Raw genomic sequence first — 59,325 nt, 5'->3', positions numbered from 1 at the left:
TTCGAAAAATGTTTCTCATTTTCATGTGTTTAATAGCTGGAAATGTTTTCTGAAAAATATTTTTCGGTGTTTGATAGTTGTAATTGGTTTTATGGAAACCATTTTCCAGTGTTTGATAGTTGTAATTCATTTTCATAGTTCCTTTGTATTTTATGTAAATTGTTTTACCATATGATTTTTCGTAAAAAAAATCCGAATTTTTCACTTTAGAGTATAAGAACTCAAAAAATATTATTTTAAACATTTAATATTAAATTAACATTTTAATATAATATTAATTATTAAAATATGTATAATATAATTTTAATAATATTATATTCTTAATATTCTATTAATATATACTCATATATTATAATAATATATATGATATGATATTTTTAATTTAGTAATATATAATAAATTATTAATATTTATCTATTATTTTTATAAATATAATATTATTAAATTATTAATAATAAGTAATATTAATTTATATATTTAATATTAATGTAATAATTTAGTATTATGTTAATAAAATACTAATAATTAAAATTAAAGGTGTTCAAATGGTTAATTCAACCATCTAGCGAATTGAATTACCATTAACCCGAATAAACCAAACTTTTTTCTTTAATCATTAATTGAATCGATTTTTCTAAATATTAACCGAACCCGACTTTATTCATTCTATGTAAATCATTTTCTATAAAATTAATTATAGTCTATCAAACAATTAGTGAAAATAATTTACACAATATCATCAAAACACCTTAAAATAGTTTCCGAAAACTATTTCCCAAAAATATAATTCATTTTACGTGTATAGTAGTTTTAGGTAATTCATTTTACATAAAATAATTTTCATGTAAATTCACTTTACGTAAAATAATTTTCAGGTAATCTATTTTATGTAAATTATTTTTCAGAAAATCAATTATAATCTATCAAACAGACCTAACATAAATGCACAAGATTAATTTCCTCCTCAGTCCAATAATTGACGGCCATAATATGAAAGATTTTAGGAGAGGGACGTGGTAAAAAATTCAGATGTTTCACATCACATGCTTACATGGATAAGATTGGATTAACGGTATCAATAATATTGATATCGATAAATTATTTGATAGATCTAGTTCATAGATCTAATTCACTATGTCATTTATGGTATCGGTGAATGAAATCCACAAATTTTAAAGTAACTTTAAAATAATTATTCATTTTTTATTTACATGTAGGAAATAATTAAATATTCAGAATAAAAAATGAGATAAAAAATATTATTGGTTGGGATCATAAGTGATGTGATGAGCCGAGTCCATATAATAATTTTTCTATTGAAATTCAAACTTGCTTCAAGGAGTTTCTACAATGCAATGAAGACGAAAAAAGATCGATAGCTAAAGATACAAGGAGGCAAAGCGGGAAGCCAAGAAAACAGTGGCTAAAGCAAAAGATAAGGCATACGAGGAAATGTACAAGAGATTAGACACAAAGGAAGGACAAAACGACATCTTCAGACTTGCAAAATTCTGGGAGAATAGAAAAAATGATCTAGGTAGCATTAGGTTTATAAAGGGCAACAATGGCGTTCTTTTAGTGAAAGATCATGATATTAAGATGGTTTGGGTAGTTATTTCTTTGGTTTATTTAATAACGGTGCCTCTCCCTGTAGAGATAGTATCGTTGATGGGTCAGTCGGCCATCATACTACGACCAATGACTATCCTACAAGTAGGATTGGGATTGAGGAAGTCAAAATGGCCCTTAGAAAGATGGGGAGAGACAAAGTTGTCGGTCGAGATCAAATTTCTATCACTGTGTGGTTGACCCTAGGAGAAAAGGGAGTTAAGTGGTTGACCAATATCTTTAATATTATTTTAGAGACTGCCAAGATGCCAGAGGAGTGGAGAGAGTCTACGGTGATACCAATCTATAAGAACAAAGGAGATCCCCAATGTTGTGGTAACTACAGAGGTATTAAACTACTCAGTCATACCATGAAGCTATGGGAATGGGTGATAGAGGCTAGGTTGAGACAAGTTACTAGGGTTTCAGAAAACTAATTTGGCTTTATGCCAGGCAAGTCTACCACGGAGGTGATTAATCTACTTCGACGGCTTATGGAGAAATATAGGGAAAAATAGAGATCTTCACATGGCGTTCATTGACCTTGAGAAGGCGTATGATAGCGTACCCCGCGATACGTTCTGGAAGACCTTGGAAACAAGACAGATCCCAACTGCTTATATATGGGCGATTCATGATATGTACTGTAGATCTACTACTTACGTCAGGACTACAGTTGGCGACACCGAGGCATTCCCGGTGAAAATCGGACTCCACCAGGGGTCGGCTCTTAGCCGTTACATCTTCGCCTTGATTATGGACGACATATATTGTGCGACACCAAACGGTATTCCATGGTGTATGCTTTTCGCTGACGACATTGTCCTAGTTGCTGAAACAAAAAATGAGCTGAATAGTAGACTGGCTATCTGGAAGACTGCTTTGGAAGAAAAAAGTCTAAGGATCAATATTGAAAAGACAGAGTATTTATGTTCAAACTTCAGTGGGAATCAAAACGATGAAGATGTAGAAGTATGCATCGAAGGACACGTTCTCCCCTCAAATGATTGTTTCAAGTACCTAGGGTCTATGATACATAAAAACGGGGGTGTAGATGATGAAGTTACACACCGTATAAAGGCGGGATGACTAAAGTGGAGGACTGCTACTGGAGTTTTGTGTGACAAGCAGGTGCCTCTAAAACTAAATGGAAAATTTTATTAAATGGCAATTAGACCAGCACTGCTGTATGGATCAGAATGTTGGGCAATCAAGAAAGATCACGTAAGAAGGATGGATGCCGCAGAAATGAGAATGCTTCGATGGACATGTGGTAGGACTCTGTGAGACATGACACCAAACTCTGCAATTAGGATGTCCTTGGGGGTGGTGCATGTATCCGAAAAGTTGAGGGAGGGAAAACTACGGTGGTTTGGGCATGTTCTTAGGCGACAACCATCGGATGCGATTAGGAGGATAGAGTCGATTACAGTCGACGGTGCCAGAAGGAGAGGTCGACCAAGGAGGAAGTGGGTAGACTGCTTGAGATCTGATTTGAAGGATTTAGCCCTTACCGAGGACATGACTGTTGAGTTAATAGATTGACGGAATTGGCCAAGAGGGGGGGTGAATTGGCAATTAAAATTTTTGTGGAAGCTTTTGCAGAAAATTGAAAGTAATTGCACAGCGATTTACAGTGGTTCGACTTTCTCAAACAAAGTCTACGTCCACTACCTTAGCTATCCACACTAAGGATTTTCCAACAAATTCACTAATTTGTTCTTTCTTTTGAGGCCAAAGAGATAACCTTACAATTCCCTCAAGAGTATACCCCAACTCTTGAGAACACTCTTTTTCCCAAAGAGAAGATTACAAATTTGTAAACTTACAAGAAAACCTCACAAGGTAAGATGTTTGTACAATTCTAGAACAAAGAAAAGAACACTCAAAGATGAATACAATTGAGCACAAAAAGTGTTCTTGAAAGCAAAATGAATATTGAATGAAAATAGGCTTGAAATGCTCAAACTTGAGGTTTGATGCTTTCTCTTTGATTCTCTCTTGATTCTAGTTGCTTGATGTTTCTTGTTATTGATCAATGGCTTCTAAGCTTGCTTAAATACACCTTGGATCACTTCTGAACGTTGGGGATGATTAGAGAAGATATTATAGCCGTTTTAGTGTGAAAACATTTAATAAAACAGCTTGGAGCGTGGGGGGGAATCGGTTCCCCCTTGAAGGGAATCGGTTCCTAAGTGTAAAATTCAAATATTTCGACCGTTGTACAAGGGGGGAATCGGTACCCCCTTGGGGGGGATCGGTTCCCTCCGAGCATACTGGAATTCTCGGAGCAAAACTGTTTAGGGGGAATCGGTTCCTCCTATGGGGGAATCGGTTCCCTCCGAGCATTCTGGAAATCTCGGGGCCAAAACCATTTAGGGGGAATCAGTTCCTCCTATGGGGGGAATCGGTTCCCTCTGAGCAATCTGGAATTTTTGGCTTTGAATTGGTTTGAAATACTTTGTAAAATTATTTTGAAATTGTTTTATGATTAAAACTTAATTTTACACTTAAGTAAGGATTAAAAATGATTTTTGAAATATTTGGAGTAATGTTTTGATATTCGAATATTTATATCGAATATACTTAGAAAATCATTTGGAAAATCTTAAAATCCATTTAACTTAATTTGTTATATCGAAATATTAAAATGTTTCAACAACCTCTGACATGAAAGTATGGAGACTTAAGACCCGGGTAGCCGAGTAGTGTGGGTCACAGAAATAGGGTGTAACATCTCTGTCTTCTTTGTAATGTCTTTGTAGTAATTTACACAACTTCTACTTTTTATACGTTTCTGTCATTAGAATTTATGAAGGCTTAGAACTAGGGTAACGGAGTAGTGTAACCTTAGTTTAGGTTTTAACCCATTTGACTTTATTCCTTCTCGTAACTTGCTATCGTTGACTGCTGTGTATCCTACTCTTCATGTTTCTTTTTAAATTTAGCCTGGACTTACGTTTCTGTCTATATGCAGAGATTTTTACGCATGGATTTATTTGCAGGGATTACTTCCCATTATAGACGCGCATATGTAGACTGCATATGAAGACTGTTCAACTATGTATTTATTTATACATGCATTGTATGTTATATTTATTTTTTTAATTTTCTGACTGCCAAAGGTCTTCCACGGAAGCTGCTCTCAACCTGGCGTTGGGGGCAGCCTACTACCCTACCTCTCCCTTACCCCATTGCATATGGGAATATGGTTTTGTTGTTGTTGTTGTTTTTAGATAATCATGGGCTGTCCGGCTTCAGTTCCAAAATTTTCCAGAGCCTAGGCCCAACCCATTATGTTCAAATAATTTACTTTTTTAATTCAAAAATATTATTTAATATTAACATATCTTATAATCAAAATTAAATAATAGATACCAATTAATTATTTAAATTTTAGGTTAAACAACCTGCTTAGTACCTAAACTATTACTTTTTTTACATTTTGATACCTAAACAATATTTTATTTTAAAATCATATTTAACGTTTAGTTTATGTTTCATTTTAGTATCTCACCGTTAAAAATTTAACGAAACTGATGGCATTTTGAAATGGGTAAATTACATCATTCATCACTCCACTATCTTCTCACTCCTATTTTGATTACTAAAGTTTAAATTTTTTTAATTTCACCACTCAACTTTTAAATTACTAATTTTTAATCACTCTAATTTATTTTGTTAGTATTTTTTGTGATATGGATTTTTTATTATTATTTTATTAATATATAATTAAAAAATTAAATTTAAAATTATACTCAAACTCAAAAATTATACCATAAACCTCTCACCTCGCACTCACGACCTCTCTCTTACCGACTCTCCAATTCACCCCTTCCTTTTTTTTATTTTAATCATATATTAATAAAACAATAATTAAAATATGTCACATCATAGAAAATATTAATAAAATAAGTTAGAGTGGTTCAAATAGGAATTTTAAATTTTAATTGATTAAATTAAAATAAATTAAAATTCAATGACCAAAATAGGAGTGTGAATATAATTGAATGATAAATGATATAATTTACAACTGAAAATGTCACAATTCCGTTAAGTTTTTAACCAAAATAAAACTTAAATTAAACGTTTGATATGATTTAAAAAAAAATAAAATATAGGTATCAAAACGGAATAAAAGTAATAATTTAGATACTAAATGAGTAGTTTATCGTAAATTTTATACAGATCAAACTGAAAAGATCCATAAACTATAATTATTTACTCTAATTGGATCGTTTGGCTAATGAAAGGGTCCAATACCAACCACAAACATAAGTTTCATCGCAAAAGACCACGAGGGAATTATCAAATGAACCATTTTTGAAATGTTACAATTCAACGAAAAGGAAAACAACCTATCATTTAATTGAACTCCGGGATTTTAAAGGCAGCAAGTGGCGACAAATGCTTTTGGTAAAACTTGTAGGCTTAATTCAGGATTTGGTTATTGAATTTTATTCGTTTTTTAGTTTGATACTTGAATACTTTCTAGGTCCATTTTAATACTTAAATTACTATTTGAATACAGTAGCTTTCGAAAGTGGTACTTCTTATTGTCCAGGACACCCGGATATATGTTCATTAACGGCGCTTTTCAAACGCACGACGACTGCCTGCCTGCCTCACAGTGTTGAAGCCGGTAAAATGCCCAAATCTTAGTTGCCGACAGCATCTTTGACGTTTCCAGAAAATTGGGTCAGTTTTTAATTAAGTGCAGTTGCTCTCACAGCTTGGTTTCTTTGAACGGTCGTCGGCTGAGTGTAATCCTATAGCCATCCCCGTAAGCGAGAACGACCCACCGCCAATTAACATTAAACAAAAATCTACAAATTGCGGGCCTCCGAAGCTGGCGTGTTTGGGTTTCTAACTGCAAAATAAAGCATAGAATCTTATTGATCGGTCGTCTAAGCCGGTGGCTACGCATGACATTTTTATATATATTCAAACGAAAAACTGGTTTAGTTTTACCCGAAGTGAAATTTCAACACATATTTTTTTTCAATGAAGGTAGATTCTGCAGGTAGCTAGGATAATATATTCTATGCCGCCGAGCAGTTGCTTTCAGGTTAGACCAATTATGCTTTTTGAAACCTAATTTTTAGAAAATGAGTATCGGTCCATGATCCGTTCAATGATTAAGAGGCGTTAATGGAGCACGAAAATATTATACAAGTTGCTCAAGCTACTTCAACAGTGTTCTCTGCTTATTTCTTGGGTGGGGGAGCAATATCGTGTTATAGAAAATAGAGTCGGGGGGATTATGGTTACAAGGTTTGACCTTTGAGACCATTGAGAATTTAAGTGGGAAAAAAAAAACGTGCGCTCTAGGATAAACAAGACTATTTTCCCATTCTTTTTCTTGTCTTGTATAAAAACCATACTAAAATATCGCAATGGAGGGACCAAGTGAACAAGTAGGCAGCCAGCCGCAGTTGACTTGGTTTTCTGCATAGTAAAATGTAATCGGTGTCGGACTCTATGTTTTGAAGTTAGTCAATCGAGCTTTGGTTCTATGATAAAAAATATTGTTTTTTTCTCTAAAATTTCTTATTTAAATTTTAATATGTATAAATGTTATTTGTGTCTAAATTTGATTATCAATCTAACTACACTTTTTACTTAAATTGTGAATTTTTAATTTTACAGTTCTTTGCGGTCTTGAAATGTTGATCTTACTTTCTATAGTGTTGATAAGAATACGTTGATATCTTGTTTCGATTCATTTTTTTAGTATGAGTGGAAAACTCCAATAAGTGAGAATAATCGTTGACTAGTTTTTTTTTTTTTTGTGTGAGAAAGAACTGATCATAAAGAAGATAAGGGATATTATGGGTAGATTGTAAGAGGCTCGACCTCTTTCTTAGTATTAGCTTAGTGTTTATCATGACCCTTAGTTGGTGGTGTCATTATAAGATTATTGTAAGCTATTCGTAGTTCAACAAATTAGATATATCTAATAGTCGGATTTAGATTTACTTTGATATGACATGTAGACTAACATCATTCCCCCCACCCTCTCGTCATACACTTGCTCATCTAATTATTAGGCAAAACTGCCCAAATATTGCGTATGAGAATCTTTAATTCCCAAGATAATGTCATCAGCTTATTATTTCCTACAATAGGGTGATTGCTATAGGAAACATGCAAAGCTCGGCGTCTTCAGCGTTGATGGAGCTCTCGGCGTCTTCAACTTGGATATCTCGGCGTCTTCAGCAGATGTGCATTTGGAGCTCTCAGCGTCTTTGTGTCTTCAACGTGGGGACCAGCTTTGTTATGTTTGGTAGCAAGAAGTTTGCAGCAAAATAAGGAATTCATGGGAAGAATAATGCACGTGGGGACCAGCTTTGTTATGTTTGGTAGCATGATGTTTGCAGGAAAATAAGGAAATCATGGGAAGAATAATGCACGTGGGGACGTGAATGAGATGTAAAACAAACCAAACTTTGATAAAGTGAATCAATAATTGATTATAAGGGCATAAAATAATACTTATATGATTTAAAACAAATCAAAAGCAAAAAAATATGATTGAAAACAAAGCAAAAGTAAAATAAAGGGTGTTGAATTGCATGCATAAATTACGTTTACAAAAGGAAATTAATAATGCATGAGTACGGATCAAAAGCAATTATCAATCAATGGAGACATTGTGAAGCAACAATGCATCGAATATGATATATAAAATGGAGGATAACTGAGTTCAGGGAGAAGTTAGAAAAGAAGAGAAGAGAAGCTTGCATGTTTGAGAGTTATTTTGGGAAAAAAGGAGAAAAAAGTTCAAATAAAGGAAGAAATAAATCGAATATTTGGTAAGTTTTATGTAATTTTTATAATTGTTACATGATTATAATTTTAAATAGAAATTAATTAGATTGATTTTTTTTATTTTAAAGAATGAACTGTATTTTAGATTTTGTTATTGAGTAATATAAAATATGAGACTAGTTATTATGATGTAATAGATTTAACAGATTTTAAAGAATATTTTACGTGTAGAGAAAATGAGCAACAAATTTTTCACGATTGTCCATTATAATGGACATATGATGGAAAATGAGGCCGGAGTTATTTTTCAGTCTGAAACACCTATAAATATGATGTTAAAAGAGACATCACATTTGTGGAGATGAAGGAGAGGATATAAAGAAAAATTCGTGCTAAAGTTGATGGTTTGAAGTACAGATTTATTGTATGTCCCAATCCGGTCAGGTATGCTGCAGTACCACTTGAAGACGATGATGATATTATAAGTATGGTTGAATTACATGACTCAACAAATATTCCAATTATTGAGTTATTTGTTGAGTTGTGTAATATATCTAATGTGCCTGGGTCATCAAGAAATGCGGTTGGAACTTCATCTCAAATGGGTTTTGAGAGTCATTTTAGCAGTTATGTGGCGATGTTGGAAAGTGAAAATGAAGTAGGTGGAACATCTGGAGCCGCAGAGTATGACGCTGAAAACCGCTGGGAAGAAATACTTGAAGATTCCAGGGAAGATGAGGAAAATGAGTAACCTCCTTTGACTGAGGATGACGCCATGTTCGATGGTGATGAAGTTGATATCAATATTGCTGAATATTCGTCGTATCAACCTACCCCTCATATGCAGGAGATTAATTATGAAGCAGTGAGGGCACCTGAATTCCCGGAGATGCCACATTTAACTTCAGGCTACATGAGTGAATCGTCCGATAACTCTGGTGAATTATCAGTTGGGAACCAATACAGAGGAAAAAAAGAAGCTACAATAGCGATTAAAGAGCATTGCATAAGAGGCCATGTAGATTTCAAGGTTGTAGAGTCCAACCAGAAAACTTTGTACGCGAAGTGTGTTAAATATGGGCCTGAGTGTAAGTGGCTGATCAGACTGTCGAAAATACAGAGGCAAGATGCTTGGGTCATCACAAGGTACAATGGTCCACACACATGTTTGCAAAACTCTATCGAACAAGACCACCGACTACTGGATTCCGATGTAATTTGTCAATATGTGAAGGTTTTGGTTGAACAAAATCCAAGGATCTCTTGTTCGGTGTTGGCTGCATCTATTCGAGACCAGTTCGGATACAATGTAAAATACAAACCCGTTTGGCATGCGAAGGAGAAGGCAAGGAGGTTAATATATATGGTGATTGGGATACATCATACAATGAGTTACCTGATTTGTTACGAGCTATGAAACAATTCATTCCAGGAACTATCGTGAGAATCTCAGACCATGCATGCATACAACCGAGAAGGTCAACTTGCTCAAGGGAAGAAAATATTCCATAGACTCTTTTGGGCATTCAAGTCATGCATAGAAGGTTTTCCATTTTGCAAACGTATAGTCCAAGTAGATGGTACGTGGTTATACGATCAATACAAACATATATTATTGATACCAGTTGCACAGGATGGTCAACGAAATATATTCCCAATTCCATTCGCCATCGTTGAAGGAGACACAACAGAGGCTTGGGACTTTTTTCTGACTAATCTACGTAAGTATGTCGTCCGAGAAGAAGGAGTTTCCTTGATATCCGATCGAGGATCAGGCATTTTTGGCAGCAATTGAACGATCGGGAAGTCGTTGGACACCTCCACACGCATATCCCGCATATTGTATCCGTCATATTGGTAAAAATTGTATTGAGAAGTTTCGTAACGGCCGAATTCGTAGGGAGATAGTCAATATGGGTAAGTTTTATTTTAAGCATTTGTACCAATTTATGTGTTTGTTTATAAGTTTACTTGAACACAATATCTATTTTGAAACAGGATATGAACTACGACAACCAAATTTTGACAAGAGATTAGAGGATTTGAAGGCCATTGATGAGCGCGTTTGGAACTGGGTATCGAAAATCGAGCGAGAGAAGTGGTCACAAGCATACGATGGTGGTCGGAGATACGGACACATGACTATAAACCTTGTTGAGGCCATTAATTCAGTACTAAAAGGTACACGCCATCTCCCAATAACGAGTGTGGTGAAAGAGACATACTTTAGGTTGGCTAAAGTTTGGTCTGATAAAGGCAAAGAGATCGAGTGTCTGATAAATCGCGGTAAAATCTGGGCTCCGACGGTGGTAGAAGCAATGGAAGAAAATGAGCGTACGACAACCTCAATGTATGTTCATGACTTTGATCGAATTGGACATACTTTTGTTGTCATCGCATGCATACGTCGCAACGAAGTAGCATATAGAGAATCATTTACTGTTAATTTACGACAAAGATGGTGTGATTGTGGCTGCTTTCAGGTGTGGAGATATCCGTGTGCTCATGCAGTCGCTGCATGTATGCATACTGGAATCAATTCATACACTTATGTTGATGAGTGTTTTCACCTACAGAGGATATTAAATATATACAACCATGAGTTCAGACCGATCCCAAATGAATCTTATTGGGATAATCGAGATAATGATGAATGGTTGCCAAATCCACTACTTCGTAGAAGTCTGAAGGGTCGACCAGAATCTACTCGTATTCATACCAGCATGGATATCCATATTAGAGAGAAAGGCCAACCGAAGAGATGTGGATTATGTAGAGCTGAAGGTCATTCAAAAAGAAATTGTCCAAACCTTCCACAGTACAGACCTCAGCAACAATCTTCTTATTTTATAAATTTGTATATTATATTCGATTCAATTACTCGAGTATATATTTAATAATAATTATTTAAATTTAATCATTTAAATTTAATGATTTAATAATAATTATTTAACTTTACTGATTTCATAATAATTATTTAACTTTAATGATTTAAATTAAATACTTTAATAATTATTATTTAACTTTAATGATTTAAATTAAATACTTTAATAATAATTACTTAACTTTAATGATTTAACTTTAATGATTTAATAATAATTACTTCACTTTAATAATTTAACTTTAATGATTTATTAATAATTATTTAACTTTAATGATTTAATAATAATTAATTCACTTTAATAATTAAACTTTAATGATTTATTAATAATTATTTAACTTTAATGATTAAAGTTTAATAATTTAATAATAGTAATGATATTCGATTCAATTACTTAAATTTGATACAAATAATTTAAATAAGGATTACAACTCTTGACGGTGTCAGGGTGTTGTTGAGTAATAATGTCGAGGTGCACGTCGGTTTCATTGTGGTCGTTGCACTTGTTCAGGAGTTTGTTCATCATAACCAACAAGTTCATTCATAGAGGGCATAGGTTCATGTGTTGTAAATATATGCCCACCAACACTATGCTCTCCCATCTGAGGAGTATAGGGCGTAACACCAGAATCACCAACCACTTGACTAAATAAATATTGTGTGATCAAAAGATTCTTGTGGGATATTATCTATTGCCTCTTGTTCTGCTACACGGTGAGAAGAACTCCCACTACCACTCCCACTCCAATGCCTTCTTGGTTTCTCGTGTTTACCAAATTTTTTTGTATACTCTATAAATTGTCGTCTTTCTCTGATCGTTGTCAAGAACGACTTTCCATGTTCCCAAAAATAATTAAGGTAATCCGAACTCTTGAAGTCAAAGTCATCTGCTTGTATGGGAGTGAGCGTTGGCAAGTATGAACCCCTGTTGTTCCAATGATTTATATGGTTGGCATGCCTCACCGACCAATCCTCACCGACCAATCCTCACCGACCCTACCCTGCCCATCTAATCGATGGAGAGCATAATGATTCTCTAGAATGACTGAAATAGGTTGGTGGAAGCCGAATTGCCTCAATACTCTATCGGCAAATTGGAACTCCACAAACATGAAATGGATCAATGGTGTAACAGCACACCAATATTGACAACCCTCCCAGACATGTTGCGGTACGCACGACATAATTTCTTGATCATTGTACGACCTCCAAATAAACTATAAAATAAAATTATATAGTTATTATTTAATTAAATAATTATAAAAATCAACAAAATAAATAAATAAAAATATTATAATATAAACATAATAAAAAAATAAATTCGCTTATTAATTTTATATATACCTCAACTTTGCATTTGATGTCAATCTTAAACCTAAACTCTTTCACGTTGTTGTGCACCAACCCCGTTCTTTCTATTTTATGCCTCCATCTATATACCAATCAAAATAAAATTTTGTAATTATTTTTCATTTACAAAATATTCTTTATTTAATTTAAGATAAAATATTTTAAATCAATAAAATTACCTTCCGGCAAGAGGAAAGTCAACTGCAGTTAGGCTAATCGGTGTTAACCATGGAATTCTGTACCACACCCACGATTGTAATAACATCATGCATCCACCGATTTCAGTCGTATACGCATCATTAACGAGTAATGATGCCTTACACATCTCGCGATACAAGAATGCCAATATTGCTGATCCCCAGTTATACTAACGGGTCATAAAGAAGTTCTCCAAAAACGGAAGATATTGTATATGGACAAGATTACTGGATTTATCTGGCATCAAGATTCCGCCGATCATACGTAATATATATGCTCGAGTTGCATATATAATGTCTTGGTCACTACATTGTGGATCGAGCTTAAACTTATTTGCTAACCAGGATAATCTCAGCCGTGACCCTTTTGCTATAACTTTGTCTCGTACCTTCCCAAGGTAACGCTCACATATTGCAAACACGTCAAGATCGGTATTTCCCACCACCGCCATTCCATTTGTAGGAACCCCTAGTTGTAAAGCCACATCCTCCAAAGTGATCGTACATTCACCACATGGAAGATGAAAAGTATGAGTTTCTAGTCTCCACCTTTTAATTAATGCACTTATCAAACCGGGGATCAACCGAAATTCTCTTACAAAAGATAAAAACCCACTATTTTTAAATTATCAACAATACGTTGATCTGGCATCTCACAGTTGATAAGTCGAGGATGAAGGACTCATTGTTCGTCATCCTGCAATTTGTTAATCAATGTAATTAGAATTAATACACCGTTCTCAAATAAAAAAATAAGTCGATCATATTACCAGTTTTTCCAAATGACTCGAAATGTGTCGACCATCTAGCCTCAAAAGAACATTTTCTTCTATCATATTTCAACAAATCTAGACAAAAAAAAAATTAAATATTACACTCAATTATTACATTGTTTTATTGAAATAATCAATTGCATGTTATCTACTTTAATAAAAAAAAAATAAACATCAAATATAAAATGATCCCTAATTACTATTTGGTTCTCAACATTTTCAAACTTTGTAATTTAATCCCTAAATTTATAAATTCTTGCAAATTTGTTAAAATATTCTTTAAAATCTGTTAAATCTATTACATCATAATAACTAGTCTCATATTTTATATTACTCAATAACAAAATCTAAAATATAGTTCATTCTTTAAAATAAAAAAAAATCAATCTAATTAATTTCTATTTAAAATTATAATCATGTAACAATTATAAAAATTACATAAAACTTACCAAATATTCGATTTATTTCTTCCTTTATTTGAACTTTTTTCTCCTTTTTTTCCCAAAATAACTCTCGAACATGCAAGCTTCTCTTCTCTTCTTTTCTAACTTCTCCCTGAACTCAGTTATCCTCCATTTTATATATCATATTCGATGCATTGTTGCTTCACAATGTCTCCATTGATTGATAATTGCTTTTGATCCATACTCATGCATTATTAATTTCCTTTTGTAAACGTAATTTATGCATGCAATTCAACACCCTTTATTTTACTTTTGCTTTGTTTTCAATCATATTTTTTTGCTTTTGATTTGTTTTAAATCAGATAAGTATTATTTTATGCCCTAATAATCAATTATTGATTCACTTTATCAAAGTTTGGTTTGTTTTACATCTCATTCCCGTCCCACGTGCATTATTCTTCCTATGATTTCCTTATTTTCCTGCAAACATCATGCTACCAAACATAACAAAGTTGGTCCCCACGTGCATTATTCTTCCCATGAATTCCTTATTTTGCTGCAGACTTTCTACTACCAAACATAACAAAGCTGGTCCACACGTTGAAGACACAAAGACGCCGAGAGCTCCAAATGCACATCTGCTGAAGACGTCGAGATATCCAAGTTGAAGACGCCGAGAGCTCCATCAAAGCTGAAGACGCCGAGCTTTGCATGTTTCCTATAGCAATCATCCTATTGTGGGAAATAATAAGCTGATGACACTATCTTAAGAATTAAAGATTCCCATACGCAATATTTGGGCAGTTTTGCCCTAATTATTAAGCCCACCCTCCTAATTTAATTTTTTTTCCTTGTAAACACTCAATTTGAAAATAAAACAAAACTTTTGCAAAGAAAATAAAAAACAAAAAACTTGCATATTTTATGATAAAATAACAGATATCATTTAGATTCATCGGATCTGTCATAGGAACATCTAACATCCGATCCACTCAATATCTATTACAATGGAAGCCTACCATTAAAATTCAAATAAAATAAAGACATAAATTGTTGTATCAACTAAACACTGCTGCAACTCGTTTAAAAAATGGGGCAGGCTGACCCCACATATTCTCCTTTGTCTGACTCTATCTCTGACGTAAAAGTACAATTTTCCTCTATAAATACCCTTTGTCATCCACCGTCCCAGATTCTCAACTCCTCCCCAACCTCCTTTTCTGAAGAAGAAGAAGAGGAAGGCGGTTTTGCCCATCCCCCAACTTCCTATAAGATTGCAAGTTTTACACTTAATGGCCCATTCTATATTTGTCGCTACTGTCTGTGTTCTTATTCTTTCGCATTCGTTCATATCAGGTAGTTAATCGGTTCGGTTGTTAGTTAAATGTAAGGATTTGGAATTGCAAGGTTTTTTTTTTCTAAAACTTATTTTCAATACATTGTAACAGGAGTGAAAGCAACGACCTTCACCATAGTAAACAAATGCGATTATGTGGTATGGCCTGGGATCCTCTCAAACGCCGGTGTTCAAGAACTTCCCGAAACAGGTTTCATCCTCCAAAGCGGAGAAATCAAGACCATTTCCGCACCCGCATCATGGGGAGGTCGCTTTTGGGGTAGGACCCATTGCTTCCAGGATTCTACCGGGAAATTTTCTTGTCTCACCGGTGATTGCGGCTCCGGGAAAGTGGAATGTTCAGGGAACGGTGCAGCCCCGCCTGCAACGTTGGCTGAATTCACTTTGGACGGTGCTGGTGGTCTCGATTTTTTCGATGTGAGTTTGGTCGACGGTTACAACATCCCCATGTTGGTGGTCCCCCAGGGTGGCACAGGTCAAAATTGCACCAACACCGGCTGCGTCGGTGACATTAATGGCTCCTGCCCTTCGGAGCTGAAAGTAATGAGCACCGACGGCAGAGATGGCCTTGCTTGCAAGAGTGCCTGCGAGGCCTTCGGCGACCCTCAGTACTGTTGCAGCGGCGCGTATGGTACACCCGATACTTGCAAACCGTCTTCGTACTCGGAGGTGTTCAAGACAGCTTGCCCACGCGCATACAGCTATGCCTACGATGATAAAACCAGCACTTTCACATGTGCGAATGCAGATTATACAATCACTTTCTGCCCTTCACCCAACACAAGGTAAATTTACCTTTACTAACCTTATCAACTATCGGCTTGTGCTCATTAAACGTCAGGGGGTAATTTTGTCATAAAAAACGGTGAATCGAGAAAGCAAATCTAATCTGCAATCTTATGTCGGCTGCGGCACGGTCTGACATTTACGGCTAACCGTTGAAATTATAGTCATTGTTCAATCAATCATACATCAAAAGCCCGCAAATTGAGGCCAATGGTTTCCTGCCAAACCGAGAGCAGTAAATAAATGCATACGAATCCCAATAAAATTATAAAAGGCATTGTTTTTTTACAGGCACCTTATCTGTTGTTTTATTAACGGTTACTTGTTGGTACGTAAATTTGCAGCCAGAAATCATCACAAGGGCAGCAGAACACGGAAACCGCAACGCCTACTCTTATCAACGGCACAGTGGTGTACGAAGGCGCATTGGACGAAAGTGCGGCTGCATCAACACCGACAACGTACACCCATGTGTTGGGGAGCGTGGGGATGACAATGGCAATTTGGTGGTCCTGGCAACTCTTCTAACTTGTCATAAATAGGGCCGTATACTTACGGAAGTAATTTAGAATACAGGCAGAATAGAGGAACGGTGGGGATGGAGGCTGCTTCCTGCTTCTTAGATTTAGGAATTCTTTATATTATTTAAAAGGTTTTATTAGGTTTATATATAAGAATGGACGCAACAATGTAGTCCAGGAAATAAGAAGTTAAGAAATTATATTAAAATTTTGAGGGGCACCACCTGTCGGTCCATCCCTAGTTATATATACTTTTTAATAGTTTGTTTCCAGGAACTTATGATTAATGATTATGTTATCTTCCCTGCTATTCTTAACAGTGTTTTAAATAAATCATTTTTATTGCACATTTCTGTATTGATATTTTATGTCCTAAATCCCGGCTCGTCTTGACACTAAAAGAATTAATAGATATATAATGGATAATGTAAATTAAAGGAGAGGGATATTATATCAATTGCTATTAAAGGCGTGCATAATGACGTTCTTTAATTAAGTTATGGATTATGTAATTTGATTTATTTATGACGGTATACATATTAGTGAATTTTGCAATTTATGCACGAGACAAGTTGCTATAATTAGGTTGCCACTTTCTTGGTGCAAAGGATGGCGAGGTGGGTAGAGACGAGGGGTGTTGGTTCGACTTCAAAGAACGAGTTGAAACTTGCACAATTTGATAAGATTATAAAAAAAATTATAAATTTCCCCCTAAAAAAATAAAATGATAATTTGAATATCCTACGTTTATGGTTTTTTTTAATCAATTTGACACTTGGATAACTGTAAAAGTAGATTATTAAAAACTTTCCAAATAATTTTTTTTATAAAAAATTCTAACCGTGGGGACCATTGATATTTTTTAATCAATTAGATGCTAGGTCAACAATTAATAATAACTTTGAACAAAAATTAGAGGTGAGATTAAAATTTTCAAATAAAAACATATAAATTCAATCTTATAAAAAATAAATTATATTACACCTTTTTTATACTCTGAAGATTTCAATCATAGAACAACAATTGTGGAAAACCCTTTTCATACACATTAAGTAGCAAACCCGGTTTTAATTTAGACCAAAATAGAGGTAAATCTGACGAACCAAAAAAACCAAAATTCAGAGCCGCCAACGCCATTCCAAGATCAAAGGGCAGTCAACAGAACGTGAATCACTTCTCTGACTTTCAACCGTAAAGTTCAAGTAAGGAGTCTAAATTTTATAATTATTATTCTCGACTGTCATTTGAGCTCTTTATTATAATGTGCAAGTTTCAAGGGGGTAAATGTGGCTTAAATGTTCAACTGGATTGAATTCGAGAGCACTCATTTAGTTAATTAATAAATACTAGATATGTCCAGGTTCATCAGAATATGTCTTTTAAACCTTTGACTGTAGGTGGCCAAAGGGAAACAACCGTTTTTTGCCTGAAGATTTGAGAAAACAACGAATCTATCCTTCTTTGTTTGAGTCTGGTCAAACTCAAGGTTCTGATGTGCACTAAATGGATAAGGCTGCTTTACACCAATAATACCACCGTTTCTTATAATATACACTTTTTGTTTGAGATAAAAGCAAGGGAGCTGTATCATTTGAGACTAGTGCTGTAGATGAGTGGAGTAAGGTTGAGTATGGTTGAATTTGATTCCATTTAAAATTTTGAAGTTGAGTTCGACTCGATTTAGAAACTCGTGAGTTTAAAATTGTTAAGTAGACTCAAAATCATATATTGAAGTTTGTCTCGAGCTCGAAAATAGTTAAACTTGAAAAATTTTCAAACTTAGTTCGATAGAAGCTCGAACTTGAACATAGACTTTAAGTACATAGAAACTTTATGTTGCATTTAAAAAAATATAAATATAAATATTATTAATAATTTTTTTTAAAATATAAATATAAATATACCTTGTTTTTTTAAAGTTGCTCGCAAGCTTTCGAATAGGATATCAAACAACTTGATTCAACTTATTAAGAATTCAAATTGAGTTTGAGCACAAATTGTGTCTATTTAATTCGAGTATTAATCGAATCAAACTCGAATAACTCATGATATGCCATGTCTCATTTACAAGGGTTTTTTTGGCCTAATAGGGTAGCCCCAAAAAAATTGCAAAATAGGCCATAGACACTTTTATTTTGGGATCTACGACATTTTCTATAGTGTTTGAAACTTATCACGTCGAGGTGACGAGTTCTATTAAAAAATATTTTTTATTCAAACTTTTTACTCCTATGTGATAAATTTTAATGTAAAAATTATATTTTATTAGAATTTTTCACCTCAATGTGACGAGTTTCATGAATACTGTAAAAAATACCGTAGATCCCAAAATAAAAATGTGAATGCCCTAATAAGCTAACTAAAAAATCCGAATGCCCTAATGGGCCTAAAAAATCCATTTAGAATCCTATTTTAGACAACTTCTTTTATTGTAAACCTCAAGGTCAAGTTATTTGGACTGGGTTACCCTTTGATTTTAAACCCCAAGTTACATGGGCCAAACTCAACCAGTTCTCTATTTTATGATCAAGGAAAGTGGTGGGAAAAGGATTATACAAGAATAATCCAAACGAGTACTTGATTGATAAACATGTTCAAAGGCAGTCTCTCACATGTTGAAACCTGAGAGACGTATTTCTTCGCACACCAAGTTAACTAGCCTATTCATTTCTGCTTTCCCCCTTTGGATTACTCACAAGTATGAGTCGCGCAGACCACCGGCCACAGAGCTTTCCGCTGGTTTTATAACGGGGATGGACCGAGGGGATAGACGAGGGTAGTCACCGCTTAAAAATTATTATATATTTTAATTTTTTATATATATTTTCAATTGAAAATCTGTTTTCGTCCCCTGAAATTTTATTAGTTTAAGTTTGCCTCCAGAATTTTATTAGTTCAAGTTCGACTCCCTAACATAAAATCCTACTGATGTGAGCATTCAAGCACCTAATCCTGAAGTCATGCCACAAGGACCAATAACTCGTTCTAAGGCTAAGCAATTTAGGGAAGTTATTTATGACAAATGCATTCTTGCTTTAAAATCAATTGAAGAACAAGCAGACTTAGATAAACTATATAATGTGTTACATGTGAATATGTGGTGCATTCTATAGTCTCCATCTTTATACTTATTTAATGTGTATGTTATAATACATATCACTTACCTATATTTCTATGTCATTTGCTTACTAAGTATACATTATGATTTCATATTGTTTCTAGCTTAACTTATTGTTTTTGTGTTATTCACAGGTGCAAAGATAGCTTAACGAAGCTTTGTCAGCTCATGAATTAAGGAAGATAGCTCAACATGCCTTAAAGGAGCTTAACACCGAGCTAAGACAGCTAAACTAGCTGAAATGGTAACTGAAGTACTTGAATAGGAGATGATCCTAGTTGGAGAGGAACTGAGGATCAAGTAGCTGACTAGTGGACTGAAGCTAGCTGGAAGGTAACTGCAGTGTGAGCTGAGCTGAGTAGCTGGGGTGACACTAAGTACGTACCTAGCTCGGGTCTACCTAAGCACCTACCTTAGCAATAAAGTCATGCCATGTGCTAGGCGCACCACCATTCATGTCATGTGCAAGGGACACCACCAAGGCCGAACCATCCTAAGCATTCACAAGGGACGTGTGCTTTCATTTAGGCGCCAAGTATCCAAGAGGCATCACCATTCGACCAAAGGCCTCGAGACACTCTCCAAGCATCTACAAGCCGAACCAACACCACCATTCGGTCTTAAATCGTCATGCCACACCAACCGAAGCACCACAAGCCTTTACCGAACCATCACCTACATTATTCGGCCACGTAAAGATACATACATTGAATGAATGATTATGTATTTACTAAAGGGCATATAGGCTTGTCCAATCCACTTGTATCTATTTGGCCCTACCCTTTGGTTTCCTATAAATTGCTAATGTCTTGGCATTTGTAAGGATCTCACTGTGCATATTAATTCTACTTTTGTGAGTTTATTCTCTCTTCAAGTTCTTTGAGACCTTTATCGACTTATCAAGCCTAGTGCTTGTGCCGTCAACCACTTCACTTTGCATTGATACTTGAGGTTCCTAATTCTATCCTTTGCTACACCCTATCAAGAACTTATAAGGTTTGGTGTTAGACTTTCTATAGCCTAGGTTCTTCATTGTTCTTGATAATACTATCATCATCATACCCCTTTCTTTCTTCAACCATCACCAGACCCAAACAATAGTCCACTCTGATTTCATTTCTTTCTATCTTTCATTCTTATTGTAGCCCACTTTCTTACCCTTACAACAACTACCTTTATACTTTCTTTTGGAACCTATCTTACTGTAGGTTGTCTTTCTTCCTTCTTAAGTCCAACAATCAAGGTTGCTACCTCCTACATCACCATCTAGGCGTGCAAGTTGTTGAAAATTAAACCAACTTTCGGTGGAAAGTTGGATTTAATTAATCCACCGAATGGCAAATGTCAAAAAGGGTGGATTTGTGTTGAAAATTAACAATGGTAGAAATGCACTTTTAGTCATTGTAATTTAGGGTATTTACAAATTAGTCCTTAAGCTTCAACTATAAATACCCTAGCTCATTTAGCTTCAAAACCATCCCAAAGCATTCTAGCTTTCTTCCAATAATAGAGAGAATTTAGAGAGTTTCTTGAGAGTTGTTTTCTCCTTTTTATCAAGAGAGAATTATTATTGTTTTCTCCTTGGTAGATCGAGAGAGGTTGCAATTCCTATTTTCTCATAGTGAAATTCTTCTACCGTTGCCCGTGGTTTTTACCCTATTTTAGGGGTTTTCCACGTAAATTTTATGTCTTATTTATCTTCATTTTTATTTTCTCAAATTATCAGTTGCATTTTTGCTCTATCCGATAGCCGTCTTCCGCAACAATTGGTATCCGAGCTAGATTAGAGTGTGTAATATCTGCTTATTGTCTTTGTGGTTACCACCAAAAGGTGGATCCTCTAACATAAGAAAGTAAGAAGTTATTACCCATTCTTTGAAGGTTCCAGAGAACTATTCATGATAGTGAAATAGTGGGAGCTATCCGTAAAAGAAGTTATGACAACGAAATTTGATATTGAAAAGTTCAATGGGAGAAATTTCTCATTGTGGAAATTAAAGATGAAGGCCATCATGAGGAAAGACGGGTGTCTAGCGGCTATTAGTGAAAGACCGATGGATTTTGCAGATGATAGCAAATGGATCGAAATAGACGGAAATGCTATGGCAAACTTTCATCTAGCATTAGCAGATGAAGTATTGTCAAGCATCGAGGAGAAAAAGACAGCTAAGGAGATATGGGATCATCTTACCAAATTGTACGAGGCCACATCATTGCACAATAAAATTTTCCTTAAGAGGAAATTGTATACTCTCCGGATGTCAGAATCTACTTCAGTGATGGAGCACTTAAATACACTGAACACTTTATTTTCTCAGCTTACATCCTTAAGCTATAAAATAGGAGAACAAGAACATGCTAAACTTCTACTTCAAAGTCTACCGGATTCGTATGATTAACTCATCATCAACTTGACAAATAGTAATGTCACCAATCTAGTCTTCGATGACGTTGCAGCTGCTGTTCTACAAGAAGAAAATCGGCGCAAGAACAAGGAAGACAGACAAGTAAATCTGCAACAAGCAGAAGCGTTGACAACGATGACAACGATGAGAGGGAGATCAACAAAACGTGGCCAAAGCAGCAGTCACAAACATGGTAGATCGAAGTCGAGAAGCAAGAGCCGATGTGTTGATATAAGAGATTTGATTCCTTCATTATGTGCTCCAGCCTGAAGGTTTTGAAGAAGAAGAAAAGAAGAACTTGGTTTGCAGGTTAAACAAATCTCTGTACGGTCTAAAGCAGGAGCCGATGTGTTGATATAAGAGATTTGATTCCTTCATTATGTGCCTTGGATACAACATACTTAATGCAGACCATTGTGCTTATTTCAAGAGGTCTGGTGATAACGATTTTGTTATATTGCTGTTGTATGTGGATGACATGTTGGTTGCAGGACCCAACAAACATCATATTGAAGAATTAAAGGCACAACTGGCTAGGGAATTTGAAATGAAGGACTTGGGATAAGTAAACAAAATTCTAGGGATACAAATTCACCGAGACAGAAGTAATAGGAAGATTTGGCTTTCACAAAAGAATTACTTGAAGAAGATCTTGTCACGATTCAACATGCAAGATTGTAAGCCAATTTCTACCCCTCTTCCTATTAACTTCAAATTATCCTCCAGTATGAGTCCTAGCAGTGAAGAAGAGAGGATGGAGATGTCTCGAGTACCATATGCATCAACAGTGGGAAATTTAATGTTCGCTATGATATGCACAAGACCAGACATTGCACAAGCAGTGGGAGTGGTTAGTCGGTAAATGGCGAATCCAGGCAAAGAGCATTGGAATACAGTAAAGAGGATCCTGAGATACATCAAAGGGACCTCAAATGTTGCATTATATTACGGAGAATCAAACTTACTAATGAATGGGTATGTAGATTCTGACTATACAGGGGATTTGGATAAAAGCAAATCTACTACAGGATATGTGTTCAAAATTGCTGGTGGAGCTGTAAGCGGGGTTTCAAAATTGCAGTCAGTTGTGGCTACATCCACAACAGAGGCAGAATATGTAGTAGCTACACAGGCCAGTAAAGAAGCAATTTGGTTGAAGATGCTATTGGAGGAGCTTGGGTACAATCAAGAGCATGTTTCTCTGTTTTGTGACAGTCAAAGCGCCTTGCATCTAGCAAGGAATCCAGCATTTCATTCAAGGGCAAAACACATAAGAGTTCAATACCACTTCATTCGTGAAAAGGTGGAAGAAGGAACAATAGATATGCAGAAGATCCATACCAAAGACAACATAGCAGATTTCATGACGAAGGCGATCAACGCTGATAAATTTAACTGGTGTCGATCCTCCTGTGGCATGTCAGAAACGTAAGCAACATGATGATACAAGGTAGAAAGAATGGTGTGAAGATATGATTGTTTCAATCAAATCTTCAAGTGGGAGATTGTTGAAAATTAAACCAACTTTCGGTGGAAAGTTAGTTTTAATTAATCCACCGAATGGCAAATGTCAAAAAGGGTGGATTTGTGTTGAAAATTAACAATGGTAGAAATGCACTTTTAGTCATTGTAATTTAGGGTATTTACAAATTAGTCCTTAAGCTTCAACTATAAATACTCTAGCTCATTTAGCTTCAAAACCATCCCAAAGCATTCTAGCTTTCTTCCAATACTAGAGAGAATTTAGAGAGTTTCTTGAGAGTTGTTTTCTCCTTTTTATCAAGAGAGAATTATCATTGTTTTCTCCTTAGTAGATCGAGAGAGGTTGTAATTCCTATTTTCTCATAGTGAAATTCTTCTACCGTTGCCCGTGGTTTTTACCCTATTTTATTTAGGTGTTTTCCACGTAAATTTTGTGTCTTCTTTATCTTCATTTTTATTTTCTCAAATTATCAGTTGCATTTTTGCTCTATCCGATAGCCGTCTTCCGCAACACAAGTTTCCTTGATCAAGCATACATTACCTACGTCCGTCCTTAGGTGCAGAAACTTCCGGGCATGCAATGGTGACATCCCACTAATAATTGATATCAGTGTTACAAATTTATTCCCTCCGTCCCATTAATTATATCTTATGTTGATAAAGTACATAATTTTAAAGGATAGATTTGACATATATAAAACGAGGGAAATGATAAAATATCTCTTAAAAATGATTAATAGATACTTAAGGAATCCGAAATTGTTATGGGCTGAAATCATAAAGGACATTTATTTTCCCCATAAATCTGTTCTGGACGCCAAGGCATCATGGATTTGGTCTAGCTTCTTAGAAAGGGATAAAATTTTTGAAAGAGAAGGTGCAATGAGCAGAAAGTGAATACCTGGAATGATTAATGGAAAATCAGCAGATACAGTTGCTGAACTTATTGATGAGAATGAGGATGCTTGAAAGCCAGATAAAATTGAAAAGCTGATCAATGCAGACCAATGCGAGGCTAGTAACAGAGGCGGATCTAGAAATAAAAAAATAAGGTCCAAAATTCTAATACACTTGTTTTAGAATGCAAATCTGTTTAATTAATAATCAGTTAGTTAAAGGTCTATCGTATATAAATAAATGAAACCATCAGTTTCAGGGTGGGTTTGAAAATGCGTGGGAATCGGATTCCTTTGAAAATGAATATAATGACAACATCAGTCATATTCATAGGTTGAAGCAGATAAACTAAATAAGATGCTTTGGGCTGTTCATCAAACAGGTTTCTTAGTTATAGAGTAATGCTTAGTTAGCTCTAAATCAAAGTCAAGGAAATTGTGAAACATAATATGAGATTTTTTTTAATATAAAAAAGCAGTATTAATTAAATGGAATTTGAGGCGTGGAAGCTTAGCCTTCAAATCCCATTTATTTGAGAAATCAAAAGTCATTATTAAAACGAGAAGCAGTTATTTTTGCAAACCAAAAGTCATTAGCTACACGGATATATATTACATGCAGTCGACCTCAACCAGATGATCAATGAAAACTATAATGATTAAAGTTTTTTTTGCCCTTTTGGATTAAAAACAGTAAAAAAAAGGGTAAAGTACACAAATGATCCACCGACTATAGGGTATTGTTTTATTAAATCCCTAAACTATTAAAAGTTACAAAATGATCATTCGACCTTTGTTGAGTCCATCGACTATCGAAAGTTACAAAATGGTCACTTAACTATTCATCATGTTCCAAATTCGTCATTTTCCTTTAAAATTTGGCGGTTGTCTAAGCTAGGCGTTAACATGATAATTGGGATGTAATAGTCGTTTGAGATAAGATTTTATCAATTCACGATCAGAAAGTTAACGTTCATCTCAGAATATCATCAATTTTTTTAACGGAAAAGAACGAATTTGGAACATAATGAATAGTTGGTGACCATTTTTTAACCTTTGAAAGTCGAGGGACTTAACAAAGCAACACATTATAGTCATAGAGTCATTTTGTAACTTTTAATAGTCGATAGACTTAATAAAGTGATACCCTATAGATGGAGTACCATTCGTGTACTTTACCCAAAAAACACTTGCTATAAAATGAGTTATTATTTACGAAAAACTTCTGTATGTTCATCATCGCCTTGACAATGCAGCCATTTTCTTCTTAAATGATCGATCAAAGATATCATCTTCTTCATCGACATTTATCCACCAATCCCATATTTTAATGTAGTTGCCTTTATTTGGTTTACCTGCAAAAATTTCACTCCAGCTATGGACTCCGTCTTCTCCACTTGTTTATTCACTCTGCGCTCCATCTTACAAGGTGATATTTTCACTTTTCGGTGTTGATATATATATATAACAACATGGCCTGCATTTTTACAGTGATTTCTGGGACTACGTTTATTGTAGTGAATAAATGTGATTATACAGTTTGGCCTGGCATCCTCGGCAACACGCAGTTAGATACCACCGGTTTCCAGCTACAATCGAGCGGGTCCCGACCCAACCAGGCACCGTCTAATTGGTCGGGTAGATTCTGGGGCAGAACCGGATGCATAAAAGACCCAAAGACGGGTCAAATCACCTGCCAAACCGGTGATTGTGGCTCCACCAAAATGGAATGCAATGGCAAAGGCGCAAGCCCGCCGGTCACCTTAGCTGAGTTCACGATCGAGTCGGGTACCCAGGATTTTTACGACGTTAGCTTAGTTGATAGGGGTGTTCAAATTTTCGAACTAATTCGGTTAACTAACCGAACCGAATTAGTTCGATTAATTCGATCGACTACCGAATTAGTTCGATCGGTTAACGGTTAATGATTTTTTGGATATTCGGTTAAATGTTAATTCGGTTTGAACTCGATTAATTAACCAAATTAACCGAATTAATCCTTAAATATTTTTTAATATTTTTTTCATCCTATGGCCAAAATATGCTACCCCCATGTGCTTTGGTTCAATTTTGTTGTGCCTTGATTTGTGTAAGGCATGGGCAAAAGTGTAGTGGAGCATGGGCATAAAACTGTTCAGCATGATAATTGGTATAATAAAATGGAGTACTTTCATTTACATGAGCAGAGGGTTCAAAACGGTGAGGCCATGTGCACAAGGAGAAATACATCACGTGTTGAGGACAAAGCATGCCTACAGGTATTCACTACTAGAAGAAAAAAGGCTTTTCCATTCTCAACATTCACAAATTATCCTAGACCTAACTTGTATCATGCAACTACAAATTGAATGCCTAACCAGTTTTTTTCTCTTCCATGTTGTGAAAACGAAGACAGTGATTCCTTCAATGCTGAAAAATCAGTTACAGGGACAGCTGAACGGCTTGCAGAGAATACTCCTTTATATCATGTTGCTGAAGTAAGTTTCACTCATTATCATGCCGAAGTCAAGAATGGGAACTAATTGAACACTTCGTATTTTGGTTTTCTCGTTTCATGTTCGCTTATGTAGATCTCTGTCTTCTTTGTATATTGCAGTCTCTCATCGATAAAAACTACGTACCTGGATTCCCTTGCCCATGACAATGTCATTCCAGTGCTTGGCAAGAACATGGATCCTTCATGGCCTAAACCAAAGGCAGAAGAAAGCTTTGCCATTTCCAATGGTAATGGGAAGGTTAATAAAAGAATGAGCAACCAGGTTTTCGAGGAATCATGGCATTCATAACGGGAACCATAACCATGATTCGCTTGACCCGAAACATGCAGTATTGTAATGTTTGAACTGCAGTATTGTTGGTTTTTTTTAACTAAATTGATATATATAAATATATTATTTTAATATAATGTTTGAATTAAATTAATTAGATATTGAAAACTGTTTTTTTAATTAAAAAATATTAAATTCTAAAATTTTAAAAAAAATCGGTTAATTCAAAAATTAACCGAATTAACCTAAATTTATTCAGTTCGATTAATACTTTCATAAAAAAATTGGGTTCAATTAACGGTTAAAGAAAAAAATCCGGTTAAGAGTATTTCGGTTCGGTTTGATTTTAACCAAATGAACACCTCTATTAGTTGATGGATATAACTTGGCGATGATGGCGGAGCCGAGCAGTGGGTCAGGGCCGTTCTTGTCAACGGGCTGCGCTAATGACTTGAACCGGCAGTGCCCGACTGAGTTGACGATCGGGTCGGGCGAGGCCTGTAAGGGTGCGTGCGAGGCTTTTGGGAAGCCGGAGTATTGCTGCAGCGGCGCGTATGCCACACCCGACACGTGCAAGCCTTCTGTTTACTCGGAGATGTTCAAAGCGGCTTGCCCGAAATAGTATAGCTACGCGTATGATGATGCTACGAGTACGTTTACATGTACGGTAGCTGATTATACGATTACATGCCGCCCTTCATCAACAAGGTAAGCACTATAGATATACAAATTAATCATGATCCGATTCGTTCTCTTTATGCTTTTTGTATTATTATTATTTCGACTCAAATTTATGGTGCTGTAAAATTCTATTTGCACAGTAAAATTTGCGAGCAATACGACCCCAACAACAACAACAACAGGAGGGACGACAAGGCCCATATATGGAATATATGGATCAGCAACAGGGCCAGAAAACGTGATTTGGTTTCCAAATTTTCTTACAGGACAGTCTTCCAGGACTTTTTCTGGCGCAGTTTCCCTCAACACGTTGTCTTCGGCCATTTCCTTTCTCTTCCTCTCATCTATACATTTTGTTTATAAATAACTGCTTTGGGGTCCACATAGTAGAGGTCAATTTTCCTGTAGAAAACAAATCTACAACTAGTGTTATTATTTTTTTATCTTTTGGTTCTCTGTGATTTGGTAGTAACAAAATATTACCCTACTAATTAACACACAAAAAGTAATAAATTAGTATATAAAGCATGCACCATATCTCCACTTTTATGCCACTTCAACAGTAGGTAGAGATAGAAAGTTTAAGATTCCTTCTCCAGTGGGGTTACGGTGGTAGTGTTGATAGATTGGGAAACTTGCGTAGTGGACCTTTCAGATTCTCTTCTTCCCTAATTGTCTGCGCTGTTTTTTCTTTCCAATTTTTCCATGGTTGAAAGGGTGGAGTGGTCCAATAACAAATCCCGTCATTGTAGCCAAAAAAAAGGGGGAGAATTTTGCACACCCAAATATGTTTAAGCCGCAAAGAAGGGGATATTGCTTTCCAAGGCCAGTCCCCAGTCATGCAGCATTCGTGGCTTTTGACAGAGATTCTTCTCTTTCGAGCTCTTTAGTTTCAGACTTTTCAATACTATGATGGATATGGTACCTTTTATCCACCGATTTGAACAGTCCTATCACTAACGAAATCAATTCTGCTGCCTTTAATCACACTGAAGACAGTCAAAATCCTGGGCACGATTCAAGGTCAATTCCACCAATGGGATTGGAGCAAAGTATCAAAACTCGTCTCGACAACATTCCACACAGAATCCTCTACTATGGGAACTACTTAAAGTAGATGCACCAGAATTGCCCTATGCGCTACTTGGCACGGTCGGTGCAACTCTGGCAGGCATGGAAGCTCCACTATTTACCTTCGGAATCACACGTCTTGATTTCATTCTACTCTCCTGATGATCCTCCAATTAAGAGAGATCGAAAGGGCATCTCTTATCTTTGTTGGTCTGGCTATTCTTATCTTTCCAATATATATGCTGAATCCGATCTTTTTTTCCATTGATGGAACATTCTTCAAATCGGAAAGCTTCATAACTACGAAGTTTTAATCTGACACTGCAATGTAAATTAACGTTCATATTATTTCTTTATATTTAGCTATCCTTTCCAATGAGTTTGGCTGGTTTTATTTGGATGCGAACAATACTGGTTCGCTGACAGCCGCTCTAGCTGCCAATACAACCCTTGTACGAAGCGCTCTGGCTGATCGGCTATCCACAATCGTGCAGAATGCAGCACTTACCGTGACAGCATCTGTAATTGCCTTTAGTTAAGCTGGTGTATAGCAGTCGTTATCATCGCCTCCTTTCCCTTACTCATAGGTGCTTCCATAACTGAGGTAAGGTCTAAAGACCACTTATTTTGATTACTTCAATTATAAATGATACTGAAGGCCTTCTATTCGAGTTTTTGTACTTTTTCCTTTTGAAACTGCAGCAACTGTTTCTTAAGGGATTCGGAGGGAGTTACAGCCATACATACTCCAGAGCAACTTCTGTGGCACGAGAAGAGCTTGTTAACATTCGAAATGTGGCTGCATTTGGTGTCAAAGACGGATATTGATCAAGTTTGATTCAGAACTAAACCAACTAAATAAACAAGCAGTTCTTATGGGTCATATTCAGAGTTCGGATATGGTGTATCTCAGCTCTTTGCGTTCTGTTCCTACGCCCTTGGACTTTGTATGAATCAATGCTAATCAAGCAAAACAAATCTAACTTCGGAGACATCATGAAGTCCTTTATGGTTTTGATAATCACAACACTGGTCGTGGCAGAAACACCAGATATCGTGAACGGGTAGCAAGCACTAGGGTCCGTTTTCGGGACTCTCTACAGGAAGACATCATAGAACCTAATAATTCCGCGTCGGATGTCGTAACCGAGATCAAAGGACATAGAGTTCAGAAATGTTAGTTTCAAGTACCCAATGCGACATGATGTAACCATTTTTGAGGACTTAAACCTGAAAACTTCAGCTGGAAAGAGTCTAGCCGTAGTTAGACAAAGATCAGGGAAAAGCACTTTGATCGCACTAATTATGCGTGATCCTGTTTCCGGGGCAGTGCTGATTGATGGTTATGATGTTACGACATTAAACCTGAGGTCTCTAAGACTGAGAATGAGTTTAGTTCAACAGAAGCCAGCATTGTTCTCCACTACAATATACGAAAACATCAAGTATGGGAAGAAGGGTGAATCAGAGATAGAGATACTAAGAGAAGCAAGATCAGCCAATGCTCATCGATTCATCAGCCGAATACCTGAAGGACATACAATCGAGGAGTCCAGTTATCGGGAGGCCAAAAGCAGAGAGTGGCGATTTCTGGAGCAATCCTGAAGAACCCTTCCATGCCAGTGCCACTAGTGCATTGGACACGGAATCTGAGAAACTAGTTCAAGAGGCTCTGGATAACCTCATGGAAGGCCGTGCCACAATTGTCGTTGCGCACAGGTTATGGACGATTCGTAATTCCGACAGCATCAACGTGATGGAACAAGGAAATGTGGTTGAAATGGGCAGCCATGAACAGCTAACGAGCAAAGCTGACAGTGTCTATAAACACTTGGTCAATTTGCAGCAGTGGAGGAGATAATAAACCATGTCTTAGCATTAAAATTTTATACATGAATCCGTTGTGTTCCAAGATAAACTACATTCAAATTATATTACTGTATGTTGAAACTTCACAATGATTAAAAACAGCATTTATGATTTCATTTGAAATATAGTGAATTCAAATTATACACAGAAAAGCGGGCTGCTTGATTTGAAATGAAAAAGAAAAAGTCGTATTCGAATTCAAATTTAAAAATCCAACTTTTATTTTTTTTAAGCAAAGAAAGCTTTATTCAAATTTAAATAAATCATGAATGAATTTATGTGGTAGATGATGAAAAGGAGTTGTTATGGAGAGGTTAGGTGGCAAGAGTTTGTTATAGGCATTTGTAATTCGCGCCCCTTTTCGCTCTCATCTTCCCCATTTTCGCCATTCTTTTTTCTCTCCCTCACTCCATTTTCTCTTTGTTCACTCACTGCGCACTTTCCAATCAATCTTTCCCCATTAGGATTTGCTTCGCGAAGACAAAGCGATGAAGCCTTTGGATCTCATTCTCTCTTTAACAACTAATTGAGCGTGAAGCAAATCTAAGAAAGAAGATCACCAGATTGTAGGGGGAAACACACGAATTTCAAGATTTGGAGAAGAATAAAGCTGTAGGCGATTAGATATATCGTGAAAGAAAGAAAAAAAAATGGGCGCGTCGAAATTCATTAAGTGCGTCACCGTCGGCGACGGTGCCGTTGGCAAGACGTGCTTGCTGATTTCCTACACCAGCAACACTTTCCCTACGGTGAACCTTTTTCCCTCTCTTTTCCTTTTCTCCCTCAATGGTCGGGTCTTTCTTGCATGATCGTAGTACGTGTTATCGGTTTTTTCTAGATTTCTTTATAAATCGGCGAAGAATTGGTTGAAATTGATGTTCGAGTTATATAATATTTCATCAACTTTGAAATTGCTCCATTGTTTTTTTCATTCCATGTAGGAATTCATGTCCAATGAACCAAGAACGGAGCTTTATGCTCTGTGTTGGTGGTTAGGTTGTCTTGGACACTGGTTTTCCTTTTTTACTTACTTTTTGCGTTGGAAACTCTTATGGTACCAGGACTATGTCCCGACTGTTTTCGACAATTTCAGTGCGAATATCGTCGTTGATGGCAGCATTGTCAACATAGGCTTATGGGATACTGCTGGTAATTTTCAAACAACTTTTAGAATCTCTCCTTTTTTGGTGAGTTGTGTTTCTTTCTTGCTTATGGTTTGAAATCATTGCCTTGGAACAGGTCAGGAGGATTACAATAGACTGAGACCATTGAGCTATCGTGGTGCCGATGTCTTTATTCTTGCATTTTCTCTCATCAGCAAGGCTAGTTACGAAAACGTTGCGAAGAAGGTTTAATCATTCGATTTCTTCCCTTTGTGATCATAATATTTTGCAGCATAAGATGTCGATAACACAGTATCCATGCTGTGATCATGTGTTTTCTTGCTTGGGGTTTCAGTGGATTCCTGAATTAAAGCATTATGCACCTGGCGTTCCAATCGTCCTTGTTGGAACTAAGATCGGTAAGATGTTTCTTGCTCCCTCGATGGCGGTACCGTTATGCGTGTTTTAAATCTTTGTATTTCCGGATTATAATTGGTTTGATTCGCTAATGGTCTAACAGAGTTTCTTAAATTCTTTCCATTTCATTAAATGTTGTGGTGTTTATGACTCCTTGCTGCTGCAGATCTCCGGGAGGATGAGCAATTCCTCAATGACCATCCTAATGCAATACCAATTACTACAGCTCAGGTAAATGTTGAACATATTATGTTATGTTCTGTTCAACGATAATATGTTTCATGCATGTTCAACATAGCCTTTGCTTTGTTTATTTGTGAAGGGAGAGGAGTTAAAGAAACAGATAGGGTCTTCTTACTACATCGAGTGTAGTTCAAAAACCCAGCAGGTAAATTTCTCAACATGTTATTCATGTAAACTTAGCAGAAATATATTATCGAAGACGCTTTTGTCTTGCTTGTTGGCATGTATACTTCAGAATGTGAAGGCAGTGTTTGATGCGGCTATCAAGGTAGTGCTTCAGCCTCCGAAAAACAAGCAAAAGTCGAATGGCGGCGGCGTTTGCTCGGTATTGTGATCAGTGGAAGATTGGAGCCCGATAAAGACGGATCGACCTGCCAGCTTCTTGCTGCTCTTAATCCCTTTCCGTGGCAAGTTTTTAAATTCTAGTAAGCAACAAACCGTCATGTATAGTCTCTGCTGACATTCTGTGAACGATTTCAATTGGTTTGTTTCTTGTTTTACTTATTTTCAATCTCTAAATGATGACAAGCATTTCTTCCTTGTTAACATGCACGCCTCTTATTTATGCACTTTGATTGAATTATATGTATTATGTCTGCAAACTTAAATCCTAAAACAATTCTCTTATACTTTTCATGCTCCCTATTTATAAAATCAAATATTTGATAACGAGAAGAACTAATTTCGTAAAATTTTGTCTAAAATAAGTATTTACTTATTAAATAACTCAATTATAAAATCATTTTCAACCATTAAAATTATAATTAAATTCAATTTAACTCTATATTAGAGTTTGTGTTAATAATATATAACATGATCCATACCGTGGTATAACTAAAAGCTTCGGTTAATGAAATTTCATATGAATCCTTGTACTAAAGTCGATACAATAAATCCACGTCTTCTTGAAGGAGAAAATTTTAATGAAATATGAATGCGATTTGAGAGCACTTAAACTTCAACACCAACACAACGTGGCTCTATCACGCCCTCCATGAGGATGACCTATTTGCATGGTTTTCAGAACCGGACCGGTTAGCGAACCGGTCATACTATCGGTTTACTGGTTCAACCGATCGAACCGGTCGAAAGAACCGGACGACGTCATAATTATTTAAAAAATTAAATAAAAAATACTGAAAATATTTAATAAAAAATAATTTTTTATATCACAAGTCATATTTAAAGCAAGTCATAACATATATAAATTAAAAACCATAAAATCAAGTGAAACAAAATGATTCAAATTAACTACAATATAATATTTAAGGTAAAACATATTAAATAATAAATATAATTATATAACTATAATTAAAAAATAAATTTGGGGCTAAAAAAATCATAACAAAATGATATTGTTTGGTTTAATTTTTTTTTAAATCAATCCCACATGGCTAAGAACCATAGAAGAGCATCCCAAAAATCTAAAGAGTAAAAATATGAGAACAAAAAATCTCACATTGCTAAGAAACATAGAAGAGCATCACAACTAACTTCTATAAATAATAGAGGTAATTTGGCATTCAAAATCATGGAGCCTTTTGGTGAGCATTGAGTGAACTATTCTTTCACTTCAATCAAACTCGAATTTTAGGCTTCAATTGAGCTTTTAAAATTTTTTTTGGTTCAAGCCTTTTTGAGTTCAAGTTTCAATATTATATTTCGAGTTCGAGTTGAACTTGATAATTTTTAACTTGTGAGTTTGAGTGGAGTTGAGCTTACTTTTAAAGTTTTCAAGTTCGAGTCGAGCTCAACAATACTCGAGTTCGACTTGGCTCGTTTAACAAACGACGTTTGGTTTAATTTTTTTTTAAAAAAACAAAATTTCCGGTTTTTTCCTGTTTTCAGCCGGTCCGGTTCGAACGGTTCAGCAGTTCTGGCCAGTTCACTAATAGCGGTTCAACCGATTTATATTAAATCGGACTAGACAACGGTTCCCGGTTGAACCGGCCTGTCCGGTCCGGTTTTCAAAACAGAGCCTACTTGCCTACTACGTTTTCCTCATGATGTATTGAAAAATGGCCAACTGCCCTTTCCTCACGAGCATGTAACACACTTTGAAAACTACAAAAAAGAAAGAAAGAAATTCAGAAACGCAAATACGAAACAAATTGTTCCCAACACCGACGGCTTAGTCATATTACATATACTATATCAAAAAGCATAAAGTAGAAACGTGGCACTACTTTATCGGGGGGAAAATCGCCGGGTTTACTAGTATAAATATTTTAAAATTATTTATTTTAAGACCCGGGACAACTCGTTTAACTCGTTCGAAAGATCCATTCTTCTTCGACTAGATTCTTGTTCTCTTCATTACCTTAGCCGTCTCTTCCCTTAGTTGTGAATCGTGGGGGGTGGAGGATATGGCCATATGTGATGCGGTGATTGGGAATCTGATGATGATATACGTGGCGGTGATAGCAGGGATAAAGGCGTATAGTTTAGTGTTCGGGAGGAGCTTCGGTGGTGGGTTCCTGCTGATAGCGTCGAGCACGGTGGTGGGTCTGATCATTGTCGGGGCTCTGGCGTGGGACGTCAGTCGTAAAGCCAAGAAAGCTATATCCGGCGGTGAACGTGATTTTGAAGTGCAGGAGATGTGCAAGGGTGGCATATGCTGGCACGGGGTGGCTGCTCGGTCCCCTGCTTCTCAGGTCCGGTTTAGGCTCCCTCAGCGAATTCCGTAAGGCCCTTCGTAAACGAGGAGGCTAATATGTGTATGACAAACTATAGGAACTGCGGTTGCATTGTTAAGATTTTTTCTTTCTGGAAAATAAGGTATACACCTTCATAAAAACTTATATGTTTATCCTCCATATCAAAACAGTTAAAAGAGCTTCTTCTCCTTTTAAACTTATATGTACGGATGTGGATGAGCACATCTTTTGGGACAGTTATCATCCCACGGAGAAGGCTTACGGCGTCTTGGTTAAGTCAATGATCTCTTCAAATGAACCAAATCTCGGATGAAAAAGTGATCAAAGCGCTGTATGTTTTTCAATTTATCTTGTTTTATCCTCATAAGAAAAACTGCTCTTTCATATATTTAATATTTTTTAATATTAAATATATTATTTGTGATCGGTCACATAAAAATCTATTTTTTTAATATTTTTTTAAATTTATTTTTTAAAACAAATAATTCTGGAAGTTTGTATCTCAATACAGTGTAAAAAAAGTGAGTTTGAGATTTAATTATGCACGGAGAAGGTCAAGATACTCTCGTAACATCCAAAATTAGTACATTAGAAATTATATATTATCTCAATTTTTGGAAATTGCGAATATAATTTTAATTTTAATAATATAATTTTAAATTAGTAACGACGGTTAACGTTGATTGACCGATTTTTTATAAATCGATAATATAGTGATTAAATCGTTAGTTTTGGAATGTTAGTTGTTAAAAGAAAAATGTATTCAGACATAAGTGACCATTTATGTAGTTTCCCCATAAAATAGGTGTATTTACATAGTTAGGCCTATTTTTGTATAGTATCGGACCAGTCTCTAGTTTCTCCCTTTTTCTAATTCCTCTGTAGATTAGGATTCTGAGAATTTCCCATTTGGATCCGTCGTCATGTCATCTACGGGTCGGAAAATCATACTGAAGAGCTCAGACAGCGAGAACTTCTAGGTGGACGAGGCGGTGGCTTTGGAATCACAAATGATCAGGCACATGCTTGAGGACTATTGCGCTGATAATGCCCTAATGTCATCCCTTTACCCAACGTCACCAGCAAGATCCTCTCTAAAGTAATCGAGTATTGCAAGAAACATGTCGAAGCATCTGAATCCGAGGATCCTTCAGCCTCCCACGAAGGTGAGCTTGAAGCCTGGGATGCTGATTTCGTCAAGGTTGATCAAACCACCCTATTTGATCTCATCCTGGTAAAGCCCTCTCTTTCCACCACTTGTCTTTTGGGATTTAGAGTCTAATTTATTGTATATTTAAAGCTCTTTTCTTTGTTGGAGGCTGCTAATTATTTGAACACCAAGAGCTTGTTGGACCTGACTTGTCAAACTGTGGCGGACATGATAAAGGGGAAACGCCGGAGGAAATCCGTAAGACATTTAATATTAAGAATGATAAAGGGAAAACGCCGGAGGAAGTCCGTAAGACATTTAATATTAAGAATGATTTTACTCCGGAGGAAGAAGAGGTTCGTCGCGAGAATCAATGGGCGTTTGAGTAAAGGATCTTAATTGACCTGAACGTAGTTTTTTTTTTTTTTTCATTTTCCATTTTACTTTTGGATGTGTTTGAGAACACCGGGTTGTATCTCAGTCTGTATTTACTATTTTAACTGTTTCTAATGTGTTAATAAATGTTGTTTTTAATTAAATATTGTCTTTTTTTGGTGCGATTTTGCATGCGTTGATGTGAAACATGTAGGGTAAACATAGAAGATTTTGCTAAAACCAGGGTAAATGAGAGTTAAAGTCATATTTATTATAGTGGAATGGCCTACGTGGGGATCCTGCTGTCTTTCTTTATAGATTTTGAACACATTGCTCTAGTGCTTATTAAGGATATTAGCCCCTACTCAATTGCTTTTACTGCTTACAGCAAATGGACTTCTGACTTTGTATTTTCCATTCGACCATGTTATGGATCCAAATGCATCTTTCTTTAGTGATTTGTGGCTGAGATGCTCACTTGGTAAGATGACTTGTCTCCATTTTTAGTGAATTGAAGTTTGTCTGGGATCACTTGAGCATCCAGGTCTGCAGGTGCGTCAATACTTACAGTATACACTGATTTACCATCGCCGACAACATTTGTAAGAGTTCTGTTTACTTTCCTGCCCAAATTTTCATTGAAATTGGAAATTGCTATTGATGGATAATTGATGTTGGATACAAGATCAATGCTCGACTCCTCAGGGCAAGTAAAGCCATCGGGAATAGTTTTGGCGATATTTTTTATTGTAGTTATATTATAACCGTGGTAGCAGAGGAAATTCAAGTAGTCAACAGCAGTAGTCTCGTAAACTAGGCCTGGTTCCAATGGCCCTGTCCGGCTTACTTCTCCTGCCCCGAAATCATAAGGTGTAGCTGCTGTACCTTTCTCTGTCGTAATTGGGGCTTTCAGATTATTTATGAGTTGCTGAAATTCGGTTGGAAGCAGTCATGTATTAGTGAAACCCTACCCTCCCATCAAACACTAACCTAGCCCCCACTCCAAGCATATATGTAACACCCACATACCGATGCGGGTAATCCGATCCGATTTGAGATGTCACATTAAGGTTACCGGAGCGACCCACCGTAAAAATTCCGGAAAAAATATTTTTTTTGTTAAAACATGTAAACATCATAAAATAATTTATAAATATAAAAGTAAAATTTATCAATATTCAGAAATAAACAGGTTCCAGACTCGGATATAAAAACAAACTAAAACCTACATGCCCCCTAATCACATGCACAATACTCTGCAAGCAACGCTGGTGGAACTCCCATATTGATGTCAATAGTTGCACTGGTCCAATCTTTTAAACATGGAAAGGTGAGTAACAAGTGAGCTTTGGAAATGTTAGTAATACAGTACTACCAGTTGATGCTGATGAACATGCAGATAACAAATAAACATATGTTTCCTTAAAGATTCAGACATCTACAAACTTTTATGCTGAACTGAGGTCCCGCTGATATCACAGATAGTGAAAGACAGTGAGTTATCGGTTCAGAGGAAATGTTTTAGATAACTGGGTTCAGGAGATCAGAATCAGGTATCTAGTGTGTTCCCACAAAACCAGTGAAAATGTACAGATCATTTTTAAAACAGTAGCAGTTTAAAACATATTTTTCAAAAACCATAGTAATACCTCCAATCGAATGCCATATGCAGCTCCCCAGAACTATATAGCCTAATGGAGCACCTTGGGGCCTGAGAGCCTACCCAAGAAAGATTCTTGGGGCCGCAGAGCCTACCCAATTGCTGCCTTAGGTCCATAAGGAATTATCAGTTGGTGTTAAACCTATAAAAGGAATTACCAACAGTGATTGAACCTGCTAGAGTCTTCATACCATATCTCAGAGTACCCCAATTAAAAACATTTTTAGTCAGAATCCAAAAAATTAGCTGACCCTTATTCCCATATATAATGGGGTAAGGGGGAGATAAGATAGTAGGCTACCCCCAACGCCAGGTTGAGAGCAGCTTCCGTGGGAGACCTCCGTAGGACTCGATCCCACGACCCCAAGGTTAAGAGCCTTGTGCTCTACCAACTGAGCTGGACGATCATTTCTTAGTCAGAATCCAAAGATATCAGAAATCAGAGCATAGATCATAACAAAAATCAGAGAAAACATCTATGTGATCAGAGAATACACTAGAGGTTCCATATATTATTCGGAGGTGATTGATATTTATTAGATAGGGAGTTATGAACTTCTGTAAACTAATTTAAATTCAGAAATTAGATTCTCATAATAGGGTTTAATAGCTGACAAATTCATCAGTTATTCAAAACGTGATTTATTAAGATCATAAACTATTCGAATATTTTTCAGAGGTACTATGCAATCAAAAGGTATTCAGAATCTTTATATAAGAATTATTGAAGGTTTAGACATAACATGTGTATTCTTATTATTTTGGTAAATCAGAGGCATTTTAGACATTTGATCCTTAAAGAGTTATTAGTAATTTAATCCAATAAGGGAGTAACGATGATTCATGACATTTAAGATTCATGTCAATTTGTCAGGATATCGAGTTAACTCGAACTGACAACTCCCAGCATTGATGCCTGTCGACTGGTCAAATCGTTAAACTTCCAGGGTATTCACTTTTCAATGCAAACAACTCTTATCACATTGATCATCTTTAGAATCATCGTTGAATGGATCTTAAGGAACTCTACTTATTCCGATAGTATTAGTTCAACTTATGAATTGCAACAGTCTCCAAGATGATCAACGTACTTGAGTCGTACTTCCCAACCTTTTATGGGCAACACCATACTTAGGTTTTTTTCAGTATTTCTAGAATTTATCCAATAACGTTCACTTATTTCTTAGTCATGAAGGTATTTGGATCATTTCCGTACTTGAGATTTACTACAGTTACCTTGAAGCTCCAAGTATTTTACCTTTTTTGGGATTTTATAGGTATTTTAGTCATTTGTATATCATATTTACTTTAACATTCCACATCTCGACGGTATTTCGGTAATTTCTTTTCAATCCAAGCCTATGTATCTTTTCTGGTAATTTGATATATATATCTGTTCAGAGTTATTTGAAATTTCAAGATTTAATAATTTTGAATTATCAGGATTTCAAGTCCTATATAAGCTACAAGTCTCAATACTATGATACTTGTCAATCATTTGTACCGTGATACTTCACTATTATTTGATTCTTAACACTGAATCCACTAGTTGAACTGATCAATATCAGGATCGTCGTTGAATGGTTCTTAAGGAGACAAACATGTATTCCAATGGTATTTATTTCATTTCTGTGTTGCATTGGTATTCTGAAACGTCGACGTGATTATTACGTGGTTCAAAACCCTTATGGATGTATAACATATAAGCTCATTAAGGTTCCAGACTTATCCAATTCATTCATTTAATTCTATGTCATTGAGAGTACTTAGGTCATTTAGTAGTCAAGTTTATCCCATTCACTTTAGAGTTTCCAGAGTAATTCAACCGTTTCCACAATTCGAATACATACAATACTTCCACTTAGTTCAACTTGGTCATAATATATAGTCATTTTACACTTAAAGGATATTTTGGTTATTTTTACCTCATAAGGGTATTTTCGTAATTTTTTAACCAGGTGATTTTGGTATTAAAGCTTTTAACAAGATCAAATATAATTTAGAGATTATGAGGTTATTTATTTTTTCCAGATAATCACAGAACTTGAAATTATCTATTATCAGTCTTCTTGTGTCTAAGCTTTTAATCCGAGCCTTATTCAGTTTACTTTATTTTATTTCATATTTGGATCGAGTTTAGAAAGTGATCACTACATACATGTGACCAATTATACTCATCCATGCAGAAATCAATATCAATATGTTCTATAAAGCATGAAACAGATAATGATGTATGACCTCGATTTTTATGTCATATCGATCGACCATTTAAAATCCATTCGATCGCCTTCAAACTTGAATTCAACGTCCAATAATTCCTCGGATACATAGCAAACGAATGTATGTCAGAAACTGAACTTAAATGAGAAACCATGTTGAATATGAAGGTAAATCACTGAAAAACGGCTTACCGAGTACGAATTTGGAAAAACGGACCTCAAAATCAAACTCAAGACATCTAAAAACATAAAATAGGGCTTTTTAGAAAATTAAACTTTTCGGTCAAAGTCAACGGGTTGACTCAGACCAAGTTTACTCGGTGATTGGACCGGACCAGACGAGTCAGGACGGGTCGGGTCGGGTCGATCCGATTCTGGAAAACTCCTTGGACCAGAAAAGGCCCTACATACGGGTGGCTGCGCGTGACGGCGCGTGCGTTGACGACGGAGGTCGGGGTGGTCGATCGATTACTCCCTGTTCATGTACTTGAAAAAATCAATCCAATAACATCAACAATCAGCCAAAAATCTATCGAACTTAAAAGAAAAGGTCCGAAACACTTACCCACACCGGCGGTCGGTGAAAACAATAACGGTGAATGATAACATCGTTCGGGTTTTGATCGGAATTGGTTGGGGAACACGATGTTGGGGGCCATGAGATGAATCGGCAAGCCTATCGGTCAGAATCGACGAAATTCGCGGTGGCTAGGGTTTAAAATCGACAAAACTTCCAATGATTAATTCTTGGTGAACGATGGCTGATCTCGGTGAGTGGTAAGAGGGTTTTTGGTCGGGGTGAGGTGATGGTTTGATTGGTCGGGGCAGTGACCACCACCAGTGGTTGGGTGACACCGAATCGGAGAAGGCGATGGACGGGTTTTTTTTGGAATCAAATTTTGGGTTTAATATCCAAACTGGAGAAGAGTATTGGGGGTTTAATTTTTCACTATCCATTAAAAATGGAATAATTCGAGTTCAAGCCCCTAAATTTCTCACAAGTTCCAAAATCGTGTCACAACTTTTAAAATTTACAATTTGATCCTCAAATTTTCACTTATTACGAATTTAATTCTATACTTAAATTTATTAAAAATTTAGCCCATAAATTGGGGTGTGACAAGATCCTTGGACTAATGCTCCCCACCACCCAAGTCCCTGCAAGTCGTAAAAAAATATCCTCACGAATATGCTCCACCGAGATCTCACTTCCCCTCGTCCTGCCACCAAAAGCTCTAAAGCACCTCTCCCTCCAAACACGATACACAAACACACTCCACGCAACCCTAAAAAGAATCAAAAAGGCAGTTCTACCTCTGCACCTAGCCAACGCCCAAACGAACCCCTAACGCCAACTTCAGACAGCTCTGCTCAGACCATAAAACTTCAAAATCCCCCTAAAATCCTCCTACCATACTCACAAGCAAAAAATCCCTATCAAACACACTATTCAGAAAAAAAAATAACATCCAACACTCACCACAACACCCCATCGCTACAACCGATCCTTCGTGGGCAATCGATCTTGCACAACAAACCAAACCATTGAAGCAAAACGAAGGACATGAAAAGGAAACCAAACCAACCCTACCCACTAAAAATTTCACCCATTTTTGTTTCTACTATTTAAGACCAAAATTCAGATTCTTGAAAGATACAGATAATCAAAGGGATGGCGTCTGCTGCTTGAGGATCAATTGATTAAGTACTTTTAAATGTTTGGGTAAACTATGCATTTAGCTACTCCGTTTTAGTACCTAAACTTTTAATTTTTTTAAAAAAATTTCTAACGTTTTGTTTTCATTTCATTTTAGTATACGCCATTAAAAACTTAACGCATTTAGTACATAAACTATCAATTTTGGTCTCTTTTAGTACCTAAACTTTTAATTTTTTCAAAACTTAATGTTAAATTTTGAACGTGATACTAAAATAAAACAAAAACTAAAGTTTTTAAAGGTAGTTGTTGAAAATAAGGCTAATGTAAAGTGAAGTAAAAGGAATTAAGTGACGAAATAAATTAAATGATAAAGGTAAGGAAAAGTGAAAAATTTCACTGTCGTATATTCATCAAAAACAGGATACAAGTTTAATAAATATATACAGTAGGTAAGAACGAGTATTTAATTCAAACTAAACTACTTAGTAGTTATCCTTATCTATTTAACTTTCTAAGAGTTAGTGTTATATTAAAATACTAACTAATTATCCTTATCTATCGCATAACCTACACTCCACCTCAAGTTGGGGAGGTAATTCTTGGAAGTGCTTTGGTGAGAATATATGCTAACTGATTCTTCGTTGAAACATAATTGAGTTTCACCGTTCCACCATTCACCTTTTTAGAGATAAAATGTTTGTCAATCTCTACATGCTTCGTTCGGTCATGATGATCTGGATTCTTTGCAATACTTATTGCATATTTATTGTCACTTTGAAGTTCAAACCATTAATTTGTTGGCATATAACCCCAACTCAGTTAACATTCTTTGAAGCTAAATTCCTTCGCAAATTTCAAGTGCCATTGCTCTAAATTCTACTTCTACACTACTTCGAGACACCACCACCTGTTTTTTACTTCTCCAAGTAACCAGATTTCCCCAAACAAATAAACAATAACCAGTTGTAGATCTTCTATCCGTTAATTCACCTGCTCAGCTTGAATCTGAAAAAAATCTTATTGTTCTATCATCACTCTTTCTAAAAATTAACCCATGTCCTGGTGTCATTTTCAAGTATCTTAGAATTCTATTCACAACCTCTAAATGTTCTTCTCTTGTATCATTCATATATTGACTCACTATACTGACAGGGAACACAATATCAGGTCTAGTAAGTGAGAAATAAATTAGTTTACCTACTAGCCTTTGATATTGTTCTTTGTTCACAGGACTTCCCAATTCTTCTCTCCTTAGTTTAAGATTTTCTTCCATGGGTGTTTCTACCGGCTTACATCCATTCATTCCAGTTTCTGATAGTAGATCAAGGATATATTTCCTTTGATTGATCACTATTCCTTCTTTTGACATTGCAACCTCCATGCATAAAAAATACCGTAAAGTTCCCAAGTCTTTGGTTTTGAACTCCTTCGCCAGTAGCTTTTTCAATCTTTATATATCCATACAATCATCACTTGTTAGAATGATATCATCCACATAGACAATCAAAATTGCATTTTTGTTGTTTGAAGTTGTTTTGACAAATAAAGTGTGATTCGACTGACATTGCTTGTAACCATCCTGAATAATCACCTTTGTAAATCTGTCAAACCAGGCTCTTGGAGATTGCTTAAGTCCATACAAGGACTTTAGTAATCTACATGCTTTTCCTGTATTACTCATCACACCCAGTGGAATTCGCATATATACTTCCTCCTCCAAGTTTTAGTTTAGAAATGCGTTTTTGATGTCTAAATGATGAAGCACTCAATTCTCATTAATTGCTAATGACAGTAACACTCTCACAACATTTATTTTTTCTACCAGAGCAAACGTTTCATGATAATCAACTCCAAAAGATTGAATGAATCCTTTCGCCACTAATCTCGCCTTATATCTTTCAGTGCTACCATCAGCTTTGTATTTTACCGTGAATACCCAGTTGTAGTTGACTGATTTTTTATCTTTCGGAAGATCAACTATAATCCAAGTATTGTTGTTTTCCAGTGCTTTTAATTCATCTTCTACTGCCTTTTTCCACTTGGGATCTTTCAATGCTTCTTCCACCGTATCTAGAACAATAATGCTATCTACACTTGCTGTAAAGTTCTTAAAACAAGGCGTTAGCTTTCCATATGCAACAAATCTCTCGATTGGATAATTTCTGCATTTTCTTACTGTTTTCCTTTGAGCAATCGGCAAGTCATTATCATCAATTAAAACATTTAATTTAGTGGAAGAACTGTGATTACCTTCTTCATTCTCCAAAGGATTCTCGTTTGGTTTCGGTTCATGACAGTGCCCATGCTGTGTGGGAGACTCGGGATTAGGTTTAGGGATTGATTTAGAAATTGGGTTTTGTCGTCTCTTGTAAATCTGCAACTCGAATTTATTTTTTAGTAAACGAACTTCCTTGTAAATCAGTATTCACAACACAGTTTCCTTGAGTATCACGTTGTTGATGCTGTTTTGAAGACTTCCCATCAGTAGGCTTGCCATGTAATTCCCAACAGGAATCCTGCAGATGGCCAACCTTCTTACAGTAGTCACATTAAGGTCTCCCCTTCTTTGGCCGAGTAGTATCTTGAGAGTGAGTGAGCAATGCAAACCCTTCAGCGGGTTGCGAATCAGGAAGCATAACAATACGTCGACTTTCTTCGCGTCATACTAAAGAAAATATTTCCCGGATTGAAGGAAGAGGTTTGAGTCATAATACTCGTCCTCGGACTTCATCAAGATCCCGATGCAAACCGGATAAAAACTAGAATATCCGGCGATGTTCAATAATCTTCTTGAATAGAGCGGCATCTTCTACACACCTCCATTCATGGGATTCGAACAAATCAAGTTGTTTCATAGGCACGACATTAGAGTAAAATACTGAGTCACGGTCATGTTGTCTTGTTTGAGATTGGCAAGTTGACACTCGATCCCAAATAAAGTAGTAGAATTTTCCAGATTCGAATACATCGTCTTTGCAGCACTCCAAATTCCAGCCGCTGTTTCATACAGCAGAAAGTTTTCCCCTATAGCAGGAATCATGGAATTGATGAGCCATGACATAATCAAGCTATTCTCACTTAGCCAGGTTGAATATTCAGGATCCGTCACAGCGGGAACTGGTGTGGTCTCCAAAAGATATTGTTGTTTGTGCCGACCGGTTATATAAAGGCAGATAAATTGGGACCAAGCGATATAATTGTCACCATTCAATTGGTGACAGGTGATAGAGGCTGAAGAAACATCAGAAAGGTTTGAATTGGGCGAATTAACAAGGAATTCCGAAGTGACCTCCGATGAAGAAGTGGCGGAATTCATAATCGACGGCTAGATTTAGGGTAAAAAAATCTGCTAGATTTAGGTGAAGGATCGGTCACCTAACTTATACCATGTTGAAAATAGGGCTAATGTAAAGTGAAGTAAAAGGAATTAAGTGACAAAATAAATTAAATGAAAAAGGTACGGAAAAGTGAAAAACTTCACTGTCATATATTCATCAAAAACAGGTTACAAGTTTAATAAATATATACAGTAGGTGAGAACAAGTATTTAATTTAAACTAAACTACTTAATAGTTATCATTATCTATCTAACTTTCTAAGAGTTAGTATTATATTAAAATACTAACTAATTATCTTTATCTATTGCATAACCTACAACAGTGTACTAAAATAAAACAAAAATTAAACTTTAGTATGGTTTTGAGAAATTGAAATCTAGGTACTAAAATGAACTGAAACTAATAGTTTAGGTAATAAACATGTAATTTACCCCAAATGTTAATACCCACCTCATTCAAATAACCAAACACAACACTGCTTTCTTTTTAATCATTAAACCACATGATACACAAATACAAATTGCTATCCGTCCACTTCGACGGCAGGTAAATCATACATGCAAACTCGCTTCAATTTTTATTTTTTTTATTTTTGATCATTTTGATCTCTCTAAAAAGATAAACGGAAATGAATCCAAACTTTCTGCATGCTTCAAAATCACCTCACCACCCTGCAGTCTAGCCTGATCTCTTTCCCACCGGTCAGGCTACTCATTTTGATCATGGAATCAACAAAAGCCTTCTCAAAAGCCTTTTGGGAGCCTGCAAATTTCGAAACCAATGCTTTCGTTTTCGGGTTGGTGAGTAAAGCTTGATCCGAAGAGAATATGCTCTTGCCCTGGAGCAGCAGCTTGTAGTATGCGTTGTCGAATACCAAGTTGGTAGAATCCAGTGGTGAGCCTGCGTTTTTTACCTTGTTGTGTGCCGGACACACGCTCCTCAACCTAGCCGCAAACGATGGTTTCATTGTCGGGTCGACGTCGAAGGTGGCATTGAAATTGTGGATTCTGTTTTGGAACGAAGAGCAATGGGAGAACCCCAGTGTGTGACCACCTACATGCATATATAAACATGATTAAATAGAAACTTCAAAGGACATGGAAGTTGGAAGATGTTGATAGAGAGATATATACCGGAGAGAGCAACTAGATCTTCATCGGAGAGACCTCTCTGACCAAAGTTCTGTTGTAGTTGGGATATATTGAATGTGGGAGCTGGTAACTGTCTAGTCTCAGTTGCCAAGGAAATTCTTCCATCCTTCCTTCCTTTAGGCACATCCCATGTCGGCCCACCTGTCTGTATATAAAAGATGTTATAGAGCGAGGGAAGAAAACGATTCGATTGGATTAATATCTAGAAACCGGCAAATACTACTACTGTTAATGCGACTTACCAGAAAAACTGCATCCCTGGCAGCCAGGGCCAAGATATCGGCACAAGAGACGACGCCAGGGCATGAAGCTTCCAAAGCCTTCTTTGCCTCGTCAATGACATAAAATGCGTGCAAAGAGATGTTAGGAGGTCCATCTTTCTCTGCCTTGTTTTTCCCTTTGGAGTTCAGCAACACCGAAGCATCGCAGCCCTTATTAGAACAAAAGATCAGGGTAATTTATATCAGAACCTAAACTACGTATTCTAATGTTCTTTGTGCATGTTATATTGTAAGAGAACCAAGGACAAGACATGGACAGCCTTGTATAACAACTACTGGCACTAGTGTAAGTACATACTCTGATGAAGCAATCATGGAAGTGCATTCGAAGTAGCGCTGCCGGAACCGTTTTGTCATTCGACATCGCTTTCTCGACTGAACTTGCAACAATAGACTCCAGCTGAGGACATGTGTGGTCATAGTAGTTCGAGCTCAATGCTCTGACACAAGAAGAAATCGGGAACATAAAAAGAAAAACGAAAGCAAGTGCAAATACGGCTGCCATAGTCTAAACAAATCGTAGAATCCACAGCCTAGTTTGTAGATTAACTGATTAGCTTTGAAAGTTTAACAGGGAAAATGTTTTATTTATAGCAAGGCACATGAGATTTTGAATTGGATTTGTTACTATTGATAATGGTAGTTAGCATATTTGGTTATCTTGAACCCTTGTTTAGTGGAGTAGAACAGAAGCATGCTCTTAAAGACAAGTCATATCAGCTTCAATTTTTTTAATCGAACTTTGCATGTTGACCTCCACAGTCACAGTAACGTAATAATTATTCATATGATTTAAGCATTCATTCCCCCTAAAAGTTAGGCATCGATGACAGTAAAATCTACAATAATAACCGAAGTCATTTCGAGGTAGAAGAGCTACCAGCACCGGTAGTTCCTTTGCCGAGAGATGATCGATTAAGACTTGAGCAAAGCATTTCTTTAAAACAAGCTTGGTAACCCTACAGAGACATAAGAAAAGGAAAAGTTTGGTAGGGTGGGGTTGAACCAAATAATGCAATCCCTTGATTTAACGCAAGCTCGGTCAAGATTCAAGAGTCTACAGCTTCAACAAACTATTTAAGCGTCATTGTCAACAGCCTAGCATTTAGCTAATAACAGAACTCCTTAAGCGCCTCACAAGTTATGTATAGTTTTAGTGGTAGTAGTTGAGAAGCGTCCTCAAGTCTTGATTCCATATAATGGGTTATATCAGAGTTTGAGACTCTAGAGAACCCTTAAAAGGAAAATCGAATAGTGTTGGGCCTGTTCAGCCATAGATATAGATGCGACTACAAGACTGCTTTATGAGAAAACTTGATTTAACCAAAGGTTTGTCGGTTGATTTATTACATGTATGAGAAACAGTAAAACTGTGAAGCTGCAATGTTTTCTTGCACTTCCTAAGTGATGCATCACATATATCCTCTCTGTATTCACTAGCTATATCATACTAAAACTCTAATACTTCCTATAAACAACATTTTCAAGCATTGTCCTCACCAAAAGAAAAAGTTGATGCAGCATCCCTGAGTTCAAGGATTTCACTTCCACCAGTAGCCTGAGTTCGATATGGTGTTAATGTTTTTTTGTGTGTGTGTGAATTTTACGTGATTTTGTTTGCAATAATATATTTAACTCTAAATATGTTGCGGAATACGGCTATCAGATAGAGTAAAATCGCAACGGATAATTTGAGAAAATAAAAAAATGAAGATAAAGAAGACACAAATTTTACATGGAAAACCCCTAAATAATATAAAGTAAAAACCACGTGCAAAGATAGAAGAATTTCACTATGAGAAAATAGGAATTACAACTTCTCTCGATCTAACAAGGAGAAAACAATAACAATTCTCTCTTGATAAAAAGGAGAAAACAACTCTCAAGAAAACTCTCCAAATTCTCTAGTATTGGGAGAAAGCTAGAATGATTTGGGATGGTTAGAAGCTAAACGGGTTAGGGTATTTATAGTTGAAGTTTAAAGATTAATCTTGTAATTACCCTAAAGTGTAGGGACTAAATTTGTAATTTTCTCATGCCAAAAATTCAACAAAATCAGCTCCACCTACCGGCTGCCAAAGCCAAATTTGACTTGGACTTTCAACAATCTCCCACTTGAAGATTTGATTGGAATAATCATATATTCACACCATTCTTTCTACATTGTACCTCTTTGTTGTATTTCAATGCTCTTTGCCTGGATTCGCCATGTACCCACTAACCACTCCAACTGCTTGTGCAATGTCTGGTTTTGTGCATATCATAGCGAACATTAAACTTCCCACTGCTGATGCATACGGTACTCGAGACATCTCCATCCTCTATTCTTCACTGCTAGTGTAACACCCCCAACCCGTATCCAATCCGGATACGAGTCCGAAGTGACACATTGACTTTTTAAACATTTATTCGTATAAAATAGTGGGTAATTTAAAAACTTTGATAACATTTAAATTATTTCCAAACGTTTACGACAGATATCAGAGTTCATACCATTTATATCTTTAGACTACATGCCAACTACACTCTGTAAACAGTACATACATTTTCTGATCTGACATTTGGTAAGGAAAACTGACCTGTCTTGCTCCGCATTACTCTTTACTCTTCTCGAAACCTACGTGTGAAACAATCACACGCTAAGTCGAAGACTTAGTGAGGCATAACGACTTATAATGCACTTCATAACATATATCAATACATGGATGTTCTGTTCTATCATGTTATACCAATTTCATGCATTCTTCGTATCATATAAGATCATATCAGATTAATTACAGTAAATACATACAGACACATAATTCATCATTAACAGTTTATCATGTAATCACATACTCTTATTGTTAACAATTTTCAATCAAACACTATACACACACAACATCATATGATTCACGTAACACATTTCAAACCACTTATAAACCCATCGTATACATATCACATTCAGTATGCTTGTTTAATCACTTTATTAGCCCATGTACACTAGTGAGAACTTAAGGTATGTGAGTACATTGAGGTTGTGCACACATATGCTGTCACCACAGCTCGATCAATGTCCCGAAGGACCAGTCCATAGATTCCGAAGAACCTAGGTAATCAGTCCATATGTCCCGAAGGACATAGGTAAACAGTCCATATGTTCCGAAGAACATAGGTAAACAGTCCATATGTTCCGAAGAACATAGGTAAACCCTCGACCCTTGGCATGCCAACTATACCCCTAGCTCTCATATCACATAACATGGGCATTATCATTTATAACAGTTCACATTACTTATTCATATTCTTTCTCTTATAACCACATATCTTTTCTTTTCAGTCACGTATCACATGTACGTGTAATCATTGATCTCATAACATATACTTGTTTTCACATATATATTTCATATCATTTCACATATACACTTTCATATCACAGGCCATATAAGCTCATATCTTTCTCATGCAGTCACATAGTTCAGTTTCACATATGTTCATATATATACATTACATAGCACATACTTCTCATAACATTACATTCAAAAGCATGTTAACACATATAATCATGCATACATACAATTCATGTCATTCATATACGTATAATCATATATTCATGCATTCTAACAGAGGAAAAAGACTTGTCGCAAGTCTTGTTTCCATTTAGCACCATAAACTAATTAATATGCACTCACCTGGCCTCACTAGTCAATTCCAATCTCTTATCTTTCCCTTTGATCGATCTTACTTGCCAAACGTTCCGGAATTCTTTATGCGTAGAATCTACATAAATGTACATTTCGGGACAATCATTAGATACCTACACCTTGTAATTGGATACTAGCAACTTAAACGAACTTATTAAACCCATATTCCCAATTTTTCCTTTAGGGGGAATCGGTTCCCCCCTATGGGGTATCGATTCCCTCCAGACATTCTGGAATTCTGTCGTTTGAAGGGGTATCGGTTCCCCTTGAATGGGTACCGATTCCCCTTACCCAGAAATCATATTTTCAACCCGAAAATTCCTTCATTTTCACTCAAACACTTCATATATCATCTCCTTTTCATTCTTAACTCTAGTACACATACTTAAACCAATCTATATTCATTTATTTCATCTTAAACCTCAAAATCCTATCTTCCATATATAATTCAAAAATCATATCAAATTTTCTATATGTTCAAAATCAAATTCTATCATTCCAAATCTCTTAATTTAACCATTGACAAGTCAAATTTAACTTCAAATTCTACTTATCAATTCTTTTCCAAAGTTTCATATAAAAACTCCAAATCTTTAATCTCTCATAACCCCTCCATCATTTGTTTTTAAGATGATTTAAGCTTTCCTGAAGCTTATTTAATACCCAAAGAATCAAAACTAAGCTTAAAACTTAAGAATTAACCAACTGAAATTAACTTACCTTTTGTAGCTAGCCCCACGTGAAGAAGAGAAAGCAAGAAGAAGAAAGCTTCCAGATAGCTCTCTTCCCACGTTTTTCACTCTTATAAAAGGGGGAAGAATATCTTTTAAAGGAAAAGACCATACTACCCTTAATTTCCTTTAATAATTACCAAATAACCTTTAATATAAATTCAAATAATCATTGAATTCTTTCATTCTTATACTTTAGTCACCAAATTCTGAAACTCTACAATTTGGTCACTAACCCGGTATTGCGGATGTTACAGCTAGGACTCATACTGGAGGATAATTTGAAGTTAATAGGAAGAGGGGTAGAAATTGACTTACAATCTTGCATATTGAATCGTGACAAGATCTTCTTCAAGTAATTTTTTTGTTAAAGCCAAATCTTCCTATTATTTCTGTCTAGGTGAATTTGTATCCCTAGAATCTTGTTTGCTGATCCCAAGTCCTTCATTTCAAATTCCCTAGCCAGTTGTGCCTTCAATTCTTCAATATGATCTTTTTTGGGTCTTGCAACCAACATGTCATCCACATATAACATCAATATAACAAAATCGTTATCATCAAACCTCTTGAAATAAGCACAAGGGTCTGCATTAAGTATGTTGTATCCAAGGCACATAATGAAGGAATCAAATCTCTTGTACCAACACCTCGGCGCCTGCTTTAGACCGTACAGAGATTTGTTCAACCTGCAAACCAAGTTCTTCTTTTCTTCTTCTTCAAAACCTTTAGACTGGAGCATATAAATCTCTTCTTCAAGATTTACATGAAGAAAAGTTGTTTTAACATCTAGCTGCACTAGATGTAAGTTCAATGTAGCACACATTGCCAAGACTACTCAAACTGTTGTTAGTCGAACCACAGGAGAAAAGATTTCAATGAAATCATTACATTCTTTTTGAACATATCATTTGACCACCAGTCTTGTACGATACCTCTCATCTCGATCGTCACCATTTCGCTTGATTTTGAAGACCCATTTGTTACCAATTGGATTCCTTTCTTGTGGTAGTGGCACAAGGTCTTATGTATTATTTTTATGAAGGGCTTCAATTTCTTCTTACATCGCCATCATCCACAATGAAGCATCAGAGCTATTTATTGCCTCATGGTATGTTGATGGCTCACTGTCATATGTTAAAAGGCAGTATACAATATTTCCTTCTATAACATAATCTGAGTGCCAATTGGGACATCTTCTCACACGATCTGATTGACGAGTTGTTGGAGCTTCAGAACTCTCTGGTTCTTGTTCATCATGTGTTGGTTCTGTTTCAGAAAAATCTCCTTGTTCAAACTCCTTTTCCACATGTATATGTGTAGTCTCTAACTTTTCAGTGCTATCATCGTCTTCTTTTCTTTGTAGTTTATCTTCTACAAAGATAACATTCTTGCTGATGATCACTTTTCGGGCAGTGGGATCCCACAAGCGATACCCCTTTACTCCATCAACATACCCCAATAATTTGCATTTCCTGGATTTTGGATCCAATTTTGAAATTTCTTGGGAGTTGTACATCACGTACACAATACTTCCAAATACATAGAGGTTTGAATAATTAGTTGATTTACCAGTCCACATCTCCATTGGTGTATTTAGCTCTATTGCAGTGTATAAAGCTCGATTCACCAAATAATAGGCGGCATTGACTGCTTCTGCCCAAAATGATTTTTCTAGGTCTGCAGCCCTCAACATTGCTCTTGTTATTTCTAACAAGGTTATGTTCATCCGTTCAACCATTCCATTTTATTGAGGAGTGTTCACCACTATGAATTATCTTTTGATGCATTCTTTCCTGAAAAAGTCATCAAATTCTTCACTTGTGTATTCTCCTCCATTATTTGTTCGGAAACACTTGATCTTATTTCCAGAATCAAGTTCCACCCGCACTTTGAAGTTTTTGAAAGTTGATAACACGTTTGACTTCTTCTTAATATGGTACACCCAACATCTCCTAGAGTAGTCATCAATAAATGAGACAAAGTATTTTGCTCCGCCTAGGGATGTAACTGGTGCTTGTCATACGTCAGAATGAACCAATTCTAGAATACTTTTGCCTCTATAATTTGATGTGTTGAATTTCAATCGGTGTTGCTTACTTGTTATGCAATGCTCACACAAGGTAAGTGATACCTTTGTTAAGCCTGAAAGTAAATTTTGCTCCACAAGGACTTTCATTCTTTGTTCTGACATGTGTCCAAGTTTCTGATGCCATAGCATTGCAGAATCTGAACTACATGAGGCAACAGAGGCTTCTGCTTCTAGCAAAGTCTCTCCATTCAACATGTACAAGTTTGTTGTTATCTTTTCGCCTTTCATTACCACAAGCGCTCCACAGAACACCTTCATGATTAATTTTCGTATTTCAATCTTTCTTGCATTATGATCCAATAATCCTAAGGATAATAAATTTTTTTTCAGGCCTTTCACGTGCCACACATCTCGAACAACTTTAATTATTCCATCATTCATATTTAATTTGATGGTTCCCACGGCAACGATCTCTAAGGCATGATCATTACAATTATACATAGATCCTCTTGAGACATGTTCATAATGATGAAACCATTCTCTTCTTGAGGTCATGTGATATGTTGCTCCTGAATCAATGAGCCATATATATGAAAATCTCTTTCTGCCTTCCACGGTGGTTGACGCTTCACAACATAGAACATCTCCATCATCTGAAGTGTTTGCGGTACTGCCTTGTGGATTGGAGTTTTTTCTTAGACTCCAACAATCCTTCTTCAAGTGACCATTCTTTCCACAGTTGTAGCACTTTAAATTCTTTTTTCTTCTCGACTTTAATCTACCATGTTTGTGACTACTGCTTTAGCCACATTCTGTTGATCTCTCTCTCACCGTTGTCAACGCTTATGCTTGTTGCAGATTTACTTTTCTGTCTTTCTTGCTCTTGCGTCGATTTTCTTCTTGTAGAACAGCAGCTGCAACGTCATCGAAAACTAGACTGATGACATTATTGTTTGTCAAGTTGATGATGAGTTGATCATACGAATCAGGTAGACTTTGAAGTAGAAGTTCAACACGTTCTTGTTCTCCTATTGTACATCTTAAGGATGTAAGCTGAGAAAATTAAGTGTTCAGTGTGTTTAAGTGCTCCGTCACTGAAGTAGATTCTGGCATCCGAAGAGTATACAATTTCCTTTTAAGGAAAATTTTATTGTGCAACGATGTGACTTCATACAATTTGGTGAGATGATCTCATATCTCCTTAGTTGTCTTCTTCTCGTCGATGCTTGACAATACTTCATCTGCTAATGCTAGATGAAAGTTTGCCACAACATTCCCGTTCATTTCAATCCATTTGTTATCATCTGTGAAATCTATCGGTCTTTCACTGATAGCTGCTAGACAAACGTCTTTCCTCAGGATGACCTTCATCTTCAATTTCCACAATGAGAAATTTCTCCCATTAAACTTTTCAATATCAAATTTCGTTGTCATAGCTTCTATTACGGATAGCTCCCACTATTTCACTATCGTGAATAGTTCTCTGGAACCTTCAAAGAATGTGTAATAACTTCTTACTTTCTTATGTTGGAGGATCTAGCTTTTGGTGACAACCACAAAGACAATAAGTAGATATTACACACTCTAATCTGACTCTGATACCAATTGTTGCGGAATACGGCTATCAGATAGAACAAAATTGCAACTGATAATTTGATAAAATAAAAAAATAAAGATAAAGAATATATAAATTTTACGTGAAAAAACCCTAAAAATATAGTATAAAAACCACGTGCAAAGATAGAAGAATTTCACTATGAGAAAATAGGAATTACAGTTTCTCTCGATCTAACAAGGAGAAACAATAACAATTCTCTCTTGATAAAAAAGAGAAAATAACTCTCAAGTAAACTCTCTAAATTGTCTAGTATTGGGAGAAAGCTAGAATGATTTGGGATGGTTTTGAAGCTAAATGGGTTAGGGTATTTATAGTTGAAGCTTAAGGACTAATCTTGTAAATGCCTTAAAGTGCATAGACTAAATTTGTAATTTTTCCATGCCAAAAATTTAACAAAATCAGCTCCACCTACCGGCTGCCAAAGCCAAATTCTTGTAAATATTCTAAAGTGCAAGGACTAAATTTATAATTTTCCAATGCTAAAAATTCAACAAAATCAGCTTCACCTACCGGCTGCCAAAGCCAAATTTGACTTGGACTTTCAACAAAATATTTGTATATTGTATCAATTTGATGTTGATTTTAAACATTTTAAAACTTAATTTGACATTTTATGAATATTATGGAAAAGAATTATTGTTTTTATAATGGTCAAATTAGTAAAATATATAAATATTGAGTATTAAATTCATTATTATTGTAACATCCTCAATACCGGGTTAGTGACCAAATTGTAAAATTTCAGAATTTGGTAATTAAAGTAGAATAGTTGAATAGTTCAATGATTTATTTGGAAATATTTCCTAAAAGTTTTTAGTAATTATCAAAAGAATTAAAGGGCAAAATGGTCATTTGACAAAGAAAGATATTTCCCCCTTGTTAAATATGAATCACGTGGGGGTGGGGGAGAGTTATCTGAAAACTCTTTATTCTTCTCCCTTCTTCTTCCTCCTCCTCCCGAATCTCCAAGCTCAAAGGTAAGTTTTCTAATTAATTGATTATTTGTTGATTTAAGGTTTGGGTTTTGATCATTAGATGATAACTAAGCTTAAGGAAAGCTTAAGTTATCTTAAAATCAAAAGATAAAGGAGTTAGGGAAGATTAAAGATTTTGAGTTCTTGAATGAAATTTTGGAATAGAGTTCATAATTAGAAGTGAAAGTCAAATTTGACTTGTCATAAGTAGAATTAAGAGATATGAAGTAATAGAATTGAAATTAGAACATATTGAAAATTGGGGTATGATTCTTGATTCTATATGGAGAAATGAATTTTGAAGTTAAAAATGGTTTATATGGATATAAGTTGGTTTATGTAATGATAGTTTGGTTTAATGACATGATAGGGGTTTAAAATAGAAGAATTGAGTAAATAGTTGATGATTTTCGGGCTTGAAAATGTGATTTCTGGTCAAAGAGTATCGGTACCCATTCAATAGGTACTGATACCCTATTGAACAAAAAATTTCAGATTTCAATAAGGGTATCGATACCCTAGGGGAGGTATCGATACCCCTAAAGGAAAAGTTGCAGATTGGTTCATTAAATTAGTTTAAGTTATTAGTATCAAGTTATAAAGTTTAGGCTTCTGATAATTGTCTTGAAAATTATGTTTATGTAGATATAGAGCCTAAACAAGTTCCGGAACAATCAAAGAATTAGGATCGAATCAAAGCAAGGCTAAGGTGAGTGCAATTTAAATTGTACTTATGTTATTGATCAAACATTGGCTTGCGATGAGCCAGTGACGGAGTTACTATGGTAAGAAGTAACTTCTAAAATGTTATGTGATTATTATGTGTGCATTAGTACATAGAAATGAATGTATGTTCTTATATGTTACATGATTTACATGCTTACGTGAAAATGCACTTATGATATATGTGATATTAATATAAGTAATTATAGGAATATGTAATATAAGTGTTATATGAAATGTGACTATGTGATATGAATGTGATATGTGAACATAAGTGACTAATTGACATGAGCTATGTGACTATATGAAAGCAAGAATATGTGATATGAAATACATGATAAGAGGATATTATACTCTATAAGAGTATTACATGATATGAAATAAAAGAGTTATGAATTATATGCATATGAGATATATGTTTACAGATACGTGTGGTCTGTGACATAAGAGAAGGAACATGTGATTATAAGAGAAATTATATGAATACAAAAATATTATAAATGATAATGCCCATGTTATATGATACGAGAGCTATATGTATGTGACAGCATTAGTGCACAACTTTAATGTACTCACATACCTTAAGTTCTCAATAGTATACATGGGCTAATAAAGAGATTTAATAAGTATATTGAATATGATATGTATATGTGATTTGCTATATGGAATAGATCACAAGATTTATGTAATGGTGTATTGCTTGGTTAATGCATGATATGTTATGTATAAGGGTGTTAAATTATAAAGGTTAATGATAATGAATGTGAAATGTTAATTGTGTTGATAAGGATATATGTGCATGTGGGTATATGTTACAGAAATGAAATATGCTTTTATATGATATGATCGTAATAATTGTTCATGCATTTGATATGAATTATATGATGTTAAGTGTATTTCTTATGCAATATTTTATAGTTTTTATTATATATTTATATGCCTCACTAAGTCTATGACTTAGCGTGTGATTGTTTAACACATAGGTTCCGAGAAGTGAAAGAATGACAAAAGTTATGCAAGACAGGTCAGTTCCTCCTTTCCAAAGATCATATCAGAAAAGAATTAAATAGTATGTATTTTGTAATAATGATAGTGGTTGTCATGTAATAAATATTTGAATCTGATATGCTCTAAATGGTTTGTAAAATCATATGATTGAGTTTTGAAATGTTTTAAATGTGTATATGTAAATGATAATTTTATACAGATGAAAACTTAGATTTTTATGAATTTATACGTATTTTACGAAAGTTACTGTAGCAGTACTGTAGCAGGGTATTAGTACCTGTAGTAGGGGTATCGATACCCCTGAAGCAATCTGGAAAATTTTTAACATTTGGCACTGTTTACGGTACTGTTCATAGTATTGTTCATACCATTTAGTACTGTTCATAAATACATTTTTGACTTGAATTTTTATACTGAAACATAATTTAATAGAATATTGTTGTATTTTCTTAAAATGAGTTCAAATGTTTTGATATTTTGTAAGAATATCATTTTTAAAAGTTAATTTGACGTCTTGGACTCGTATCCGGGTCGGGTACGGGTTGGGGTGTTACAATTATATTAGAAATGGGCATGAGACTTGATGGGTTTCGATCAACTTAATCTTATAGGGTCTAGTTTTTCTCTAAAAACGAGTTTGGACCGAGACAATTTTTGAAAGAGTGATTATTTAGTTCGAGTTAAGCTTAAATTTAAGGTAGAAAACATTTTACCCGATCCTACTTAAAATATTTTACAGTTAAATAACAATTTTTAGTTTTAAATCTTTATTATCGCTCTCTCCTCCCACAAATCCTCATCTGTCTTTACTCTCAAATTCTAAAAACCCTAAAATCATCGCCAAATATTCCACTAGCCGCTATCATCAATTACCATTGAACCTTAAAATTTCTCAACAATCTTTTTTATAGCTTCCTAATTTTTAATTTGGAGTCTATTGCACTGAAAAATATCGTGATCTCCACAAATATAGACCAAAATCGTTTGTCTCCTTTGTTTTTTATCTCCTTCCTCTATCTTCAAATCGAACTGAAATAAAGTTATATTGTTTCCCTCATCAGAAGAAGTTCCTAAATCAATTTTCTTTACCTAGTATAACCAAATTATCTAATTTTAAAATAAAAATAACCTAAGAAGTCCTTTTACCAATTTTTTTTGTTATAGTATTGAATGCAGTTAACATATAGATATATACCATACGTAAACAAACAATTTTAGAAGTTTTTAAACAAGATTAACCTCCAAGAAATTGACGACTCTCTCATTTCTTGACCCAGATTTGAGAAACAGTAGATGCTTCAGTTGTTTTCTGACGACAACCTTTATTGTTATGCCCAAACACCTTGCATTTCTTACAGGAAACAGGTAAC

General features: G+C 35.7%; 4 protein-coding genes and 2 pseudogenes across 4 annotated transcripts; 5 read left to right on the top strand and 1 right to left on the bottom strand.

The window, feature by feature from the left end:
- The first annotated feature begins 15,233 nt into the window (after positions 1-15,233).
- Positions 15,234-16,738, top strand: LOC120168981 (pathogenesis-related thaumatin-like protein 3.5). The gene is made up of 3 exons (XM_039177220.1): positions 15,234-15,340; positions 15,433-16,126; positions 16,472-16,738. Exons 1-3 carry the CDS (start codon positions 15,277-15,279, stop codon positions 16,653-16,655), a joined length of 942 nt encoding a protein of 313 aa, XP_039033151.1. The 5' UTR covers positions 15,234-15,276; the 3' UTR covers positions 16,656-16,738.
- A 519-nt stretch (positions 16,739-17,257) lies between these two features.
- Positions 17,258-30,930, top strand: LOC120169018 (annotated as a pseudogene).
- Positions 30,931-31,308: 378 nt separating this feature from the next.
- On the top strand, positions 31,309-33,253 carry LOC120168980 (rac-like GTP-binding protein 6). The gene is made up of 7 exons (XM_039177219.1): positions 31,309-31,687; positions 32,000-32,087; positions 32,178-32,287; positions 32,397-32,460; positions 32,625-32,689; positions 32,781-32,846; positions 32,937-33,253. Exons 1-7 carry the CDS (start codon positions 31,589-31,591, stop codon positions 33,033-33,035), a joined length of 591 nt encoding a protein of 196 aa, XP_039033150.1. The 5' UTR covers positions 31,309-31,588; the 3' UTR covers positions 33,036-33,253.
- Positions 33,254-34,719: 1,466 nt separating this feature from the next.
- LOC120169017 lies at positions 34,720-35,401 on the top strand. Its single transcript, XM_039177252.1, has 2 exons — positions 34,720-34,748; positions 35,043-35,401. Exons 1-2 carry the CDS (start codon positions 34,720-34,722, stop codon positions 35,386-35,388), a joined length of 375 nt encoding a protein of 124 aa, XP_039033183.1. The 3' UTR covers positions 35,389-35,401.
- Positions 35,402-36,215: 814 nt separating this feature from the next.
- On the top strand, positions 36,216-37,031 carry LOC120168997 (annotated as a pseudogene).
- A 9,166-nt stretch (positions 37,032-46,197) lies between these two features.
- Positions 46,198-47,737, bottom strand: LOC120168995 (peroxidase 64-like). The gene is made up of 4 exons (XM_039177234.1): positions 47,491-47,737; positions 47,154-47,342; positions 46,894-47,056; positions 46,198-46,813 (listed from the first exon to the last, which is right to left on the bottom strand). The coding sequence occupies exons 1-4, from the start codon at positions 47,695-47,697 to the stop codon at positions 46,419-46,421; spliced, it is 954 nt and encodes a 317-aa protein (XP_039033165.1). The 5' UTR covers positions 47,698-47,737; the 3' UTR covers positions 46,198-46,418.
- Positions 47,738-59,325: the final 11,588 nt, after the last annotated feature.

The sequence above is a fragment of the Hibiscus syriacus genome, unplaced genomic scaffold (assembly GCF_006381635.1).
Source record: "Hibiscus syriacus cultivar Baekdansim isolate YM2019G1 unplaced genomic scaffold, ASM638163v2 tig00111743_pilon, whole genome shotgun sequence".
NCBI classification, from domain to species: Eukaryota; Viridiplantae; Streptophyta; class Magnoliopsida; order Malvales; family Malvaceae; genus Hibiscus; species Hibiscus syriacus.
The sequence above is the reverse complement of the archived record's forward strand: the minus strand, read 5'-3'. Positions and strand labels throughout refer to the sequence as shown.

Bases quoted from the DNA above. Each gene is read 5' to 3' on its own strand.
- LOC120168980 (XM_039177219.1), top strand. From the start codon at position 31,589: ATGGGCGCGTCGAAATTCATTAAGTGCGTCACCGTCGGCGACGGTGCC. The intron at 32,461-32,624 runs GTAAGATGTTTC...TTGCTGCTGCAG, and splicing joins CCTTGTTGGAACTAAGATCG to ATCTCCGGGAGGATGAGCAA. The intron at 32,847-32,936 runs GTAAATTTCTCA...TGTATACTTCAG, and splicing joins GTAGTTCAAAAACCCAGCAG to AATGTGAAGGCAGTGTTTGA.
- LOC120169017 (XM_039177252.1), top strand. From the start codon at position 34,720: ATGGCCAACTGCCCTTTCCTCACGAGCAT. The intron at 34,749-35,042 runs GTAACACACTTT...CTCTTCCCTTAG, and splicing joins TGCCCTTTCCTCACGAGCAT to TTGTGAATCGTGGGGGGTGG.
- LOC120168981 (XM_039177220.1), top strand. From the start codon at position 15,277: ATGGCCCATTCTATATTTGTCGCTACTGTCTGTGTTCTTATTCTTTCG. The intron at 15,341-15,432 runs GTAGTTAATCGG...ACATTGTAACAG, and splicing joins TTCGCATTCGTTCATATCAG to GAGTGAAAGCAACGACCTTC. The intron at 16,127-16,471 runs GTAAATTTACCT...GTAAATTTGCAG, and splicing joins TGCCCTTCACCCAACACAAG to CCAGAAATCATCACAAGGGC.
- LOC120168995 (XM_039177234.1), bottom strand. From the start codon at position 47,697: ATGGCAGCCGTATTTGCACTTGCTTTCGTTTTTCTTTTTATGTTCCCG. The intron at 47,057-47,153 runs GTAAGTCGCATT...TTTTATATACAG, and splicing joins CCAGGGATGCAGTTTTTCTG to ACAGGTGGGCCGACATGGGA. The intron at 46,814-46,893 runs GTATATATCTCT...ATATGCATGTAG, and splicing joins AGATCTAGTTGCTCTCTCCG to GTGGTCACACACTGGGGTTC.